The sequence below is a fragment of the Staurois parvus genome, unplaced genomic scaffold, assembly GCF_062004578.1.
Source record: "Staurois parvus isolate SC_StPar_1 unplaced genomic scaffold, SC_StPar_1.0 ptg000102l, whole genome shotgun sequence".
In the NCBI taxonomy this organism is placed as follows: domain Eukaryota; kingdom Metazoa; phylum Chordata; class Amphibia; order Anura; family Ranidae; genus Staurois; species Staurois parvus.
Genome location: NW_028317898.1, coordinates 861,307 through 933,395, shown reverse-complemented (window position 1 = coordinate 933,395; position 72,089 = coordinate 861,307). Strand labels below are relative to the sequence as shown.

The window sequence follows — 72,089 nt, the reverse complement described above, 5'->3', positions numbered from 1 at the left end:
TTAGGATTTTAAATTTGATCCGTTGCGCAATCGGAAGCCAGTGGAGGGATTGGCAGAGGGGGGTGGCGGAAACGGAGCGGTTGGAAAGGTGAATGAGTCTGGCAGCCGTATTCAGGATCGACTGAAGCGGGGATAGCCAGCGGCAAGGCAGGCCAGTGAGGAGGGAGTTGCAGTAGTCGAGTCGTGATATGATGAGGGAGTGGATGAGCTGTTTAGTGGTTTCTGGGGTTAGGAACGTGCGTATTTTGGCGATGTTGCGGAGGTGGAGTCTGCACGAGTTTGTTAAAGATTGGACTTGGGGCTGGAAGGATAGGTTGGAGTCCAGAATGACACCAAGTACTGTGGCCTGCAGGGCGGGTTTGATATTGGCGTTGTTGGATGTGATGGAGAAGTCAATGGGGGGTGGGGTTCGGGCTGGGGGGAAGACAAGAAACTCGGTTTTGGAGAGATTCAGTTTAAGGAAGTGGAGTGACATCCAATCTGATATGTCGCTCAGTAGGTGTGTGATTCGGGCAGAGACCGAGGGGGTGAGGTGGGGGGTTGAGAGATAGATCTGTGTGTCGTCAGCATAGAGGTGGTAGTTGAAGCCGTGAGAGTGTATGAGTTGGCCAAGGGAGGAGATATAGATGGAGAAGAGAAGGGGCCCAAGGACAGAGCCTTGAGGGACCCCAACAGAGAGGGGGAGTGAGGGGGAGGTGGTAGCATTATAGGTAACACTGAAAGAGCGTTGTGACAGGTAGGATGAGAGCCAGGAGAGAGCAGAATCTCTGAGGCCGAGGGAGTGTAGTATTTTGAGGAGGAGGGGGTGGTCAACTGTGTCGAAGGCCGCAGAGAGGTCAAGGAGTAGGAGCACTGAATAGTGGCCATTAGCTTTGGCGGTTAGAAGGTTGTTGGAGAGTTTGAGTAAGGCGGTTTCGGTGGAGTGTAGGGGACGGAAGCCAGACTGTAGGGGATCGAGGAGGTTGTTGTCGTTGAGGTGAGAGCATAGGCGGGTGTAGACGAGGCGCTCGAGGAGTTTAGATGTAAGTGGGAGCAGGGAGATGGGTCTGAGGTTGTTCGGGTCATTGGGGTCCAGGGAGGGCTTTTTAAGTATGGGGGTGATGTGTGCATGCTTCAGTGGGGAGGGGAAAGTGCCGGAGGAGAGGGAGAGATTAAAGATGTGGGTGAGGGAGCGTAGGATGGAGGGGGAGGGAGGTCGTAGGAATTGTGAGGGGATAGGGTCGAGGGGGCAGGTGGTGAGGCGGGCATCAGAGAGGATCTTGGAGACTTCCTCGATGGTAGTAAGGTCAAAGGTGTGGATTGTTGGGGGAGCTTCAGTATGAGGAATGTAGGGTGGGGTGGAAGTGGAGGTCAGAGCAGTGGTGGGGCCGTGGGAGAGGGGTGATGAGGGGGTAGCTGAGTGAGGGGGAACGGGGTTGGAGGGAGTTTGAGCAGTGACGAAGTCCCTGCGGGTAATGTCGAGGGGGAGGGGGGATGAGGGGGTAGCTGTGTGAGAGGGGACGGGTTGAGAGGGCGTGTGAGTTGTGGCAATGTCCTTGCGAATTGTGTCAATCTTGTTTTTGAAGTGATTGGCAATCTCAAGGGCGGTGAGTGAGGTGCTGGGTGGAGGTGGGGATGGAGAGAGTAGAGAGTTGAAGGTGGAGAAGAGTCGGCGAGGATTGGAGGAGAGGGCCTTGATGAGGGTCAGGAAGTAGGCTTGTTTGGCAGCATGGAGGGAGGAGGTGTAGGTGTGGAAGGCAGATTTGTAGCGGGTGAAGGCTTGTTGAGATTTGGTTTTGCGCCATAGTCGCTCCAGGGCACGACTGTCGTTTGAGGGTTTTGGTGTGATCAGTCTGCCAGGGCTGGAGCGGTCGGGGTCTGATGTTGCGTGTGGTTAAAGGCGCTAGTGAGTCAAGGGCTGTTGAGAGCGCGTTATTGTAGGCGGTCATAGCCAAGTCGGGGCAGGACAGGGGGAGGATGCGGTCGTGGAGTTGATCAGCTGCAGAGTGGAGGGAGGCAGGGTTAAGGTTGCGGAGGTTACGGCTGGTAGTAGTGTGACATTTGGAGGGGTAGGCGTTGGAGGACGAGGAGATAGAGAAGGTAATCAGGTTGTGGTCAGAGAGAGGGAAGGGGTGTTAGTGAGGTTGTGGGGAGCGCAGCGGTTGGAGAAGACAAGATCAAGGATATTACCGTCAGAGTGGGTGGCGGATTGTATGCACTGTGCAAGTGCAAAGGAGGAGGTTAAGTGGAGGAGACGGGCTGTGTCCGGGTTGTCGAGGTTGACAGGGATGTTGAAATCCCCAAGGATGATGGTGGGTAGCTCAGAGGAGAGGAAGAAGGGTAGCCAGGAGGAGAAGTCATCCAGGAAGCGGGGTATGGATCCAGGAGGCCGGTATATCACAGCAATCTTCAGGGCGGTTGGGGAGAATAGTCGGACGCAGTGGGCCTCGAAGGAGAAGGATAGGGAGGGGGGTTTGGGAGGACTCGGAAGGTGCTCAGCAGTGACAGGAGCAGACCAACCCCACCACCTTTACGACCGTTGGGCCTGGGTGAGTGGGTCCAGGTGAGACCTCCGTAGGAGAGTGCAGCAGGGGAGGTAGAGTCAGTGGGCTGGATCCAGGTTTCCGTAATCGCTAGGAGGATGAGAGAGCGGGAAGCAAAGAGGTCGTGGATGGTGGTAAGCTTGTTGCACACCGATCGGGCGTTCAGGAGTGCACATGAAAACGGGGGGGGGAGATTTTAGAGAGCGGGGGGACAGATACTAAGTTGCGGGGGTTGCGGCGGGAGGGTGTTGTGCGGGTGAGGGAGGTGGTGGAGGGCCAGGATTCGGGGAGATGTCCCCCCGCGGTTATGAGGAGGAGAAGGGTGAGAAAGGTGGCATGGGTGCGGGATGTGCAGGAGCGTGAGAAACTACTAGTGGAGGTGTTCGGGTCAGTGTCAGAGTGGAGTAATAGGAGGAGGTGGTGGGTGCCATAGAGGGGTGAAGGAAGCAGTGAGGACACAATATACAATTGTTTGGGAGGGGCAGAGGGATATAGTGAATGGATTTTGGGAATGGAGGAGAGGAAAATGAGAAGGAGGAGTGGAAGAGGCATTTTGGGGAGGTGATGAGAGCAATAGTAGGGAGATGATAGCAATGAGGGGGAGATGTACAAGTTTTGGGGTGGAGCAGAGGGGTAAAGAAATGAGATTTGGGAACAGAGGATAGTAATATGGAAAGGAGAAGAGGGGATGTATTGTATAAAAGGTACACGGAGTGGGTCTCAGGTATGTAAGAGATGTTTCCCAGGGTGTTTGCTTGCAGTCTGTCCAGCATGCAGTAGAGTTTCTTGCTGTTGTTGTGTCTTCCTGCTGCTTAAGTTCTCCTTCTTTAGTTCAACTGCTGTGTTTAACTGCTTCGCACTCATTCTAAGCCGCACTCAATCATAAGCAGCACCCCCATCAGTGATCTCCCCCCATGAGCTGATCTAAATTTATAGGGAGATGCTCAAATGAGCATTCAACTCCGCCCTAATTAGAAGCTGATAAGGCTCACATGAATAGTGGGGGATGTTTCTTAGGAACCAGGCTACAGTCGTAAACCTGAGTGCACCTAGGAGGTGAGGACTGGTCAACATATACACAAATATAAATACACCATTTGTTCAGAATTTAACAGGAGTCAATGCGTTTTTCTGGTTAAGAGCGGAGGTAGGAGATAGATGCAGTTACCTGTGAAAGTAGAGAAGGCATAATTAAAGTGCTGTGTTTAACTGCTTTGCACTCATTCAAAGCTGCACTCAATCATAAGCAGGTACACTGCACTAGTGTGGGTAAACCGCAGTGCATCAGTACAGAAGCAACCCTATACTATTATGCCCAGTATATTGCTTCACAGTGACTTCAAGATCTCTTTCCTGCTGCTGACACCACTCTGGAGACAGCTGGCCAGGGTAAGAGGTGGAGTGCATTTGGTATCACTTCACATTGGACAGAAGCCAGCACACAGGCGGTATTGGCTTATGCAGCTCTGGATCCCTACTACAGCTCCAACTTCACAAGTAGCCCCTCTGCATTGCACTCTGTAAGCAAGTCCAGACTGCCATCTTCCAGTCACCTGGCCGCGATCTATGGGTTGCTGATCCCCAGGTTAATGCATGAGAATAGTGGTGTACCACATTGCAGCCAAATACAAAAAACAAGCTTACACTCTACTCGACTCATTAACAACTTAAGCTCCGGAAGATTTTACATCCTACATGACTAAGCCATTTGATGCTATACTGAATGAGGCGTTACTGTAACTGGTAAATGCACGGTCAACAACGCTGAGCCCAAGAGAAATTTATATACAATTTTTTGTAAACAAAGATCTTTTAGTGGCATTCAATCACCACTGGGTTTTTTTTTGCAATATAAATCAAAAGACCAAAAGTTTATTTTTTTCCCTTTCTGCTATTATATGCATATCCAATGAAAATAGTAAAAAAAAAAAAAAAAAAAAAAAGATAACTTTTGGCCAAAATGTATTGTGCTACATGTCTGATGGAAAAGTGTATATTGATAGATTGTAGGTGCTATAACTTTTAATTAAACCTAGGTTACATACACACACTAACATTTTTATTTATTTTTGTACCAATGGCAGTGATCAGCAACTTGGGGATTGCAATAGTGTGGCAATCTTGACACTGACACTGGGGGGGAACTGACCAACTGCCACTGACATTAATACAGTGATATTATACACTGTCACTGTACTAATGACACTGGATGGAAGGGGGAAGGGTTACCATCTAGGGCGATCAAGGGGTGTGCCCAACTATGTGTAACGTGTGCTTCTTTTACTACTAGATCTCCAAGTTTCTCATCCTGGATGAGAAACAGATAGATCCCTCTGTTGATAGTCAACACAGTTCTGGGCTGTGATTGTACACTGGTGATCAGCAGGTCCCAGCTGGGATTTGCTCACAGGCTCCCGCTGTGTAAAATCAGAGGGTGCTGGCCAGGGGATGCCATGCACATGCCCAAAACTCAGAAGTAGGCAGCGATGTACGGTTATGTTGCTTTGCCTACAGTGGCTGCCTGTCTGCAGTACATTATGGGTGGGCACCAAGTGGTTAACTGAGGCCAAGAAGGATTGTAGACAAGTTGTCTACAAAGAAAGGTCGATGAAATACCCTTTGGCATGGTTAAAATTGTAAAACCGAACCATTTAGGCAGACCTGTGATACCAGCCTCTTCATTACAGCTACATTATTCTCACCTGCTTATATATGCAGTGGGGCAAAAAAGTAGTCAGCCACCAATTGAGCAAGTTCTCCCACTTAAAAAGATGAGAGAGGCCTGTAATTGGCATCATAGGTAGACCTCAACTATGAGAGACAAAATGAGTAAAACAAAATCCATACAATCACATTGGCTGATTTGGAAAGAAATTATTTGCAAATTATGGTGGAAAATAAGTATTTGGTCACCTACAAACAAGATTTCTGGCTCACACAGACCTGTACCTTCTTCTTTAAGAGGCTCCTCTGTCCTGCACTCATTACCTGTATCATTGGCACCTGTTTGAACTTGTTATCAGTATAAAAGACACCTGTCCACAACCTCAAACAGTCACACTCCAAACTCCACTATGGTGAAGACCAAAGAGCTGTCGAAGGACACCAGAAACAAAATTGTAGACCTGCACCAGGCTGGGAAGACTGAATCTGCAATAGGCAAGCAGCTTGGTGTGAACAAATCAACTGTGGGAGCAATAATTAGAAAATGAAAGACATACAAGACCACTGATAATCTCCCTCGATCTGGGGCTCCACGCTAGATCTCACCCCGTGGGGTAAAAATGATCACAAGAACGGTGAGCAAAAATCCCAGGACCACACAGAGGGACCTAGTGAATGACCTGCAGAGAGCTGGGACCAACGTAACAAAGGCTACCATCAGTAACACACTACGTTGTCAGGGACTCAGATCCTGCAGTGCCAGACGTGTCCCCCTGCTTAAGCCAGTACATGTCCGGGCCCGTCTGAAGTTTGCTAGAGAGCATTTGGATGATCCAGAAGAGGATTGGGAGAATGTCATATGGTCAGATGAAACCAAAATAGAACTGTTTGGTAGAAACACAACTCGTCATGTTTGGAGGAGAGAGAATGCTGAGTTGCATCCAAAGAACACCATACCTACTGTGAAGCATGGGGGTGGCAACATCATGCTTTGGGGCGGTTTCTCCACAAAGGGACCAGGACGACTGATCCATGTACAGGACAAAATGAATGGGGCCATGTATCGTGAGATTTTGACTGCAAACCTCCTTCCATCAGCAAGGGCATTGAAAATGACACGTGGCTGAGTCTTCCAACATGACAATGATCCCAAACATACCGCCAGGGCAACGAAGGAGTGGCTTCGTAAGAAACATTTCAAGGTCCTGGAGTGGCCTAGCCAGTCTGCAGATCTCAACCCCCTAGAAAACCTTTGGAGGGAGTTGAAAGTCCGTGTTGCCCAGCGACAGCCCCAAAACATCACTGCTCTAGAGGAGATCTGCATGGAGGAATGGGCCAACATACCAGCAATAGTGTGTGCCAACCTTGTGAAGACTGACAGGAAACGTTTGACCTCTGTCATTGCCAACAAAGGATATATAACAAAGTATTGAGATGAACTTTTGATATTGACCAAATACTTATTTTCCACCATAATTTGCAAATAAATTCTTTCCAAATCAGCCAATGAGATTGTCTGGATTTTTTTTTCTCATTTTGTCTCTCATAGTTGAGGTCTAGCTATGATGCCAATTACAGGCCTCTCTCATCTTTTTAAGTGGGAGAACTTGCACACTTGGTGGCTAAATACTTTTTTGCCCCACTGTAAATCCATCTTATGCACAGGAGACCAGTATCTTCTATGACCTTTACTGTACACAATAGAATTTCAGAAAGACAGATAGGGTATGACCAGAACCCCGATTGTTCTCCAATATATTTAAAAAAAGCTGGCGTAGGTCTCTAGATGCATTGACATTACCAACAGTCCCAAAAAGTCCTTGCTAGCCTGTAGTCCAAGCAGGCCAAATAATGGAATATTGCAGTCAGTAGAAAATGTAAGCGCTTTATAAGCACTAGTAACATTAAACTGTATAATCAAAAGAAAGCCTGGAGACTGCCTCTAAAGGAATGAAGATATTCTCACATATTAACATGATATACATGTATAGAGAACCATGCCACAGCTGAATATATTCAAGAAACACAATTCAAAGATCATTTTACTACACATATACAGTTGTGTTCAAAATAATAGCAGTGTGTTGAAAAAAGTGAATAAAGCTCAACATCCTTCTAATAGCTTTTATTTCCATACACACAAATGCATTGGGAACACAACACATTCAAAATAAAATCAAAACATGAAGAAAAATATATCAAATTTTTGTTGTTCCGCTTAAAAAAATTGAAGAAAAGTGAATATTAGACGGTTCAAAAAAATAGCAGTGTTTGTATTCTTCTTTACAAACTCAAACATTCACTATATAAACTGAAAAATGTTTGAAGATTTTGATTTCCTTTGAATCCCTTAATTAATATTTAGTTGTATAAGCACTGTTTCTGAGAACTGCTGTACATCTGTGTTGCATGGAGTCAACCAACTTCTGGCACCTGTGAACAGGTATTCCAGCCCAGGATGATTGGACTACATTCCACAGTTCTTCTCTATTTCTTGGTTTTGCCTCAGAAATTGCATTTTTGACGTCACCCCACAAGTTTTCTATTGGATTAAGATCCGGGGATTGGGCTGGCCACTCCATAACATCAATCTTGTTGGTCTGGAACCAAGATGTTGCACATTTACTGGTGTGTTTGGGGTCGTTGTCTTGTTGGAACACCCATTTCAAGGGCATTTCCTCTTCAGCATAAGGCAGCATGACCTCTTCAAGTATTCTGATGTATTCACACTAACCCATGATCCCTGGTATGCGATAAATAGGTCCAACACCGTAGTATGAGAAACATCCCCATATCATGATGCTTGCACAACCATGCTTCACTGTCTTCACAGTGTACTGTGGCTGAATTCAGTGTTTGGGGGTGTCTGACAAACTGTCTCCGGCCACTAGACCCAAAAAGAACAATCTTACTTTCATCAGTCCACAAAATGTTGCGCCATTTCTCTTTAGGCCAGTCAATGTGCTCTTTGGGAAATTGTAACCCCTTCAGCACATGTCTTTTTTTCAACAGTGGGACTTTGCGGGGGCTTCTTGCAGATAGCTTGGCTTCACATGGCGTCTTCTAATTGTAACAGTACTCACAGGTAACTTTACACCTTCTTTGATCTTCCTGGAGCTGATTGTTGGCGGAGTCCTTGCCATTTTGGCTATTCTTCTATCCATTCGAATGGTAGTTTTTCGCTTTCTTCCACGTCTTTCAGGTTTTGGTTGCCATTTTAAAGCATTTGCGATCATTTTAGCTGAGCAGCCTATCATTTTCTGCACTTCTTTATATGTTTTCCCCTCTCCAATCAACTTTTTAATCAAGGTACGCTGTTCTTCTGAACAATGTCTGGAACGACCCATTTTCCTCAGAATTTCAGAGAGAAATGCACTGTAAACAGCATGTACAACATTTGCTGCCTTCCTTCCTTAAATAAGGGCAATAATTGCCACCTGTTTTTCAAAGAATGAATGACCTCACTAATAGAACTCCACACTGCTATGATTTTGAACCAAAAACAGTGATTGATCAGGTTAGCAATGTCTGACTGCTATTATTTTGAACACAACTGTATGTATTTTGTAGTGCACTGTATTAAATTCTTGTGCAATTCTAAAGTCTGCTACCACACACTGGCAGTAATAAATGGGCAACTCAATGCAATAAAGCACGAGTAAATCCATTTAATCTCATTAAAGTGGTAGTGAACTTGTTTTTTTTTTTTAACTTTTACCTACAGGTAAGCTTATAAGCCTTCCCTGTAGATAAAATGATATGTCCTAAACGTGCACTGTTTAGAAGATATCCATTTTTAAAGCCGACGCATGCGCTCTGAACGGCATACCCATGCCAATCCTTCGGAGTACTGTGCCGTAGCCCGGGACTCCCACACGCATGAGTGACACCATCATGGCCCGGCCTATCAGACGGAACCTGAAAAGGAAGACCAGGTGAAGACAGAAGCCTCTGCAGCAGTGACAGTGCCCCACCGGAGGGCTTAGTTTTAAGATAAGCTTTACATAATGTGCTAGTATGCAGTGCATATTATGACATTAACTTGCAGGGATCACTTTTCTCCTGCGGTTTACTAACACTTTAAAATGTGCAAATTCTTTTGCAGGCAGTCAAAGACAGCATGGATCTACTTACCCTTTACTAGCACCATCTTTTGTAGTTGGAAGACGGATGTCTTTGGCATTTTCAAAAATCTCTTGCAATTCCTCTGAAGTTGAGCTATAGGGGATGTTCTTAACAAACAGAGTTCGTGCATCTCTCTCTAAGAGTAGAAGCGAGTCTTATGAAGTTACACACATTTCATTTAAGTATTAAAAATATTTTCATTAAAATATTGTTCAGATAACCCATCTGGAAAAATAAGCAGCTCCAGGACCACCACCTTGGAGTTCTGCTAGATTCAGTTTAGACCAGCCCCACTTTGAAAATTCAACGATTTTCACTGCAGACTATAATGCAGGTATAGCTCTAGAAAACTACTGAAATGCAACGTTTATTTAAACTCACAGAACAAACCTTTTGTGAAGGGCTAACTGAACACATCAGGCCTACATTTCTACGACTTTGGAACATGCACCACGACGAAGCTACTATTGTCTTCCTCTAGTACTGCAAACTTTACCTATGAGGAAACTGAAGCTATTGTTGAAACAAGGATGCAAATATAGGCTTGACTGAACCCCAACCTTCCTTATCTGCTCACTTTATTAAAACTGGTGATTAAGTATTAAAAACAGTGTGTCAGCATAACAACCAGGCTGCCAACATCTTTTTGGTCCCCCCAATAACAGCATCACCATAAAGGGAACAAAGAGTGAGCAGTAATTGACTTTAATTTACAGAGAGTTTCACAATCCATGCCTTAAAGTCAATTCGAATCCAAAAGATACACAGGACCTATTCTTGCTATTAGGCTAGATGTGTACATTTAATATATAATCATATTATGAAAATGTAAAAACTAGCCAACGGATCAATTTAAAAACAAAAGTACTGTATGGGAGGACAAACAGATCCTATCTTATGTTCTCTGCATTTTTTGTTTTCTCTGCAGGAGTGTTGGCCTTCTCTACTTTCATCGCAAAACAAAGAACCTTCTTTCCATTTAATTTCAGGGCTTTTTCCACTTCCTCCGCAGTAGCAAACTCCACATAGCCAAACCTCCTGCAGTAGAGATGGAAAAGTGAAGGAGCTGCAGCACAACAAACAAACAAGAGATCCCTGTGCTCAAATCCCAACCGCTAGTGCATGCATTTATCTATCAGGTGCTAAAGGGGTGTAACCACATATTAACACTAGAAATTCTGAGGACCCTCTGCACACTGGTATATACCCTTTCCAGCAGACTATGCAATAAATAGGGATATTTAGTTCACACATTGCAATACATGTTTAAGCTGGCCAACTGTGTCAAAGTAATCCCTCTATGGCCAGTCCTACTCTGCTCTGCCTACGCAAATGTTACTGTGGACACAATGCTAGCATAGGGGAAAAGACACAATGGGGGGAGCTACAAGGTTCAGGTATGGCTACTGACCCACAATACAACAAACAAGAGATACCTGTGCTGAAATCCCAATAGCTAGTACATGCATTTATCCATCAGGTGCTAAAGGTGTGTAATTAATATTAATATGTGGTTACATCCCTTGTAGCACCTGATGGATAAATGCATGTACAAGCTATTGGGATTTAAGCACAGGTATATATATTTTTGGAAAGGGTCAGGGACATTTTTTTTTAACACAAAGTTGAGTTTTCGGTTCTATAGTCTTCAATGGAGACAATGCGGAAAAGCATGTAGTGCATTTTTTTTAATGCATTTTTTTGGTTTAATCTTCCTAGCAACTAGAAAAAAACCGTATGTACAAAAACACACCGCAAAAAGCACTGCAGAAACGCCAACTGCATAGGTGTGAACCTAGCCGTAGACCCAGCAGAGGCATGCAGTTGCAGAGCAAGTGAAGGAGCTGCAGCACAGGGCGCCTATTCAGCACGTTATCTTAAAAATACTTACTTGGAGGCTCCAATCTGAACATCCTGCACTGGCAAGTTCTTCTTACAAAAAAAACTCCCTCAGAGCATTTTTAAGTTCATCATAATCTTTTGCAGAATTCAGATTAGCAACAAATACTGACAAATCTAACAAAAGGAGTAAAAAAAAGAAAAAAATATTATAACCAGAAATACCAAATACACATTAGCAAATATGGCATGAACTTTGAAATGATGGCCAACATTGAATAGAATTAGCATGTAAAGCAGGAATTTCAGCTTCATTATCTGTCCCAGAGACCCAAGGGAACGCTATTATGCTACTATACGAACACAACTTAAAGCAGAGATATACACACACCGATTTAACAGTTTCACATAAATGACATTCAGAGCATCCCATGAGGAAAACTGTCACAGTTGCCTGCATCTTTCAACTAAACTGTCAAGCCATTTAATGGTTGGTGTTCTAACCAATCACACGCGCAGCGCCATGGCAACTGCAGAACAGACGCTAAAGCTGGCCATACATTACACAACTTTCCTATTCAATTTCCTTTAGATTTACCTTCAACTAAGACACGCAAGAGCCTTCCTGACTGCATACAAACTGAAAGTTTAGGTTTGACCGCATATGTTTTGGAAAATCTAAAGGAAATTGACACTTGCAGACCTAATACTACTGACAAGAGAAAACTCAATTGAAATTTTCTTGACACTTGTACCCCAGAAGGGCCATTATATTGCTAGGTGAGAATTCTCAGATTTTCTCAACTGGAATGCACACAGCCAATATGGATTTCCTGACATTTTCGTTAATCTCTGCATCTGGATATGCATAGTACACGACAAAGGTCTATAGGTGCCAGAAAACCAAGAGTCCAGCATACATCCAGCGCCCCGAATAACGTTTTCTAAACACATCACTTCCAGAGCCAATTTTTTAAAATTTTGTGCACATTTGTACATAAAAATGCACATGAAACCCTGAAAATATTTTAAGAAGGTAAAAAAAAATTTTAATGTATGAACTTTTTTTTTTTTAAATATTTTCAGCAAAAAACTAATAAAAACAAATGCTCAATTTCCTGGTAAAGTATAAAAAAAAAAAAAAAAGTAGTGTCACCATGGTGACACTCCACTCCTAGAGTGACAGTATGTAAAAAAACAAATATAAAAAAATAAAATAGTTAAAAAATGATGAAATATATATTTGCAAAATTTTATAAGAAAAACACTTTTTTTTCAAAATTTTTGGACTTTCATTTACATAGCAAAAAAAATAAAAATCCCAGTGGTGAATAAATACCATCAAAACAAAGCTTTATCTGTCTAAAAAAAAGGCTAAAAAATTCATATGGGTACAGTGTTGCATGACCGCGCAATTGTCATTCAAAGTGTGATAGCACTGAAAGCTGAAGATTGGCCTGGACCAGGAAGGGGGTAAAAGTGTCCAGACTTGAAGTGGTTAAATATGGCAATGCAGTTAAGTAGAGCAAAAAGGCTTTTTTCCCTTTTTAAATATGTTGGATAGAAGAGGAGAGGGTTCCATTTATTGACCATCTGTGTCAGAGAATTCCCTTCACTTCCTTCAATGTTGCCTCAACATGAAGAGGAGATATCTTTCCAATGTGAAGGATATCCTCTCAGACAGTTGTCACAGGAAAACGTGCCCCCATTAGAAAAAGGTCTCCTGCATTCATGTTTTGGTGGCAACAAAATGTTGAATCTTTACAACGGGGACACAGACGGCAAAAAAAAAAAAAAAAAAATCTGACAAAAGGTTTTCTTTCATTACACAAGTAAAAAAAAAATAAAAGTTCCAGTAAAAAGAGATCTCCATTGCATGTTAAAAACAAAGTTATCACATTTATGGCACATCAGCAAACATCAGTCATCAAAGATCAGTATTAAGTCCCAAAATTGTTCATCATTTGTGCCAACAATTCACAAGACAGCAGGCAGCTTACCCTCCTCTTCAGACTCCTCCTTTACAGCTTTCTTCCCTTGAGGCATTTTGGCAGGAGCTTTCTTGGCAACAGGTTTTTTCTCTTCTTCAGATTCATCTAAAGAATAGAATTCCATTAACACACCAAAGCAAATTTCAGTGACACCATCTCTCTATTAGATATCTAGTATTGTAAGAGTGGGAGGAGCCATCCACTATGTCCATGTCTCCTTTCCCTGTAATCCCAGGGCGTTGCCATGGAAACAGAGGTGACCAGGAAGTAGAAAAGAGGGCAGCCTGTCACTTCAGGTGTCCTCAACCCACAGAGCGCCGCCTCTTTCTCTATGATTTGCCTCCTGTTCTCCTCCCCCTAGGTGGAGACCCGCCCCTTCCATCACGGCAGATGAGGATTCTGATCCCGCCTCTTCTCCGCCCCCTCGAAGACTTCTACACCATACTCCTCCCCCCAGGCGGAGTTTCGGTCTTTTCCCCACTCTCATTTAGAGAGGTACCACGCCCCCACATTTATGGAGGTGAAAGCCACCCCCTCTAAAAAGTTCAATGGGAGGACATAGAGATGCCGCCCCAAAGCTTTGTCGCCCCGCCCCCATGCTCTGATGCCACGCCCCCGTTTTCTGAGTGGTAGGTGGCAAAGTCCCCGCCCCTCTCATTTGCATAAATGTTGCAGAGGATTGTGGGTATGTCGGTGTGTGATCCGGGGATGGGGGCTGAGCGGTTGTGTGTAATGTATGAGTACGGTATTCGGTGTAGGAGGTATACATTATTAATAATAATACATCCACACATACATCACAGCAGACACGTCTAGGAATAAAGGGAATGAGATGGACGGGCTCTCCATGATGTGACCCTCACAGATCCTGGAAGGGTTTATATAGAACAGGACACACCATAGTAATCAGCTGAGGGACGGCTTACTACCAAGGCTATGTGCACACCTTGGGCGGGTGTGAGGCCAGAACCAATCACTGGTGGGTCCACCCAGACCACATGACATGAGAAGAGCAACAATCGAACAGTGAAGAAAAAGAAGAGATGTTGTCATGTGGGACATTGGAAGGAGACTCCTGATTGGCTGGCAGAGCAAGTCTGCGGTGTGAGATGGAAGCACCCCACTGAAGAGTGAAGAAATGCGTGCGTGTGGGCGCTACCAGAACCCGATTCAGACTACTCTCCCTTCCCTCACCAAATTTTTACTTCACCACAGCATGTGAGGGTGCTGCACGACCTGATTCAGACTACTTTCCCCTCCCCCACCCTCATTATTCATCACGGCATGTGGGGGCGCTACATGACCCGATTCAGACTACTCTCCCCTCCCACACCATCATTACACTCCGCCACGGCATGTGGGGGCGCTACATGACCCGATTCAGACTACTCTCCCCTCCCACACCATCATTACACTCCGCCACGGCATGTGGGGGCGCTCCACCACCCGATTCAGACTACTCTCCCACCCTCATTACACTCCGCCACGGCTTGTGTGGGCGCCACACGACCCAATTCAGACTACTCTCCCCTCCCCCACCCTCATTATACTCCTCCACAGCCCGTGGGGGTGCCACACGACCCGATTCAGACTACTCTCCCACCCTCATTACACTCCGCCACGGCTTGTGGGGGCGCTACAGAACCCAATTCAGGCTACTCTCCCCTCCCCCACCCTCATTAAACAGCGGTTGCACCATGCATGTGAGGTATTGCCGTGAACGTCAGATCAAGGGCAGTAATTCTAACACTAGACCTCCTCTGTAAATCTAAAATGGTGGCTTTTAAAGGCTTTTAAAGTGTTGCCTATGGATATTAAAAATGTTTGCAGTTTGTCGCCATTGCACGGGGAATGCGCAGTTTTAAAGCATGTCATGTTTGGTATCTGTTTACTCAGAATACCATTTTTAGATCTTTTATATTTTACCAAAGAGTTGGCCAATATATTGTGTTTTTGTGCATTAAAAGTAAAAAAAGTGTATTTTTTTTTTATTTGCATTTGAAAAATCGCTGCGCGAGTACTATGTGCCATAATAAATTGTAGTACCCACCATTTTATTCACTAGGGTGTCTGCTTTAAAATAATATACGCTGTTTAAATTAATTTCCTAGCAAAAAATACTGATTTTTTTTCATGTGAACAAAAAGTGTCAGAAAAGGTTTGGTCTTCAGGTGGTTAGAAGAGTGAGTGATGTGTGGCATAAACTTCTAATGCTGGGCATAGAATGCCCCCACCCCCCAAAACGACCCCCGAAACGACTTTTTGGAAAGTAGACACCCCAAACTATTTGCTGAGAAGCATATTGAATCAATAGAAGAATTTATTTTTTTACCTCAAGTTTTTGGAAAATGACAAAAAAATATATTTTTTTTTTACACAAAATTGTCACTTAAATGATTTACAGCTCACACATGCCATGGGTATATGTGGAATTACTCCCCAAAATACATTCTGCTACTTCTCACGAGTATGGGGGTACCACAAGTGAGAGACGTTTTGGCAGTCTAGCCAAGTACAGGACCCCAAAATCCAATAAGCACCTTCAGGCTTTTAAAGGGCTTTATTTCCTCATTACACTTCCAGACTACCTATCACAGTTTCGGAGGTCGTGAAATGCCAGGATAGCACCTAACCCCCCCAAATGACCCCTTTTTGGAAAGTAGACACCCCAAGGAATTTGATAAAAAGCATGGTGAGTATTTTGCAGATCACATTTGTTGCCACAAGTTTTTGGAAAATGAAGAAAAAAAACAATATATTTTTTCTATTCTTTTTTTATACTTCAATATTTTTATTGAAAGATGGGTATAGAACAGTATCCATAGAAATATAGACAACACTCACCGACATGGTGAGATGGAGTACATCAGCATATTCTTAGAACATAGCAGATCACAAGAAATATAGGAAACATATCCCTAGTCAACCACATTGTGTACAAAGGACACCATCACCACCAGACGGGAAACCTTACATCTATCAGTGAATATAGGCAAGGATCTTATAGATTTACCAAAAGTATCAAAGATCAGGTCAGAGAAGGAAAAGAAATAAGGATGAAGACTAGAAAAGTCATAAAAAGGTCTAAGGTAAGAGAGAAAGATTAGAGAGAGAAAAAGGGGGGGGGGGGGGGGGTTTGAGCGGTAGCACCATTAACTAACAGAAATATATCTGATCCATAGTTCCCACGTCACCTCAAATCTGGCCACATCATTTAATGGGGCACTCCGATGGGAACAGTCCATGTAATGGGGCACTCCGATGGGAACAGTCCATGTAAAGGGGCACTCCGATGGGAACAGTCCATCTAAAGGGGGCACTCCGATGGGAACAGTCCATGTAAAGGGGGCACTCCGATGGGAACAGTTCATGTAAGGGGGCACTCCGATGGGAACAGTCCATGCAGAGAAGCAAACCGATGGGAACAATGCATGTAAGGGGGCACTCCGATGGGAACAGTCCATGTGAGGGGGCACTCCGATGGGAACACTGCATGTAAAGGGGCACTCCGATGGGAACACTGCATGTAAAGGGGCACTCCGATCGGATCAGTCCATGTAAGGAGACACTCCGATGGGATCAGTGCATGTAAAGGGGCACTCCGATGGGAACAGTCCATGTCAAGGGGGCACTCCGATGGGAACAGTCCATGTAAAGGGGGCACTCTAATGGGAACAGTCCATGTAAGGGGGCACTCCGATGAGAACAGTCCATGTAAGGGGGCACTCCGATGGGAACAGTCCATGTAAGGTGGCACTCCGATGAGAACAGTCCATGTAAGGGGGCACTCCGATGGGAACAGTCCATGTAAAGTGGGCACTCCGATGGGATCAGTGCATGTAAGGGGGCACTCTGGTGGGATCAGTCCATATAAAGTGGCACTCCGATGGGATCAGTCCATGTAAAGGGGCACTCCGATGGGATCAGTGCATGTAAAGGGGGCACTCCGATGGGAACAGTCCATGTAAAGGGGGCACTCCGATGGGAACAGTTCATGTAAGGGGGCACTCCGATGAGAACTGTCCATGTAGAGGAGCAAACCGATGGGAACAATGCATGTAAGGGGGCACTCCGATGGGAACAGTCCATGTAAGGGGGCACTCCGATGGGAACAGTCCATGTAAAGTGGGCACTCCGATGGGATCAGTGCATGTAAAGGGGCACTCCGATGGGATCAGTGCATGTAAGGGGGCACTCCGATGGGAACAGTCCATGTAAAGTGGGCACTCCGATGGGATCAGTGCATGTAAGGGGGCACTCCGATGGGAACAGTCCATGTAAAGGGGGCACTCCGATGGGATCAGTACATGTAAGAGGGCACTCTGATGGGATCAGTCCATGTCAAGGGGCACTCCGATGGGATCAGTCCATGTAAAGGGGCACTCCGATGGGATCAGTGCATGTAAAGGGGGCACTCCGATGGGAACAGTCCATGTAAAGGGGGCACTCCGATGGGAACAGTTCATGTAAGGGGGCACTCCGATGAGAACTGTCCATGCAGAGGAGCAAACCGATGGGAACAGTCCATGTAAGGGGGCACTCTGATGGGAACAGTCCATGTAAAGTGGGCACTCCGATGGGATCAGTGCATGTGAAGGGGCACTCCGATGGGATCAGTGCATGTAAGGGGGCACTCCGATGGGATCAGTGCATGTAAGGGAGCACTCCGATGGGAACAGTGCATGTAAGGGGGCACTCCGATGGGAAAAGTGCATGTAAGGGGGCACTCCGATGGGAACAGTCCATGTAAAGGGGGCACTCCGATGGGATCAGTCCATGTAAAGGGGCACTCCGATGGGAACAGTCCATCTAAAGGGGGCACTCCGATGGGAACAGTCCATGTAAAGGGGGCACTCCGATGGGAACAGTCCATGTAAAGGGGGCACTCCGATGGGAACAGTCCATCTAAAGGGGGCACTCCGATGGGAACAGTCCATGTAAAGGGGACACTCCGATGGGAACAGTCCATGTAAAGGGGGCACTCCGATGGGAACAGTCCATGTAAAGGGGGCACTCCGATGGGAACAGTCCATGTAAAGGGGGCACTCCGATGGGAACAGTCCATCTAAAGGGGGCACTCCGATGGGAACAGTTCATGTAAGGGGGCACTCCGATGGGAACAGTCCATGCAGAGAAGCAAACCGATGGGAACAATGCATGTTAGGGTGCACTCCGATGGGAGCAGTCCATGTGAGGGGGCACTCCGATGGGAACACTGCATGTAAAGGGGCACTCCGATGGGAACACTGCATGTAAAAGGGCACTCCGATCGGATCAGTCCATGTAAGGGGACACTCCGATGGGATCAGTGCATGTAAAGGGGCACTCCGATGGGAACAGTCCATGTAAAGGGGGCACTCCGATGGGAACAGTCCATGTAAAGGGGGCACTCCAATGGGAACAGTCCATGTAAGGGGGCACTCCGATGAGAACAGTCCATGTAAGGGGGCACTCCGATGGGAACAGTCCATGTAAGGTGGCACTCCGATGAGAACAGTCCATGTAAGGGGACACTCCGATGAGAACAGTCCATGTAAGGGGGCACTCCGATGGGAACAGTCCATGTAAAGTGGGCACTCCGATGGGATCAGTGCATGTAAGGGGGCACTCTGATGGGATCAGTCCATATAAAGGGGCACTCCGATGGGATCAGTCCATGTAAAGGGGCACTCCGATGGGATCAGTGCATGTAAAGGGGGCACTCCGATGGGAACAGTCCATGTAAAGGGGGCACTCCGATGGGAACAGTTCATGTAAGGGGGCACTCCGATGGGATCAGTGCATGTAAGGGGACACTCTGATGAGAACTGTCCATGCAGAGGAGCAAACCGATGGGAACAATGCATGTAAGGGGGCACTCCGATGGGAACAGTCCATGTAAGGGGGCACTCCGATGGGATCAGTGCATGTAAGGGGGCACTCCGATGAGAACTGTCCATGCAGAGGAGCAAACCGATGGGAACAATGCATGTAAGGGGGCACTCCGATGGGAACAGTCCATGTAAGGGGGCACTCCGATGGGAACAGCCCATGTAAAGTGGGCACTCCGATGGGATCAGTGCATGTAAAGGGGCACTCCGATGGGATCAGTGCATGTAAGGGGGCACTCCGATGGGATCAGTGCATGTAAGGGGGCACTCCGATGGGAACAGTCCATGTAAAGTGGGCACTCCGATGGGATCAGTGCATGTAAGAGGGCACTCTGATGGGATCAGTCCATGTAAAGGGGCACTCCGATGGGATCAGTCCATGTAAAGGGGCACTCCGATGGGATCAGTGCATGTAAAGGGGGCACTCCGATGGGAACAGTCCATGTAAAGGGGGCACTCCGATGGGAACAGTTCATGTAAGGGGGCACTCCGATGAGAACTGTCCATGCAGAGGAGCAAACCGATGGGAACAATGCATGTAAGGGGGCACTCCGATGGGAACAGTCCATGTAAGGGGGCACTCCGATGGGAACAGTGCATGTAAGGGGGCACTCCGATGGGAACAGTGCATGTAAGGGGGCACTCCGATGGGAACAGTCCATGTAAAGGGGGCACTCCGATGGGAACAGTCCATGTAAAGGGGGCACTCCGATGGGAACAGTTCATATAAGGGGGCACTCCGATGAGAACAGTCCATGCAGAGGAGCAAACCGATGGGAACAATGCATGTAAGAGGGCACTCCGATGGGAACAGTCCATGTAAGGGGGCACTCCGATGGGATCAGTGCATTTAAGGGGGCACTCTGATGGGAACAGTCCATGTAAAGGGGGCACTCCGATGGGAACAGTTCATGTAAGGGGGCACTCCGATGGGATCAGTGCATGTAAAGGGGCACTCCGATGCGATCATTGCATGTAAGGGGGCACTCCGATGGTATCAGTGCATTTAAGGGGGCACTCCGATGGGAACAGTCCATGTAAGGTGGCACTCCGATGGGAGCAGTCCATGTAATGGGGCACTCTGATTGGATCAGTCCATGTAAAGGGGCACTCCGATGGGAACAGTCCATGTAAAGGGGCACTCCGATGGGAACAGTCCATTTAAAGGGGGCACTCCGATGGGAACAGTTCATGTAAGGGGGCACTCCGATGGGAACAGTCCATGCAGAGAAGCAAACCGATGGGAACAATGCATGTAAGGGGGCACTCCGATGGGAACAGTCCATATAAGGGGGCACTCCGATGGGATCAGTGCATTTAAGGGGGCACTCTGATGGGAACAGTCCATGTAAAGGGGGCACTCCGATGGGAACAGTTCATGTAAGGGGGCACTCCGATGAGAACAGTCCATGCAGAGGAGCAAACCGATGGGAACAATGCATGTAAGGGGGCACTGCGATGGGAACAGTCCATGTAAGGGGGCACTCCGATGGGAACAGTCCATGTAAAGTGGGCACTCCGATGGGATCAGTGCATGTAATGGGGCACTCCGATGGGAACAGTCCATGTAAAGGGGCACTCCGATGGGATCAGTCCATGTATGGAGACACTCCGATGGCATCAGTGCATGTAAAGGGGCACTCCGATGGGATCAGTGCATGTAAAGGGACACTCCGATGGGATCAGTGCATGTAAGGGGGCACTCCGATGGGATCAGTGCATGTAAGGGGGCACTCCGATGGGATCAGTGCATGTAATGGGGCACTCCGTTGGGATCAGTGCATTTAAGGGGGCACTCCGATGGGAACAGTCCATGTAAAGGGGGCACTCCGATGGGAACAGTCCATGTAAGGGGACTCTCCGATGGGAACAGTCCATGTAAGGAGGCACTCCGATGAGAACAGTCCATGCAGAGGAGCAAACCGATGGGAACAATGCATGTAAGGGGGAACTCCGATGGGAACCGTCCATGTAAGGGGGCACTCCGATGCGATCAGTGCATGTAAGGGGGCACTCCGATGGGATCAGTGCATGTAAGGGGGCACTCCGATGGGATCAGTGCATGTAAGGGGGCACTCCGATGGGATCAGTGCATGTAAGGGGGCACTCCGATGGGATCAGTGCATGTAAGGGGGCACTCCGATGGGAACAGTCCATGTAAAGTGGGCACTCCGATGGGATCAGTCCATTTAAGGGGGCACTCCGATGGGATCAGTGCATGTAAAGGGGCACTCCGATGGGATCAGTGCATCTAAGGGGGCACTCCGATGGGATCAGTCCATGTAATGGGGCACTCCGATGGGATCAGTGCATGTAAAGGGGCACTCCGATGGGAACAGTCCATGTAAGGGGGGCACTCCGATGGGATCAGTGCATGTAAGGGGGCACTCCGATGGGAACAGTCCATATAAGGGGGCACTCCGATGGGAACAGTCCATGTAAAGAGGCACTCCGATGGGATCAGTCTATGTAAGGGGACACTCCGATGGGATCAGTGCATGTAAAGGGGCACTCCGATACGATCAGTGCATGTAAGGGGACACTCCGATGGGATCAGTGCATGTAAGGGGGCACTCCGTTGCGAACAGTCCATGTAAAGGGGGACTCCGATGTGAACAGTCCATGTAAAGGGGCACTCCGATGGGATCAGTGCATGTAAGGGGGCACTCCGATGGGAACAGTCCATGTAAAGGGGCACTCCGATGGGATCAGTGCATATAAAGGGGCACTCTGATGGGATCAGTGCATTTATGGGGGCACTCCGATGGGAACAGTCCATGTAAGAGGGCACTCTGATGGGAACAGTCCATATAATGGGGCACTCCGATGGGATCAGTCCATGTAAAGGGGCACTCCGATGGGATCAGTGCATTTATGGGGGCACTCCGATGGGAACAGTCCATTTAAGGGGGCACTCCAATGGGAACAGTCCATGTAAGGGGGCACTCCGATGAGAACAGTCCATGCAGAGGAGCAAACGGATGGGAACAATGCATGTAAGGGGGCACTCCGATGGGAACAGTCCATGTAAGGGGGCACTCCGATGGGAACAGTCCATGTAAGGGGGCACTCCGATGGGATCAGTCCATGTAAAGGGGCACTCCGCTGGAATCAGTCCATGTAAGGGGACACTCTGATGGGAACAGTCCATGTAAAAGGGCACTCCGATGGTATCAGTGCATTTAAGGGGGCACTCCGATGGGATCAGTGCATGTAAGGGGGCACTCAGATGAGAACAGCCCATGCAGAGGAGCAAACCGATGGGAACAATGCATGTAAGGGGGCACTCCGATGGGATCAGTGCATGTAAAGGGGCATTCCGATGGGATCAGTCCATGTAAGGGGCACTCCGATGGGATCAGTCCATGTAAAAGGGCACTCCGATGGTATCAGTGCATTTAAGGGGGCACTCCGATGGGAGCAGATCATGTAAAGGGGGCACTCCGATGGGAACAATTCATGTAAGGGGGCACTTCGATGAGAACAGTCCATGCAGAGGAGCAAACCGATGGGAACAATGCATGTAAGGGGGACTCCGATGGGAACAGTCCATGTAAGGGGGCACTCCGATGGGAACAGTCCATGTAAAGTGGGCACTCCGATGGCATCAGTGCATGTAAGGGGGCACTCTGATGGAAACAGTCTATGTAAAGGGGCAATCCGATTGGATCAGTCCATGTAAGGGGACACTGATGGGATCAGTGCATGTAAAGGGGCACTCCGATGGGATCAGTGCATGTAAAGGGGGCAATTCGATGGGAACAGTCCATGTAAAGGGGGCACTCCGATGGGATCAGTGCATGTAAGGGGGCACTCCGATGGGAACAGTCCATGTAAGAGGGGCACTCCGATGGGATCAGTCCATGTAAGGGGGGCACTCCGATGGGAGCAGTCCATGTAAGGGGGGCACTCCGATGGGAGAAGTCCATGTAAAGGGGCACTCCGATGGGAGCAGTTCATGTAAAGGGGCACTCCGATAGGATCAGTCCATGTGAGGGGACACTCCGATGGGATCAGTGCATGTAAAGGGGCACTCCGATGGGATCAGTGCATGTAAGGGGGCACTCCCATGGGATCAGTCCATGTAAGTGTAAGGGGGCACTCCGATGTGAACAGTCCATGTAAGGGGACACTCTGATGGAAACAGTCCATGTAATGGGGCACTCCGATGGGATCAGTGCATTTAAGGGGCACTCCGATGGGATCAGTGCATTTAAGGGGGCACTCCGATGGGATCAGTCCATGTAAAGGGGGTACTGTGATGGGAACAGTCCATGTAAGGAGGCACTCCGATGGGAACAGTCCATGTAAGGGGGCACTCCGATGAGAACAGTCCATGCAGAGGAGCAAACCAATGGGAACAATGCATGTAAGGGGGCACTCCGATGGGATGAGTCCATGTAAAAAGGCACTCCAATCGGAACAGTCCATGTAAGGGGTAGAGGCGGCTTCATGTCGGTCAATCAGATAACAAATGGCTGAGGGTCCGGCAGTCTGTGTTCTTTATCAGAAGGGTCACCTCTATGCTGCAGATTCAAAGCAGGGAGCCGGCCAGTTCAGATTGCCAGTGACCTCTGACCCCCAGGTCCCATTAAGGGAACCTGCCTACAATACAGCCGCCATTACTAGGTGGTCCTGGATGTAATAGAAAGGTCAAATTGTGGAGGATTGTATGAGCACAGCACACATTGTCAGATCAGATTGGTGGAGATCGCTGTTCAATCATGTCTGACTTTCGCCCCACACCATGATGGTCACATGATTGCTTGGGTGGGCGCTAACCATGGCGGATCGTCATACAACTCACTGTTTATGTCTTACAGAGCCCCTCCCCCATGCTGGCAATCTGATTGGACGTGAAGTACCGTCAGCCTCATGGTGGAAGAGCCGTGAGCCGCCAACATGGACACCAAATGCGTAAAGGTGGTGGAACGATGTCGGCAAGTGAAGGGCGAGGGGACGGACATGAAGTATCAGATGATGGGTGCAGTGAGCAGCAGGCGCTGTCAGTACTTCATCCAGAAGACAGGTAGGTGGGTGAGGATGGGAGCAAAGGGGTCCTCACTGGGGGAAGGAATGGTGTGTCACCCATATACAGAGAGGGCTCCCCATACCCATGTATGAGCTGGAAGTGGGAGGAGATCAGTGCTGGTAGTATCCATCACAGACAACACTGACCCATCCTCCCATCCACCACATACTGACCCATCCCTGCAATCCCCACATACTGACCCATCCCTGCAATCCCCACATACTGACCCATCCCTGCAATCCCCACATACTGACCCATCCCTGCAATCCCCACATACTGACCCATCCCTGCAATCCCCACATACTGACCCATCCCTGCAATCCCCACATACTGACCCATCCCTGCAATCCCCACATACTGACCCATCCCTGCGATCCCCACATACTGACCCATCCTCCCATCCACCACATACTGACCCATCCCTGCAATCCCCACATACTGAGCCATCCCTGCAATCCCCACATACTGACCCTTCCCTGCAATCCCCACATACTGACCCATCCCTGCAATCCCCACATACTGAGCCATCCCTGCAATCCCCACATACTGACCCTTCCCTGCGATCCCCACATACTGGCCCATCCCTGCAATCCCCACATACTGACCCATCCCTGCGATCCCCACATACTGACCCATCCCTGCAATCCCTACATACTGACCCATCCCTGCGATCCCCACATACTGACCCATCCTCCCATCCACCACACACTGTCCCATCCCTGCGATCCCCACATACTGACCCATCTCTGCAATCCCCACATACTGACCCTTCCCTGCGATCCCCACATTCTGACCCATCCCTGCAATCCCCACATTCTGACCCATCCCTGCGATCCCCACATACTGACCCTTCCGTGCAATCCCCACATACTGACCCGTCCCTGCGATCCCCACATACTGACCCATTCCCGCGATCCCCACATACTGACCCATCCCTGCAATCCCCACATACTGGCCCATCCCTGCAATCCCCACATACTGACCCATCCCTGCAGTCCCCACATACTGACCCATCCCTGCAGTCCCCACATACTAACCCATCCCTGCAGTCCCCACATACTGACCCATCCCTGCAGTCCCCACATACTGATCCATCCTCCCATCCACCACACACTGACCCATCCCTGCGATCCCCACATACTGACCCTTCCCTGCAATCCCCACATACTGACCCATCCCTGCAATCCCCACATACTGACCCATCCCTGCAATCCCTACATACTGACCCATCCCTGCGATCCCCACATACTGACCCATCCTCCCATCCACCACACACTGACCCATCCCTGCGATCCCCACATACTGACCCATCCCTGCAATCCCCACATACTGACCCTTCCCTGCGATCCCCACATTCTGACCCATCCCTGCAATCCCCACATACTGACCCATCCCTGCGATCCCCACATACTGACCCTTCCGTGCAATCCCCACATACTGACCCGTCCCTGCGATCCCCACATACTGACCCATTTCCGCGATCCCCACATACTGACCCATCCCTGCGATCCCCACATACTGACCCATCCCTGCGATCCCCACATACTGACCCATCCCTGCAATCCCCACATACTGACCCATCCCTGCAATCCCCACCTACTGACCCATCCCTGCAATCCCCACATACTGACCCATCCCTGCAATCCCCACATACTGACCCATCCCTGCAATCCCCACATACTGACCCATCCCTGCAATCCCCACATACTGACCCATCCCTGCGATCCCCACATACTGACCCATCCTCCCATCCACCACATACTGACCCATCCCTGCAATCCCCACATACTGAGCCATCCCTGCAATCCCCACATACTGACCCTTCCCTGCAATCCCCACATACTGACCCATCCCTGCAATCCCCACATACTGAGCCATCCCTGCAATCCCCACATACTGACCCTTCCCTGCGATCCCCACATACTGGCCCATCCCTGCAATCCCCACATACTGACCCATCCCTGCGATCCCCACATACTGACCCATCCCTGCAATCCCTACATACTGACCCATCCCTGCGATCCCCACATACTGACCCATCCTCCCATCCACCACACACTGTTCCATCCCTGCGATCCCCACATACTGACCCATCTCTGCAATCCCCACATACTGACCCTTCCCTGCGATCCCCACATTCTGACCCATCCCTGCAATCCCCACATTCTGACCCATCCCTGCGATCCCCACATACTGACCCTTCCGTGCAATCCCCACATACTGACCCGTCCCTGCGATCCCCACATACTGACCCATCCCCGCGATCCCCACATACTGACCCATTCCCGCGATCCCCACATACTGACCCATCCCTGCAATCCCCACATACTGACCCATCCCTGCAATCCCCACATACTGACCCATCCCTGCAGTCCCCACATACTGACCCATCCCTGCAGTCCCCACATACTAACCCATCCCTGCAGTCCCCACATACTGACCCATCCCTGCAGTCCCCACATACTGATCCATCCTCCCATCCACCACACACTGACCCATCCCTGCGATCCCCACATACTGACCCTTCCCTGCAATCCCCACATACTGACCCATCCCTGCAATCCCCACATACTGACCCATCCCTGCAATCCCTACATACTGACCCATCCCTGCGATCCCCACATACTGACCCATCCTCCCATCCACCACACACTGACCCATCCCTGCGATCCCCACATACTGACCCATCCCTGCAATCCCCACATACTGACCCTTCCCTGCGATCCCCACATTCTGACCCATCCCTGCAATCCCCACATACTGACCCATCCCTGCGATCCCCACATACTGACCCTTCCGTGCAATCCCCACATACTGACCCGTCCCTGCGATCCCCACATACTGACCCATCCCCGCGATCCCCACATACTGACCCATCCCTGCGATCCCCACATACTGACCCATCCCTGCGATCCCCACATACTGACCCATCCCTGCAATCCCCACATACTGACCCATCCCTGCAATCCCCACCTACTGACCCATCCCTGCAATCCCCACATACTGACCCATCCCTGCAATCCCCACATACTGACCCATCCCTGCAGTCCCCACATACTGACCCATCCCTGCAATCCCCACATACTGACCCATCCCTGCAGTCCCCACATACTGACCCATCCCTGCAGTCCCAGCATCGACCCTCCGCATAGTAGTGTATTTTACTTTTTTGCTGCCCTAGGCAAGACTAAAATCGACCACCCCCATCTACATTTATCTCTCCTTTTGCTGTTTAAGATCCACCTCTTCAGTACAGGAGCATAATGGAGGGCAGTGTGACATGGCAGGGGGAGGTCGTGGGACAGGAGGGGGTCAGCGTGATGGGGGCAGCAGGACAGGAAGGAGGCAGCAGGAGAGGAGGGGGGCAGCAGGAAGGGGGAGATCAGGACAGGAGTAGGCCATCGAGACAGGTAGGAGGGTAGCAGGACAAGAGGGAGGCATCATGACAGGGGGAAGGCGTCATCTGTTTTCACAAGTTGCCTTGTGTTGATGTAGGTGCTACTGCCATTGATGAAAACTGGTGACTCTTCCTTACCTCCTCCTAGAAACAACAGGAGGAGTTCTTCACTGCCAAATAATAGGATAATGTAGCATTCAACAGTGGGAACAGATCAGCATTGGCAAAACTGTAAAAGGGACTTAACTCCACTATGGAAGTTATTATTATATTAAAAAAAATAAAATTTGAGTTACACTACCAGTGACACCAGTTTTGTACCTAAATTCTCAACTCTGCTTACCCACCAGAGCCATTATCAGGAGGTTCCCTGTTCACCTGTGGAATATTCCATTTATACTTTATGTACCGTTGAATGCAGCAGAAGTGGTGAGACTTAGTGGAGGGGGGAAAACTGGGATCTGTAAACAGGAGATTTTGCCCTTGCTGTCAATAAAAAATGTAATAAACCAGCAAGTTGGTTAAATTGACCTTTTCTCATCATCAACATTACAATTATCAATGTTTCTGTGATGGCCAGCTCTGCAACAATTATTCTTTCTTTTCTTTTATCTTCAGCTATTCAGTGCTATAGAAAAAGATTGGTCATCTTTGGTTTCACCTGTAAGTGCTGAAGCTGTAATCACTACATGGAAATACCAGCATCATTTCCTTCTGCCTTTGTAAAGTTCCTCTTTTTGGGTCTATAAAAGAAGATGGCTCCATGTGGCTATCAGTACTCAGCAGCTCTGCATACAGGAGAAGACAAGAGCCCTAAAGGTCAAAGATACCCCAACATCATGTGCTCCACAAAGACCATGCTGTGTATGGCACTCCTTGCAGTTGCAGTAGTCACCGTATCTGCTGGTAAGTGGCGACAGAAGAACACACAGTAAGCAGATAGATAATATGCAGGTGGAAGGATGTATGGTTACATGAACTGATTTATGGAACAAGCGGGTCAGTAAAGATTTTTCCTACATAAACTAGTGAGTTTTTTACTTCAGCCTCTAATATACACAAGGAAACTAAGCAAGGACAATGGGAGGAATCTGTGAGAAAATCTCCCAATTTGTATCACTTTTTATAAAATGACTTAAATGTTTGGCACGGTTTAAGGAGAAAGAAGAGTAGAAGACAATACAGTGTTATAACTATTTATTGGGCAATATTTTCCCTGTTTGTTTCTGCATCCCATCTTTTATTAATAGATTTTTTGCAACACTGAATGTATTTAATCATGCAGCCATAAAATGACGATTTTCATATGACTGACTGGTAAAGACTACTCAGGACCTCTTCTGAAGATTTTTATATACAGATCCTTCACCATTTTTTTTTAAAAGGCAATCTTGCCATTAGTAAAATATTCCCTCTAAATTCTCAATTTGGACCAATTGGCAAAGCCATTATCCACTAGCTAAATTGATGTGTCATGTTATGTAGCAGATTCCTCATTTGAAAGAACAAACAAATATCTTGGGAATCTGGATGTAAGAAAGTGATACCTTTTATAGGCTTGCTGTTGTAGACTAAGGCACAAAAGCAAGCAAGCAACCAACCAACCCAAAAGCTGAATTGGTGGGGATTTCTTCATTTTGGTGGAGATATTCCTTTATGAAATATCAAATGGTATGTATATGAAATGCAGTTTGCTGTCACCTTACATTTTGTTTTAATAACATAGAATTTCACGTGATGGTTAATTCTCTACACTTGTTATTATTTGCAGACACTGATAAATTTAGCACCTGCTGAACCAAGGTCTCCTCAGCTAAATCCAAAGTTCCTATAGTGGACTTCCTCCTACAGCAGCTCCTCCTTGTGTTGAAGCTGTGATGTAAGTATTAAGATTAGAATTTATTTATTATTTGTTACAGGTACTTGTATAGGGTCCTCAATTCACGCAGCGCTTTACATTTATATTGTTCATTCACAGCAGTCCCTGCCCTGAAAGAGCTTACGCAGGCACAGGGAGAACATGCAAACTCTATGCAGATAGTGTCTTGGTTGGGATTCAAACCAACGACCCTAGTGCTGCCAGGCAGGAGTGCTAATTACTTAGCCACTGAGCTGGAAGAGAATGGAAGTGGGGCAAAAATACCCATTATTGGGGATAATTGCACCCCATGTGATTGTACTGGATCCTGGTGATGGGCTGCTGAGGTCCTAAGTGGTGCATTGTGGGGAGGGTAGGTGCTGTGCTTTGTGCTATATTCATACAGTATATTTGTAGAATTAACTTTTAACAAATGTTTACATTGATATGAGCAAAAACTAGCCAGTTTCTGATTATATGCATATCTGCTGTTTATATCTTAATGCTAATAAACACTTATGAAGTGTTCTCAAATACTATGTATTTCTTCCAGGTTTATCACAAAAGAAGGCAAGATTCTTTACTCCAGACCTAACTTGCCCTGGGTTATTCAGAAGGTGAAGGAGATTGGGTAAGTTAAGACGATTTAAACCTCAGATTCAAATGCTTAGATTCCAACTTAAAGTGGAACTGCACTGCATCTGAGCACCACAAACCAAAAATGCTATACAATTCATTTTTAATATTCAAAACAAACTCCTCCATCCATTCATGTCTCCATGCTTTATTTTGCTAAGAAAACATTTTGAAAAACACCTCCTGGCATTTCTGGCAGTAGTCATCTTGAGTAAGGGCAGATGTTTCACATAGCAGTTACTTCCTGGAATCCATCTGTCCTTCGCTCAGGCATTGGCTGAGCTCCTTCCCCTCCTGAAGACTCCTGGGATGCATGACATCATTTCCTTAGGCACGGAAACCAGGAAGTTAATGAAGGAATGCAAAAAAAGAAAAGGTTAAAACAAGTAAATATGATATACTTTACTAATGCTAGCAGCATAAGGATTAGAAATAGTCCATGCTGATTGAGAGAGTGAAGTTTCGTTTTAAGTATTTAAAAAGCCTCTTGTACGTGCAGATGATCACAGGGAAAGCGCATTTTAGGCCCTCTGTCATTAACTGGTCTATTTGTAGGCTAATGACTGCTTTTCCAGGGCAAGAGCTTGCCACGCAGATACAGAACTGTCTGAATAAATTATTTATGGTTAGAGGGCATCCAGAAACATCTGAACAAATGTAGACTCTTGGTAGCCTCCTGGCTTGTCTACATCTACCTAACTTGGCTATTGCCATGAATGGCCAGATTTGTTACACACTGAGTACCTGTAGCCTAGATGAAAATCAAGTGGTTCAATATGTATGCTAGCCAAAGTGTTGCCCTAATTCATGTCTTACACCAATGCCAAGGCTTCTGTAGTGAGAGAAAATAGAATAGAACAGGGGTGTCTAACCGCATCAGCATGTCTAGCTGCATCAGCATTATGGTTGTCCTCAAAGGGCCAGTTGTACCTGTAAGACTAGATGTCCAGAGCTCCCCACCCTCCCTTACATCAGATGTCAAGAGCCCCTCACCATCAGAAGTCAAGAGTCCCCCACTCTCCATTGCATTACAGTGCACCCCCCTTACTGCTGCTGCAGGGAATAAACTTGGGGCAGAGCTTGGAAGCAGAAAGGGTAGGGTCTGGAGAAGGACTGGAGTCTGCTGAATGCTGAGACCAGGGGAGGCAGAAACGAGGGAATGCTGCAACTGCACAGAGAGGCACAGCATATGTAGGAGTTCTGTCATCCTCTCTACTGTGGACTGCTGAGATGGGAAAGGGGGTACAGAGACGATCCTGTCCATGGCTGCATGGAGAAATGCAGGATCTGGCAAAGAAGGTCTGTACTCCTCTCTGCTGCTGAATGCTGGGACAGAAAAGGGGGTGGGGGGTGGAGATGGCCTGTCCTAAGCTGCAAAGAGAGACACAGGATCTGTAGGAGGAGTTCAATCCTCTTCTTTGCCACTGACTGCTGAGACAGGAGAGGAGGGGATGGAGATGAGCCTGTCCCTGGCTGCACAGAGTGACGGAGGATCTGGCTGAGGGGTTCTGTCTCCCTTCCAGTTGCTGACTGCTCAGGCAAGGTGGGGGCAAAGACTAGGGGGGTGCTGCAGCTGACAGCCACATGAAATGACCTGGAGGGATGGATTCGGCACATGTGGAATAGAAGTTGGGGCTTATTTAGACTGTGTCACACACACTGCAATTATAAATATGATTCAAACATGGCCTTTACAAACAAGTCTCCCAAGATGCATTATGTCATATTTATAGTTTAACCTTTGTTTTTTTTTAGTTTTTTTTTTAAAGGTAAAGAAAAGAAGCACAACAAAATAAAGAAAATGATGACCATGACAGAAACACTGGGTATTCCCATGCTAATTAGTATGAAAAAAACTAAGGAGAACCTTAATGACAAAAGCGACGTCTCTAGTTGAACTATGTGGCGTTCAATTAATAGGTATTTAACTTTAATTCTAGTAATATATTTGTGTGATTTAAATGAGTGCAAAATTAATTGTATGTACGTGTAGTTAGAGTTGTGATTTATGAATGTGTATTATTTTTACAGTATCATGTACTGTAATATAGTTTAGCTCTGAAACCACTTATAATGGTCCTTGTGTATAAAAATGTGTTTGTCACCCAGAGCAATTTGACATATTTTTCTTTCAGCGGCACTGAAATATGAAAATATATTTTTTTACCATAATTCAGACCCTTGTACTTTCATTCTTTTTTTACTTTTTCTCCTGGTTTAATGTAATTTTTCCTGAGTATTTTGCTCATCATAATTAGCAAATGAATCTGTTAATTTAATTGTGAAATGTATTTAGTTGCAGCAAGATATGAATAGTGCTATGCCTTCCTGAGCATGTCACTTATTAGGGTAATATCCCAACAACCAGACTGCTGTAGTGATGGTAAGAGGATGCCAATACTTTGTAAGCATTGCCGTCCTAGCTCATGGTATGCTGTCCTGCCCTCGGTGCCTCTAGCAGTTAGTAATGTTTCCAATGGAATTGGGAGGGGCCAAAGCATAATAATTCATTTATCACCTAGCACTTTGCACATTCCCCTCGCCATCATAGCTAAGTTAGTTCAGCATTCTTTAATCACTTCATATGACACTTTAATGAAGTTGTTTTACATCATTTTACCATTTTGTGTACTGAAACATCTTTATTTTTATTGAAACTACCTTTTTGTCTGTTTTAAGACATGAAAAATCAACTGGAGAATCAGCACACAGGAAGTTGATATTGTTACAACCAATTATGAGTTTTGTTAATTTGTTATTCTCTCTATTTAACTCCACCATTGATTTTACCCAGCTTAATTACAACTCAAAACAGGTTCAAAGTATCTCTTGACAATAGCCTCTGTATGGCAGTTGTCAGAATTCCCCTTGCGTTTATTGTTTAATTCCCCTTCCCTGAATAGTTTAATTGTCAATCTATTGTGATGGGCTGTTTTATAATCCTAGTAAAAATTACAAGGCAGTTGAGAAAGCCAATCACAATTTAGTAAGCAAGATATACACGTGTTGGCAGTCAACATGTATGAATCAATTTGCTGCAACGTAGATGCATTCATTTTTTTGCACTGTGCTAAAAAAAAGGTATTGTCATTTGAATGCATGCTGGGATTGTATCTGTACTGCAATGCAAATGTAATTCCTTACTCGATTTTTTGAGTTTGTTTTTGTTAATGAATGTATGTATTTTGTCATGTTTATAAAGACAATACCTTATTCACTGGTTCAAGATAAAACTGGATGATTTATTAATACTTTACTTAATACTTCAGTACTTTAATGGAAAGTACAGAGAAAAAAATGATGTTTTGTTATTTCAGTATTTCATTCTATAAGATGAATTGTTATATGCAGTGATGTACTTTGGTTTTGTGTTGCCCTAGGCAAGACTAAAATTGGGCGTCCCATCCTTCCCCAGAAAGACTAAAATCGGGCAACCCCCACCATCTGAATTTGTCCCACTCCAGCCATGGTATACCATTTGGTGCCAAATTATGGTACCTAAAAATCTCCATAGGCAAAATTTAAAAGCCTTTACAAGTTACCTGTTTAGAGTAACACAGGAGGTCTGGTGCTAGAACTCTCACTTTGACTTTCATGGCAGTACCTCACATGTGTGGTGCGAACTGCATTTACATATGCGTGAGGGACCTATGTGCCTGTGAGCATGGGGGAACGGGGGTGCTTTCATTTTTTTTTTAATTTTATTTTTTCTTTATTTACATTTTTTTTGTACACTGTACATTTTTAACTTTTTTTTGATCAACTTTATTTCTATTACAAGGGATGAACAACATCCCTTGTGATAGCATACGCCATGACAGTTCCTGTTTATGGAGAGATCTATGGTCTATTAGACCCCAAATCTCTCCTCTGGCCTCCCAATGCATGCGATCAGACACAGATCAGTCTGATCGTTTGCATTGGGACTGCATGGTAGAGCCTGGTAAAGGCGTCGGTGGCAGGAGGGGGAGGGACACCCTTCCGCCGCCTGTAAAAGTAATCCAGAGGCTTGTTAGCCCCCAGACTACTTTTATCTTGTGCAAAATGAGAGAGAGGAGAAGAGAGAGAGAGGGAGGGAGGGAGCGACAGGGAGAGAGAGGGGGAGACAGGGAGAGAGAGGGGGGAAGAAAGGGGGAGACAGGGAGAGAGAGTGGGGGAGAGAAGAGGGGGGGGGAGAACATAGAGGGGGGGAGAACAGAGAGGGGGGAGAAGAGAGAGGGGAGGAGAGAGAGAGGGGGAGACTCTCTTTGACAAGTAAAGGGGCCCTTATCTGGGGTCCGTGGTGTCTGCGGCTGCACTGATACCTGCCTTGCAGCGATGGTCTCCTCTTCTGCACCCCCTCTGCACGGTCAGTTGACCTCTAGGCTCCGCCCTCCGGCCCTATGCAGTGAATGGAATAGACAGCCGGCTGGCTGCAGAGAGGCCGGGTAAGCGGAGCATAGCTGCAATGGTCAGTCCGGCTCTGGGCTTCTTGCCGGATCTTAATGATGGCAGTGGGTAAAACAGGGAATCAGAGCTCCGGGAAGGCATAGAGAGGGTAAGACAGCTGGCTTGCTATTAACTCAAGATGGCATAAGCCGAGCCCACCTTCCCCTGCTCAAAACTTGCTGAGCCCACCCCTGTCTAAACCCTGCCTTCCACCTGAGCCTGCCTCCCGCCCGAGCCCTGCCAAGCTCTCCTAACCTGCCAAGCCCTGGTCCCTTGTCCCTTCTGCCTGGGGGCAGGGCCGCCCCCCTGAAAATTGCCGCCCTAGGCAAACGCCTTGTTTGCCTTGCAGCAGATACGCCCCTGGTTATCTGCAGTAAAACAACACAAGCTTTTGAGGTTTCTGTCCTAACATCCTGCTAGACTAACCTTTTTATTCAATAAACCAACGCAAGAAGCAAAGAAATAAATACAATTGCCAACTGATAACCGATCAGAATCTAGCTTATGTTGGCCCTACGTTAGTCATTTTAATGAGTTGAGTTGTTATAGGTTGCTGTGTTTTGTAGTTTATTTCTTGAACTCTTTTTCTTTTTTGAGACTGTTGGCCTTTATTATAAAACTTTTTAAAGAAATCTTAAGGCTTGCTTTACTCATACAATAAAATACAGAGGGAAGAAATATTCCAGATGTGGTTTTCTGGGCTGGTTGCTACATTCAGAGAGGATCTGTTTTTGCATTCTGAAGCAGAAACACTTACTACTTAGTCACTGGTTATCAGACTTACACACCTGTACAATGACACAGTACAGCTAGCTGCTCTGAGTGTTCTAATATACAGGTCTTAAAACCTCAAAAGATCTTTAATCACTCTCTGCTTTATTTAGGTACAGTAGCTGGGATAAGCAAAATCCCCCTCCACTAAAGCTAGCAATACACATTTAGATTTTTCTCATTCATTCCATAGATTGAATGAGAGAAAAGCAATCGATTTCTACTTCCACACTACATGCCAAGCATAGTATTCAGACAGCCACAGCAACCGCGGCTGTCTGAATACCTGAATAGGGCATGCATCTGATAGGATGCAGTCACTCTTTGAGGGAATATTTTCCACCTAACTCAGTTGATTTGATCAACCTGGGTGGTGTTGTCAGGGCCATTCACAGCCTAAATTTAGACTGATTCAGCCCGTCCATGTATGCCTACCTTAATAATAATAGTCAGCATTTACAGCACTCTTCAGTCTGCACCAAATCAGCACCTCTTTGTTTCCCATTAGAATCAATAGTCCCTGGGTTTTCAAAAGAAGCCCCTCAGGTGCTAGTAATGGTTGCAATAGTAATAAAGTCCAATCATGGGCACTAAGACACTCTATGCAGGCTTTTTACTAACAGTTTCTGGAAATTGGAACTTAAACGGTGGCTATAAAATTTAAAATTAATAATCATCTTTTCTTTCTCCTTAAAATGATTCTAGAGGCTGAAGGTCTTTTTTTAACCTAATGCCTTTACTGCATAAAGGTAAAAATCAACCTTCTGAGTGCAGCTCCCCCCCAACATGCTTACCTAAGTCCAATCTCGATCCAGCACTGAGGCTCTCTCCGTCAGAGACAGTAGCAGGAGCCATTGGCAACTGTCAATCGCAGCCAGTGCGGAGAGAGCAGGGGGCAGAGCCGAGCAACACTCTACTCTGTGTGTCAATGGACACACAGATGTGTCTTAGGAGTGAGCCTGCATGAGTGCCCCCATAGCATTCGACTTGCTATGGGGGGCACTTGGCAGAGGGGACCCCAGAAAAGTAGGATTGGGGCTACTCTGTGCAAAATGATTGAACAGAGCAGGTAAGTTGGTGGCATGTTTTTATTTAAAAAAATATAGGTTTCCAGTCACTTTTAAGTGATCACTTTAATTGTTGGCTGGACCTGGGTATACAGCGGGGAATACAATTATTTGATCCCCTGCAGATTTTGTAAGTTTTCCCACTTACAAAGAAATGAAGGGTCTATCATTTTTTATCATAGGTATATTTTAAATGATAGAGACAGAATATCAACCAAAAATCCAGAAAAAAAAATATGCTTTAAATTGAGTTGCAGTTCAGTGAGTAAAATAAGTGTTTGATTCCCTACCAACCAACAATAATTCTGGCTCCTACAGACTGGCTATGTGCTCATGTGGGCCACAGATTAGTCCTGTCAATTTAAGAAGGTGCTCCTAAAGACACCTGTGCACAGAATCTCTTTCTTCCATTCAAACCTCACCATCATTATGGGCAAATGACCAAAGAGCTGTCAAAGGACATCAGGGACAAGATTGTAGACCTGCACATGGCTGAAATTGGCTATAAGACCATCAGCAAGAAGCTTGGTGAGAAGGAGACAACTGTTGGAGTGATTATTCGCAAATGGAAGAAATACAAAATAACCATCAACAGCCCTCGGTCTAGAGATCCAAGCAAGATTTCGCCTCATGGGGTAAGGATGATGAGACAAATGAGGGATCAACCCAGAATTACTTGGGAGTAGTTTGTGAATGAGCTCAAGGCAGTTATGACCACAGTCACCAAATAAACCATTGGTAACACAATATGCCTCCATGGATTGAAATCCTGCAGCGCCCGCAAGGTCCCCTCCTCAAGAAGGCACATGTAAATGTGAAAGTCTGACATTTGCCAGTAAACATCTAAATGATTCAGAGAAGGAGTGGGAGAAAGTTTTGTGGTCAGATGGGCACCTGAAAAAGTGTACTTACACGAAACGTGTCAGGGAGGTGCCCCCACACAGTGACCTTAGCCCGCACGGTCCTTATGAACGACCGGTGGCCATCTTGATATTTTATGTAAGTTGTTTACCTGTTTTTATATTACATCCTTTAATAAAAATACTACACTATCGGATACCTCTCTTCTGGACTTGTTTGTCCTGCGAGCCCCCCCTAAGGTGATTCCTGACATATGAGAGCGGCTTAACATTCCTCTGGTGGCTGATGACGGAATACCTGGTGATGAGCTTTCTACCTTTCGACGCATAGTACCTGAATGCTTGTGACCTGGTGATGATCCACGTTGCAGTGCTCCAGATCCAGATGACCAGGAGTAGGTCCTATTTACTCCAATGCGCAATAATTGCGCTATCTGGTTAGTGCAATCAACATTCACTTTCTAAGCCACAGATGTCACGGATTGTTTTTATCATTTTGCAATATGACCGAATAGACTGACTTTGGCACTATTGTCACTATATGCACCTTTTTCCTTCAGGATATTTGAGATTGCTTTACATCATTGGTTTCAGCACTAAGTTATGTTGCTCATTTGCACACGTATATCATGTACATTTTATTATCTATTTTATTATCCAATTTTTAGTGCTGCATATTTTATGTTCATGTATTACTGGAGAGGACTGAGTGAGTAATCCTACACCCCCTGGGCCTGATAAGGGGAGAGAGCATTCTGGTGGGAAACCTGACTAGCTCCTCATCTGGGACTGCTTTCATCTAAAGTGGCAGCTTCTTGTATTCTTGCCCAGGGATTCCCTCAGGCAGCTGGGTGAAGAAAAGAATTAATCTTGGGTCTGGGGTGATACACCAGGAGAACTCTCCAAGAAGAGATTTTGCTGTATAGAGACTTGTACATAGTTGCTAAGGAGTTTGTCCTCAAGTTGTAGTTCCTTGGGCATCCCATACACCTCTCAACTCCATCGAAGTTCAAACCCCTTAATAAAACCTAAAAACCAAGCTCAAAGACTGTTTATTAACTCCAGTGTGCAAGGTCTGAAGAAAATGCGTGTTGCCTGGCTGTGCAGGACTATAGGGGGACCCAAATCTTTAGCAACTCCTAAGAGGGTAGTGCTACATTCTATTACATCACTTCTGAATTTTTATTCAAGAATTTTCGGAACTTTAGTAACCTCTTCACTTTCGATATGATACCAGCATGCAAAAAAAAAGGACGATCATTTGTCCGATATTTTCAGCGTGTATACAGGGCTTTACTTAGCTCGAAACTAAGATCTAGTGACCTATACAATAAGCAGTCATTCTCCCTAGTCCAAGCGCTTAAAAGTACAGGGAATGATTAGCCATCATTAAATGCTTGGGGAGTGTCACATTCAGTGCTTTGCCAATATGTCCCTAAGAGCTCATTCACACCATTGAGGTGTCACAGTGCACATGTCTAAATGTGTGGTGCATTAAGGCAGTCCATTCATTGAAATGGGTGGCCTAACACACCAAACCAAACAAGGTGCTTGACAGACAGGCACTGCCCTTTGACAAGGTGCATCGGGGTGCCACCCAGAATGAATGACTACCTAACACACAATGTGACATTCAGTGAGAATTTACAGGTGGTTAATTATTCCATGTAAAATGGGATGCTATTCAGACTAAATAACTTTCTTTTGCATAATGTGACATGCACCATGCATTTATAAAAGGTTAATGTAGAACTAGGCACAACTTTTTTTTCATACTGAATGGAGCAAGGGAGGAATAACCTCTGTCAGAATTTTTTTTTTCCGACATCTGTGTCCCATTGCAAAGATTTACCTTCACTTCCTGTCCCATAGCTAAACAGGAAGTAAAAGGAAATCCATGCAAATTAAGGGAATTCCTTTGGGACCCCCAGGTAACCAGAACTAGTGTCCCTATTGGAAGATTTCCCCTCTTCTACTTTTCTGGAGACAACCCAAAATTTGGGATTTTCTATTATTTTCACTTTCAATGATAATGATAAACAGCAAAAATAAAGAGGGTGAATCTCTTTAACGGGGGCACAGGCAGCAATAGAAAGTGATAAGTGTTCTAATCCATCTCCACTCTATCTAAAACTAAAGAAAACATTTTGCCTTTAGTTATACTTTAATTAGTCCATATATTTTAAAACACATGCACTAGGAAGATTGACTGCTTTATTCAGAATGAATGGCACCACATTGCACCAACACTGATAATTGTGCATTACTGAGCGTTAACACAATGCACTAATGTGAATGGGCTCTGAGTGTTGACAAAGAGGTTGCTCTATGAATTTGCACAGTGATACCTGTAACAATTGTGCGCAATAAAGACATGGAAGTTGTACTCAAAAGCCATCGTGTGAAGGTCTCATGAGCAGTGTTCCTACTGCCTCCCCCCCCTTTGCAAACTATGGAATTTGTAGCTTAAACTTTTAACAAACTTCAAAAGAACCTCTTTTCTTAATTAAAACACAAAAAGATGCAGTGTCCAGACCTGACCAGAGCTGTAAACAGCTAATTAGTCTTGGCAGGATGTCTATTTCCACAAACCATGAAAAACACTTTCCACTGCCCTATCGTAAAACAATAATAACTCAGTCAAGCCGTCACATGTGACCTTTAAGGCTCTAGGAATACAGAGCATGCCATAAAACGTCTATCCCACAACGTAACAATTCCACATACAATTAATAGAATTCAACAGGAACAGGGCACATTAATTTTAGGTACCGTATTTTTCGCCGTATAAGACGCACCTGACCATAAGACGCACCTAGGTTTTAGAGGCAGAAAACAGGAAAAAAAAATTCTGAACTAATGGACTGCAGACACAGTACAGGAGATGACCAGAGACTGCGGACAGCACAGGGATGACCAGAGATTGCGGACAGCACAGGGATGACCAGAGACTGCGGACAGCACAGGGATGACCAGAGACTGCGGACAGCACAGGGATGACCAGAAACTGCGGACAGCACAGGGATGACCAGAGACTGCGGACAGTACAGATGACTGCTGACCTTTGGGGAGGTGGGGAGCGGGTACCTGAATTTGACAGGTACCCGCTCTTACTTCCGCAGAGTTTTTGTTTGATCTTACCTGTTCCTCGATCCAGCCGCGCGCTGTCTTCCCGGCTTCTGTAATGGCGCTCGGCATGACAGCCGGGTGCCCAGTGCGCATGAGCGAGAAGCACTTGCGCTTTGTGATTGCTCCGGCGGCTTCTGGGATCTGTCATGTGTCCCAGGTACCGCCTTACCATTCACAAAGCGCACCGCTTCTCGCGCATGCGCACTGGGCACCCGGCTGTCATGCCCAGTGCCCACACTACAGAAGCTGGGAAGACCACACGCCGCTGGATAGAGGAACAGGTAAGGTCCCGCTGCAGAGCTGAGCGGCCGGCCCGGTATTCTGACACGGCCGCGGTGGAAATACCGGACCGGCCGCTCCATATTCGCCTTATAAGACGCACTGACATTTCCCCCCCAGTTTTGGGGAAGAAAAAGTGCATCTTATACGGCGAAAAATACGGTATATATTTGAATGGGGAATATCATACTGAACAAATTAAGGTCATAAATGACTATGGTAGCACATAGGGAAGGGGAGAAAGCAGTCTCCTCCCTCCTGGGTGACAAAGGTACGCTGTGCTGTGTTTGGTATCCCTGGGATCTAAATATAATTCTGAATAATAATCTGCCAGTTGCTAGAATACCACCTGCATGTATTGGAAGTTGTTAATATTAGTATGAAACTGTAGTTGGAACTTGGTAATAAATTTGGTGACCTCCTAGCACCCATCCCCTAAACCGGATGATTGGTCAGTTGTTCTCAGGCAACACCTCTTTGATATCATAGAAAAGGGACTGACCAGATCTAGTAGGGGAGCTCTCATTTACCTTCAACCAAGAAACACCCAAGAGAGCCACGGCACGTTATTTGCTTGGACAATTGGACTCTGCTAAAACCAAGGACTTTGCAAGTATTCTTCTTTCTTACCTCCTTTCCTTTTTCTCTGTCACTTTATTGTACTCTTTATTTCTTTGTAACATCTTTTTCTGTAAATAATTTAATTGCACCATTTGACTTCTTCATTAATAAACTCTATTTTGAAAAGTGTTAAAATTATCTCTAAGACTATTAATGCAAACTAAAGAATCCCTGTCTCTTGAAAAGTGCTACTGTATATAATAACCCTCTTAATATACCTGTTGGTGAGAAGGGCAGGGGTCGGGCACCGCTTTCGTCACAATAGTCACTGAATGAGAAGATGATTTTCAGCAACCTAATACACATACAAAATGGGTGAAAAGCCTTGGTGAAACATATTGCACTGTATAAAGTAGTTCAGTGCTGGCATTGATGAAAAAAGGAAAGATCGCAATAATTATCAGCCAAACATTTTTACTGTTTTTGTGGGTTATGAATTTCAAATAATGCCATGGATTATAAAGTTGTGGGCACCAATGGTATAACAATAGCCATGTTAGCCCATGCTGCTGATATGGGGCCTGGGAGTAAAAGGGGACCTATTAGGGGGGTCCTTAAGTCAAATTCAACATTAAAAATTGGTGTATATGTGAAGATACCACAAACCCAGTACTTTATTATTAAGGATTGCAGAGGTTTCTGTTGACACCGACTCTGTATCCCCTGTGATGTCTCCAGTTAAAAGAGCTGACATCAGACACACAGGAGGAGATTTAAGCATTATTGTTGCTAGTAACAAATCCCCCTTTGCAGGCTGTGCAGTAAGGAGAAACCGGGTCAGCAGGGGCATCCTAGGGTTGGTGTCACCCGATGCGATAACACTTGGTGAGATCCCCTCCGACGATCTCCATAGAATGGATCGGATCTGCGGATGGAGCATAATGGTTCGGACTCCAATCCATTATGCTCCCCAATCTGCAGATCCGATCCATCCTGCGGGGATCGTCGGCTTTCTTTAAAACTTACCTTTTCGTGGAGCGGGTCTGGTGTCACCCCGTATAGGTTGCATGCCGACGATCCCCTCAAGATGGTTTGGATCTGTGGATTGAGCATAATGGATCGGAGTCCTATCCATTATGCTCCCCAATCTGCAGATCCGATCCATCCTGTGGGGATTGTCGACTTGCTTTACAACTTACCTTTTCGTGGAGCGTGTCTGGTGTCACCCCGTATAGGTTGCATGCTGACGATCCCCGCAGGATGGTTTGGATCTGTGGATTGAGCATAATGGATCGGAGTCCTATCCATTATGCTCCCCAATCCGCAGATCCGATCCATCCTGTGGGGATTGTCGACTTGTTTTACAAGTTACCTTTTCATGGAGTGGGTCCGGTGTCACCCCATGCGGTAGGTGTCACCTGGTGTGGCTCGCACCCCCCGCACCTGTCTCGGGACGCCACTGCGGGTCAGCACTGTAATTAACTCTTTATGTCTAAAGCAAGCATTCCAGAGTGTCTCCTCAGGAAAAAACTGGCAAGATGTGCAGATGAATGACAACCATCCCAATCTATAACTAGCCTTTACAGTAACGAGCACATGGAAGGTGCTTTTCAGCAACCTAATACACATACAAAATGAGATACTGAAAAAGACTAGTGAGCTGCTGCATTCAGGATAGTTGGCTGAAAAATGAAAGTTAAAAGTTAAAGCAGAACTTAACTCCTAAAAAGAAGTTCCACTTTTATGCCTCCTCCTGCCCTCCTCACCTTTCAGACACTTTCCTTTTTTTAGGGGCTGTGGGGACTTGGTTTTAACACTTCCCGCTTCAGCTTCCCACCCTCTCTGCATGCAACCTTTTGGAATACATCACAGGTCCCAAAAGGCTGCAGGACCATTTCTAGGGCATAGCATGGCACAAGCATGTGTAGTGGGGAGCTGCCTGCAAAGCTGCAGAGTCACACCCAGATTCCCACAGTTAGCATGGAGGTGCCTGGGGCCCAAAGACTGGTGAAGAACCAGCCAGGGTTTAATAAGCCAGGGACTTACTTAAAGTCAGCAGCTACAGTATTTGTAATTGATGACGTTTATTTTTTTTGGTCTGGGACTGAAGGACCTCTTTAATTTTATGTACTGATACCACTCTTACCTGACAACTTCTGTCCACAGAACTGGTCCCTAGTCCTACTACCTCACTTCAATATAGACATACTTTATTTTAAAGTGAAACTAAAGGCTTGTTTTTTTTGTACATACAGTCAGGTCCATAAATATTGGGACATTGACACAATTCTAACATTTTTGGCTCTATACACCACCACAATGGATTTGAAATGAAACAAACAAGATGTGCTTTAACTGCAGACTGTCAGCTTTGATTTGAGGGTATTTACATCCAAATCAGGTGAACGGTGTAGGAATTACAACAGTTTGCATATGTGCCTCCCACTTGTTAAGGGACCAAAAGTAATGGGACAGAATAATAATCATAAATCAAACTTTCACTTTTTAAGACTTGGTTGCAAATCCTTTGCAGTCAATTACAGCCTGAAGTCTGGAACGCATAGACATCACCGGACGCTGGGTTTCATCCCTGGTGATGCTCTGCCAGGCCTCTACTGCAACTGTCTTCAGTTCCTGCTTGTTCTTGGGGCATTTTCCCTTCAGTTTTGTCTTCAGCAAGTGAAATGCATGCTCAATCGGATTCAGGTCAGGTGATTGACTTGGCCATTGCATAACATTCCACTTCTTTCCCTTAAAAAACTCTTTGGTTGCTTTTGCAGTATGCTTTGGGTCATTGTCCATCTGTACTGTGAAGCAGCGTCCAATGAATTCTGAAGAATTTGGCTGAATATGAGCAGATAATATTGCCCGAAACACTTCAGAATTCATCCTGCTGCTTTTGTCAGCAGTCACATCATCAATAAATACAAGAGAACCAGTTCCATTGGCAGCCATACATGCCCACACCATGACACTACCACCACCATGCTTCACTGATGAGGTGGTATGCTTAGGATCATGAGCAGTTCCTTTCCTTCTCCATACTCTTCTCTTCCCATCACTCTGGTACAAGTTGATCTTGGTCTCATCTGTCCATAGGATGTTGTTCCAGAACTGTGAAGGCTTTTTTAGATGTCGTTTGGCAAACTCTAATCTGGCGTTCCTGTTTTTGAGGCTCACCAATGGTTTACATCTTGTGGTGAACCCTCTGTATTCACTCTGGTGAAGTCTTCTCTTGATTGTTGACTTTGACACACATACACCTACCTCCTGGAGAGTGTTCTTGATCTGGCCAACTATTGTGAAGGATGTTTTCTTCACCAGGGAAAGAATTCTTTGGTCATCCACCACAGTTGTTTTCCGTGGTCTTCCGGGTCTTTTGGTGTTGCTGAGCTCACCGGTGTGTTCTTTCTTTTTAAGAATGTTCCAAACAGTTGTTTTGGCCACGCCTAATGTTTTTGCTATCTCTCTGATGGGTTTGTTTTGTTTTTTCAGCCTAATGATGGCTTGCTTCACTGATAGTGACAGCTCTTTGGATCTCATCTTGAGAGTTGACAGCAAAAGATTCCAAATGTAAATAGCACAATTGAAATGAACTCTGGACCTTTTATCTGCTCATTATAACTGGGATAATGAGGGAATAACACACACCTGGCCATATAACAGCTGAGAAGCCAATTGTCCCATTACTTTTGGTCCCTTAACAAGTGGGAGGCACATATGCAAACTGTTGTAATTCCTACACCGTTCACCTGATTTGGATGTAAATACCCTCAAATTTAAGCTGACAGTCTGCAGTTAAAGCACATCTTATTCTTTTCATTTCAAATCCATTGCGGTAATGTATAGAGCCAAAAATGTTAGAATTGTGTTGATGTCCCAATATTTATGGACCTGACTGTATATATTTAATAAAATACTTACATGCTCTACTCAGTGGTTTTGCACAGAGCAGCTCTGATCCTCCTCTTCCTGGGTTCCCTGTTGGCACTTCTGGCTCTCCCCACCTGAGAAGTGCCACCACAGCAAGCTGTTTGCTATAGGGGCTCTGGTACAAGCTCGCTCCCCAGCCCCACTCTCTGCGTTCATGAGTGTAGCACTACATCCTCAGGGGCTGCTGAGTTTTGGGTCCCGTAAGCTTTGCACGGTCAGGCAACATGCATTTTTCCCACATCTTCACATGCACAGAGTTAGTAATTCAGTCTTTGAGCTTGTTTTTAATTGTTTTTTATTAAGGACTGAACAACTTGGATGGGGTCTAGGGGTATATTGGATGCCCAAAGAAACTGCAAACTTGAGGACAAATGTCTTAACGTGTACACTGTACAAAAGCTGTGCATCCAAAAATAGCACTGTCTCTGTTAAGGAGCACTGAAGTCCCCTTGGTGTACCTCCTCAGACCCCAGATGAGTCCCCCTCTTGACCCAGCTCCACTGAGGGTATCCCTGGGCAAGATTCCAAGATCTAGCAGCACAGTGGGTAAATGGTTAGTACTTCCGCCTGGCAGTATTAGGGTCGTTGGGGCCAAATCCCAACCACGGCACCACCTGCCTGGAGTTTTCATGTTCTCCCTGTGCCTGCGTGGGTTTCCTCTGGGTATTCCAGTTTCCTGCCACACTCCAAAGACATGCTGGTAGGTTAATTGGCTCCTGTCTCTGCTTGTGCCCACCTATTTCCTCTGGATCCTTAAAGAGCATCTACACACTGAAAAATGCTGCTGACCTTTATTTTCCCAATGCAATGCAGGTGTTCAGTGTTATGGTGCATTTTTTAGTGTGTGGAGACACAACATGAGCCCTTTAGAAAAAATAACTGATGTACCTCTAAAATGCATGCACAAGCTGCCTACTGAGTAACACCACAAATATGTGGCTAAATGGTTAGAACTTCTGCCTGGCAGTACTAGGGTCATTGGTTCAAATCCAAACCACGGCACCACCTGCCTGGAGTTTGCATGTTCTCCCTGTGCCTGTGTGGGTTTACTCTGGGTACTCCAGTTTCCTGCCACACTCCAAAGACATGCTGGTAGGTTAATTGGCTCCTGTCTAAATTGGCCTTAGTATGTGTATGTATGAATCTCAGGGATTTTAGATTGTACACTTCTTGAGGGTTAGAGACTGATGTGAGTGTACAATATATATATATATATATGTAAAGCGCTGCGTACATTGGTGGTGCTATATAAGTACTTGCAATAAATAAATAAACTAGCTAACTAGTTGGGTCTTGCACCTGACCACTCTCTCCCTTTATCTAGCCCAGGGGGTATAAAAGTACTCACACTGTCCTGTCAGTTTGATGAGTTAAAGCTGCTTTCAGGCCTTACCCTGGGCTGGCTGCTTCCCAGCTGACAGGTTGTCCTCCCTCGAAGATGGTGGAGTGGAAATACTTTTGTCCAGCAAATGGCCTGTAGGTAGGCTCCCCTCCCTGGGGCCCCCTCCCAGGATTCACACTCCCACCTTCCTCTCCATCCATCAAACACACTACTGCTGCACAAACTCTGCCACATTTAAGGGTTGTCCATGGTCACTTTGCCTTGCCTTCTGCCAAGGGATTAGCCAAGTTCCCCTAAACATGCAGACCTAGGCCTCCTCCACCCCTCTTCCAGAAAATTCTATAAGTTTCTGGAATGGTGGGAGGGCTCCAGAAGCCCTGACCTGTAACACCTCCCAGCCTGTCCTGAGGTGAACTCACTACCTCACTCCCAGGCTGATTCATCCCAGGCTGCTACCCAGCCTCTGTCTTACAGAAATAACCTAGCTACCTAGAGGGCGCTACATCAGACACAGCAGAGCGGGACTCAGCCGAACCCCCCGCTCCCTCCTCACAAGCTGTGATTGACAATGGCTCCCACTGCTGTGTCTCAGCCAATGAGGATGGAGAGGCCCAGGAAAGCTGAGTCTCCTATGCACATCGCTATACAGAGATCGGGCTCAGGTGAATATTAGGGGAGCTGGGAGGCTGCTGCACAATGAAGGGTTTTTAGCTTCATGCATACAATACAAGAAGGTAAAAAACCTTAAGCCTTTAGAACAACTTTAAGATCAACAATAGCAGGGAGGCCACCAGGGTGCTGCATCAAAATTCTGCATTGGGGCACCATGATCTGCAGTTACACACCTGATAGATACCATTAAAGTCCCGTTTTTCTAAAACTGTTTGAAGTAATATGACATTTAGGTAAATGTGTCATCAAAATATACAGAGAACTTTTGGAGAAAGTGGTGAGCAAAAGTAAAATGTAGTAACTTTTGTGTAACCTTTGAAGAAATCAAATTAACTATTTTAAAAGAGAAGTATGGACTTTGTAAAAAAAAATATACACCCCTCGCATTTTGTAAATATTTTTTATATCTTTTTCATGTGACAACACTGAAGAAGTGACACTTTGCTACAATGTAAGTGTACAGCTTGTATAACAGTGTAAATTTGCCCTCCCCTCAAAATAACTCAGCACACAGCCATTAATGTCTAAGCTGCTGGCAACAAAAGTGAGTACACCCCTAAGTGAAAATGTCCAAATTGGGCCCAAAGTGTCAACATTTTGTGTGGCCACCATTATTTCACAGCACTGCCTTAACCCTTTTTGGATAAGGAGTTAAGCAGAGCTTTACAGGTTGCCACTGAAGTCCTCTTCCACTCCTCCATGACGATATCACGAAGCTGGTGGATGTTAGAGACCTTGCACTCCTCCACCTTCCATTTGAGGATGCCCCACAGATGCTCAATAGGGTGACGTCCTCTAACTCTACTTGCGCATGCACGCCCTCGGGATGGACACAGTGGATCACCGATCACTGTAAAGAGCAGATAACGTCGGCTCTGTCATGTGATCAGCTGTGTTACACTACGCTAACCTACTCAATGCTAGTCATCGTAATTTTAGTGCTAGATGCCTGTTTGTAATAAGCCTCAACCTAGAACCTGCAAAAAAAAGGAGTAGAAAAAAGGCCGCACACCTAAAAAACTAACCTCAAAAGAAATTTATTATGCACCATAAACAGTAATAGGCCATCGGAGACATGATAATCCTGCATGACAGAGGACTCTACCCCCCGAGATATCAAGAGGGAACCATCAGGGATGGACAAAGGATGGAGTCGGTCCACTGGGACTAACCTGACCCAACCCTCCAACACCCAATCCCTGACCCAAACCACCCCACCAATCCTAACCAACCCCCCAATACCCCCACAAGGAACTCCTCCCCTAGATAGAGGACCCTCACATCCCACCATCCCACTCACAAAAGAGAGAGGAGAAGCTGAGGGAGATAGTACCAGCCCACTGACACCCCCAACCCCCCAAAACCCACTAGATGGAGAGTAAGCCTACTGCACACACCGGGGGTTCCTGGAAGTGCCAACCATATAGATATATTACACAGCTAAACAACAAACATCAATGCATAAACATATAGCATTAGAATATATAGCAATATGCAAAGGCCAGTGTGGACATGGCTGTTGGCCAAAGAGGATCACAAGGTATAAAGTCACTGTACAGGGAAAAAGCCTCAAAGTCCATGCAATACGTGGTATAAATAAACTCTTGTGTGACCAGAACCAGATGGATGGAGGCCGTAATGAAGGTAAGGCAATGGAAGGTATTGCATGAGAAAAATGGATGAAACTGGTGCAGCCTGCTGAAATCAATCAGCTGATAGCCAGAGAAGGAATGACAGCCATGGAGTGAGGATGGTCAGCTTGTAACTGGGAGTTCAGTACTATAGTACACAGTAGCCAGCCTATGTGATAGAGGATATTGTAGGAGTAAATAAGCAACATGAACTCGTATGACCAGTCCAGCCCGTGATCTGTACAACTGATATGATTAAAGTAGCATCACAAATCGCTATAACTCACAGTCTGATAGGACCCCTGGGTCCTGTGATTATAAAGGCTGAAATAACAATGGAACGTCCAAGTCCAGCAAAAAATCTGCCTGCACTCCCGTGGATGGTGGTCAGTCCTCAAGTTCAAGCCTAGCAAACGGCTCAAGAATAGATGTATGGCTGTGAAAGGTCTACATATGAACCACAGCATGTGGAGATGGCATGTGGATGTCAGAGAGAGTGGGTAGGCACGTGTCAGCTTACGCATTTTGTCCCGCCCACTTCGGGGACTTCTTCAGAACTATAGCTGTCTGTATCTTTTTTTCTAGAAATATAGACATATAACTATTTTTTTCTGGTCTGTTCTGGTCTGGTCTTAACCAAAAGATGACAAGCCTGCCCACCACGACAACGTAGACTCTTTTAGGGCAGGACCTACACTAAACTACACTACGCTAACCTACTCCATGCTAGTCATCGTATTTTTAGTGTTAGATGCCTGTATGTAATATGCCTCAACCTAGAACCTGCCATCTTCCTTTCCAGACTTGTTTACCAAGATCTACAAAAGAACAATCCTTTTCATTCACAAAACGGAGAACAAATTTAAAATGGCTGTTGCTGGTATTATATGACGGGGGATGCAGTGGTCAGCAATGGTCACCTGTAATGGCACATTTCCCCTTCTTTGATCAATTCTGAGCTCTCTTCCACATACATACATCCACATTAGCCTGCAATAAGGCAGGTGAAGTGTACAAGATGGGAGACTCCCCAAGATGTGTCTATTACCTGATTAGACTTGGAAAGACACTGGGGGTATTGTCCCCAATCTCCCACACATATTCATATCTCTAGCATACTGAAATAGAATAAAACAAAGAGTCCACTTTTTCCTTCACGTTTTAATGTACACACCATTGTGTAATGAACCACACTTCACTCTCTGACCAAGCATCAAAACACTAATTGAAAATAATTGACCTTCAGTCTGAAAGGTCTAAAGCAGTTAAACCGCTTGCCGACCCCCCGCAGTGTTTTTACTGCGGCAGGGCGGCACCTGTACGCACAGCGCCATCTTTTAACGTCGCTGTGCAAAACAGGTAGGGGTAGCGCGCGAGGCACGTGCCCGCCCTACCCGTCCCACCGATCGTGGCAGCGGGTGTCCATCACCGGCTCCCGACGGGTCATTTCCCGCCAGGTGCCGGCGATTACAAGTAATCACTTACAGATAGCACGGCTGCAGTGTTTACATTGCAGCTCTGATATCTGTCAGTTCCCAGCACCTCAACCTGAGAGAAGACTTTATCTCTCGGGATCAGCGTGTTCCTGTGAAGTACACACCCCCGCCCCCTAGTAAAACACTCCCCTCACACATTTAACCCTTTCTTTACCTAATAAAGGTTAACCCCTTCCTCCCCAGTGCCATTAATACAGTGTCAGTGTTTTTTTTTTTTGGTGTCACTGGGGATGTCAGAGACCCTAGTCAGTTCCCCCCCCAGTGTCAAAATGTCCACCGCAGTCCCGCCATAAGTCGCTGATTACTGTCATAAATCGCTGATCACCACCATAAGTCGCTGATGGCCGCCATTATTAGTATAATAAAAAAAAAATCCCAGTATCTTTCCCGCCATTTGTAGACGCTATAACTTTCACGTAAACCAATTCATTTACACCAGGGGTGTCCAAACTTTTTTCAAAGAGGGCCAGATTGGATGAAGTGAACATGGTGGAGGGCCGAACATTTTTCCGAACATTCTTTGAACCATTGCAATTAAATGCAAATAAATTATTTTATGCCAAGTTAATTGCAAACGACATACTTTTCATTTCATAACATTAAGATCAACTGACAGCTGAGTTTTCACAATGTATTGAAAATAAATTTAAAAAAAAACTTACCTGCACTAATGTGAAGGGTGAAAAAGGTAGCTGGAGCTGAAGTCTCTGCTCGGCAGCCGGGAGGGGAAGAGAAACACACTTCACGCTGGAAGGAAGCCCGGCCCTGACGTCACCGCCCTCTGTCGCTCCCAGCGCGGCGCAGTCACGCATGCGCACTGCTCTCAAGCAGAAGACTGTCTGCCATAGAAGGGAGGGCCGTGCGACAGCCGCATTTACACAGACCAGGGAGAACGCGCCGCAGTCAGACATGCGCACTGCCCTCTGCTCTCAAGCAGAAGACTGTCTGCCATAGAAGGGAGGGCCGTGGGAGGGCCACATTACACAGAGCAGGGAGGGCTGTTGGAGGGCCGTATTAAACCGACCCCCGGGCCGTAAATGGCCCGCGGGCCGGACTTTGGACATGCCTGATTTACACGTATTGGGATTTTTTTTAAGCAAAGACATGTCGCAGAATACATTTTGGCAGAAATTTATGACTAAATTTGGTTTTTACATTTTTTTTACTGGACATGTTTTATAGCAAAAAGTCCAAAATATTGTTTTTTTTTTTTGTCAAAATAGTCAGCCTTTTTTTTTTTATAGCGCAAAAAATAAAAAACGTACAGGGGATAAAATACCACCGAAAGAAAGCTCAATTTGTGGGAAAAAAAAGATGTAAATTTCATTTATATACCGTATTGCATGACCGTGCAATTGTCCATTAAACTAGCACAGCACTGTATAGCAAAAAATGGCGTTAATTGCAGTATCTATACCATAGTTTGTAGACGCTATAACTTTCACACAAAGCAATCAATATACTGGGATTTTTTTACCAAAAACATGAATCAGAATACATTTTGGCCTAAATTTATAACTAACTTTGAGTTTACTATATATTTTTTATAGCTGAAAGTAAAAAACATTGTTTTTCTTCAAATTTTTTGGTCTATTTTTGTTTATAGCGTGAAAAATAAAAAGCTCACAGGTGATCAAATACCACCAAAAGAAAGCTCTATTTGTGTGAAAAAAAAGGACGCAAATTTCGTTTGGGAGCAGCATTGCATGACCACGCAATTATCAGTTGAATTAGTGCAGCGCTGAGTAGCAAAAAGAGGCCTGCTGACCGGAAGGGGGGTAAATCCTCAGGAGGGCAAGTGGTAATTATAGTGAAGTTTGTTCACAGAGAACTGCCTTTGTCGCCCTCCTCATCTCACCAGTCCCCAGTTTTACTGACATAGAAAAATGCTCACAATAGTGTATTACAATAAATAATTGGATGTTAAATTAAAAAAAGTTTTTTTTAGAAATAAAATTCCAAAACATCTGAACAGAGCCCATGGCAGCAACAGGGGAAATGACAACCGTCAGGGTACTGTGGTCAACCCCTGAAGGAGGACACCCCACCCATATTCCACCTATCAGGCCATGCACAACACCCCAGTTATCCCACCAGACCGCACCCAACTGTGAGGAGGTGCAATCAACCCTGAACTTCGTGAACCCAACAGGAAGGCCGAGACTTCCTCAGAGCTATGCGCCACCAACATTCCTGTCCTGCCGCAGTTTCAGAGCTCCCCAAGAATTAGCCTCACTCCATTCCTCCAGATGAAGAGTGTCTACTCTCCGCTTAAAAAACCTGTGCTAATACACTATTACAAGCATTATTTCTATGTTGGTAACACTGAGGACTGATCAGAAGAGAAGAATGACCAAGGCAGTCCTATGACAGCAGACCTAATAGCATGAGGACCCAAAGAGAAATCCACCACCCTACCTGGACACCTGATCAACATCCGTGGGTCAGCAGAGAAATCTCCAGAGTCGTGTCGTGGCCAGAGAGTATACCCCTGTAAACATTAGATCAGAGAAATGTTGCCGGCATGAAATAGAAGGAATAAACGTGTAACATTAAAAATGCTGATAACATACAAAGCCACTTTAAAATAGTTTGTACAGATTACTGTCTGCATCTTTTTTTCTCTATAGACATATAACTATTTTTTTCTGGTCTGTCTATATGAAATCTAGGAGTCTTTTAGTTGAATCCCATGGTCAAAAATGAAACTGCCCAGAGACAATACATTCTTTCTCCAGTTTTGACATTTGTAACCAAAAGATGACAAGCCTGCCCACCACGACAAGGTAGACTCTTTCAGGGCAGGACCTACACTAAACTACACTACGCTAACCTACTCCATGCTAGTCATCGTATTCTTAGTGTTAGATGCCTGATTGTAATAAGCCTCATCCTAGAACCTGCCATCTTCCTCTCCAGACTTGTTTACTAAGATCTACATAAGAACAACCCTTTTCATTCACAAAACAGAGAACAGACTTGACATGGTTGTTGCTGTTATCTTATGGTGGGTGATGCAGTGGTCAGCAATGATCACCTGTAATGTCTCTATATATCTCCTTTACTTTGATCGATGTTTCTTCTCTAAAATACAACGTGAAGGAGAAGAACTGAACAAAACATGGACACGTTGGGGTTGATTTACTAAAGTTAAATCGCATGTGCACTTTGCAAGTTCTATTGCTCCAGAGCTTAGTAAATGAAATAAAGCTGCAGCTGGTAAGGAATACCCAATCACATGCATGAACATGAAGAAGAACAACATTTGTTCTCGCACTTAATGGGGTGATGGATGTCAGCAGTGCTTCCCCGTATTTAGTAAGCTGTGGAGCAACTGCAATTGCAAAGTGGACAATCTATTGATGTATAATAGTCACCCCTCGGTTTTATTTTGTTGTATTACATTTTATGATGCTACAGATTTCCTTATGAATTCACCGAGACACTTTCACTAATGTGTTGATAATGATTTCGGTGGACTCGTTTGGATAATCTGAAGAATCGTGGCCAGAAAGTTCCCCCGTCACATATTGGATGCTTAGTTCCAACATCTTCCAGACATCAGCCTTCTGATAAGAAAACAATGTTATAGGGGGACACAGATTTATACATTGATATTACGGGGGGCTGTGGTAATGTTGGTGACAGGCTGTATCATATAGTTATGTATGATATGTACCATTTCTGTAGATAATAAAAGATTTAAAAAAGTCAGAGGGGCCATGATGTCACCATTGTGTGTGAGTGACTGACAGCTGTTCACACTGTGCGCTAGAGACACAGAGAACCAGTATTCCCTCTTCACACTTCTGTCCCACCAGACATGACCCGGGATCCACTAGTCTGTATTAGACTGTCATTAGGATGACTAAACAGAACCAGCACCCCTTATATCAGGTCTCCCCATCACTGCGCCCCATTATATCAGGTCTCCCCATCACTGTGCCCCATTATATCAGGTCTCCCCATCACTGCTCCCCATTGTATCAGGTCTCCCCATCACTGCTCCCCATTATATCAGGTCTCCCCATCACTGCTCCCCATTATATCAGGTCTCCCCATCACTGCTCCCCATTGTATCAGGTCTCCCCATCACTGTGCCCCATTATATCAGGTCTCCCCATCACTGTGCCCCATTATATCAGGTCTCCCCATCACTGCGCCCCATTATATCAGGTCTACCCATCACTGTGCCCCATTATATCAGGTCTCCCCATCACTGTGCCCCCTTATATCAGGTCTCCCCATTAGTGTGCCCCATTATATCAGGTCTCCCCATCACTGTGCCCCATTATATCAGGTCTCCTCATCTCTGCGCCCCATTATATCAGGTCTCCCCATCACTGTGCCCCATTATATCGGGTCTCCCCATCGCTGCGCCCCATTATATCGGGTCTCCCCATTGCTGCGCCCCATTATATCGGGTCTCCCCATCACTGCGCCCCATTATATCGGGTCTCCCCATCACTGCGCCCCTTATATCGGGTCTCCCCATCACTGCGCCCCATTATATCGGGTCTCCCCATCATTGCGCCCCTTATATCGGGTCTCCCCATCACTGCGCCCCATTATATCAGGTCTCCCCATCACTGCGTCCCATTATATCAGGTCTCCCCATCACTGTGCCCCATTATATCAGGTTTCCCCATCACTGTGTCCCATTATATCAGGTCTCCTCATCACTGTGCCCCATTATATCAGGTCTCCCCATCACTGTGCCCCGTTATATCAGGTCTCCCCATCACTGTGCCCCTTATATCAGGTCTCCCCATCACTGTGCCCCTTATATCAGGTCTCCCCATCACTGTGCTCCATTATATCAGGTCTCCCCATCACTGCGCCCCATTATATCAGAAGTCCTCATTAAGGTCCCCCTTACATCAGACATCCTTATCACAGTCCCCCTTACATGCATTGTCCCCATCGGAGTTCCGTCTTTTATCAGGAGTAATCCACAAAGGCCCTCTTTATATCAGATTCTCCAAGTGTCCCCTTAAATCAGTTGTCCTCATCAGAATTCCCATTTCATGGACTGTCCTTAGTGGAGTGTCCCTTTACATGGGCTGTCTCCATCCGAGTGCCCCCTTACAAGGTCTGTTCCTTTTGGAGTGCCCCTTTACATGGACTGTCCCCATCATGGTGGTTCCTTATATCAGGAGTCCTCATCAAAGTTCCTCTTACACCAGATGTCCCTACAGAGTCTCCCTTACCTGGATTAACCCCATCAGAGTGCCCTTTTATATCAGAGTCCCCAATACTCCTTACATCAGTTGTCCTCATCGGAGTGCCCCCTTATATGGACTATCCTAATCTCAGTACCCACTCACATGGACTGTTCCCATCAGAGAACCCCTTTACATGGATTGTTCCCATCAGAGTGCCCCCTTACATGAACTGTTCCCATCAGAGAGCCCCCTTTAATGGACTGTTCCCATCAGAGTGCCCCTTACGTGGACTGTTCCCATCAGAGTGCCCCCTTACATGACCTGTTCCCATCAGAGTGCCCCCTTATATGGACTGTTCCCATTGGAGAGCCCCCTTACATGGACTGTTCCCATCGGAGAGCCCCCTTACATGGACTGTTCCCATCGGAGTGCCCCCTTACATGGACTGTTCCCATCGGAGTGCCCCCTTACATGGACTGTTCCCATCGGAGTGCCCCCTTACATGGACTGTTCCCATCAAAGTGCCCCCTTACATAGACTGTTCCCATCGGAGTGCCCCCTTACATGAACTGTTCCCATCGGAGTGCCCCCTAACATGCAGTGTTCTCATCGGAGTGCCCCCTTACATGCAGTGTTCCCATCGGAGTCACCACTTACATGGACTGATCCTATCGGAATGCCCCCTTACATGGACTGATACCATCAGAGTGCTCCCTTACATGGACTGTTCCCATCGGAGTGCCCCCTTACATGGACTGTTCCCATTGGAGTGCCCCCTTACATGCAGTGTTCTCATCGGAGTGTCCCCTTAAGTGCAGTGTTCCCATCGGAGTGCCTCCTTACATGGACTGATCCCATCGGAGTGCCCCCTTACATGGACTATTCCCATCTGGGTGCCCCCTTACATGGACTGTTCCCATCAGAATGCCCCCTTACAAGGACTGTTCCCATCGGAGTGCCCCCTTACTTGGACTGTTCCCATCAAAGTGCCACCTTACATGGACTGTTCCCATCGGAGTGCCCCCTTACATGCAGTGTTCCCATCGAAGTGCCCCCTTACATGGACTGTTCCCATCGGAGTGCCCCCTTACATGAACTGTTCCCATCAGAGTGCCCCCTAACATGCAGTGTTCTCATCGGAGTGCCCCCTTACATGGACTGATCCTATCGGAGTGCCCCCTTACATGGACTGATCCCATCGGAGTGCCCCCTTACATGGACTGTTCCCATCGGAGTGCCCCCTCACATGGACTGTTCCCATCGGAGTGCCCCCTCACATGGACTGATCCCATCGGAGTGCCCCCTCACATGGACTGTTCCCATCGGAGTGCCCCCTCACATGGACTGATCCCATCGGAGTGCCCCCTTTACATGGACTGTTCTAATCGGAGTGCCCCATGCATGTATTGTTCTCATCGGAGTGTCCCTTTATGTCACCTGCCCCCCCTTCCCCCCCCCGGACTGAACCCATCGGAGTGCCCCCTTACATGGACTGTTCCCATCGGAGTGCCCCCTCACATGGACTGATCCCATCGGAGTGCCCCCTCGCATGGACTGTTCCCATCGGAGTGCCCCCTTACATGGACTGTTCCCATCAGAGTGCCCCCTAACATGCAGTGTTCTCATCGGAGTGTCCCCTTACATGCAGTGTTTCCATCGGAGTGCCCTCTTACAAAGACTGTTCCCATCGTAGTGCCCCCTTACATGGACTGTTCCCATCGGAGTGCCCCCTAACATGCAGTGTTCTCATCGGAGTGCCCCCTTACATGCAGTGTTCCCATCGGATTGCCCCTTTACATGCAGTGTTCCCATTGGAGTGCCCCCTCACATGGACTGTTCCCATCGGAGTGCCCCCTCACATGGACTGATCCCATCGGAGTGCCCCCTTTACATGGACTGTTCTCATCGGAGTGCCCCATGCATGTATTGTTCTCATCGGAGTGTCCCTTTATGTCACCTGCCCCCCCCCCCCAGTCTGTCCCAGAGATGATTGGACGGTCCTCTCCAGAGTGTCCTTGCTTTCTGAGCAGAGCTTCCTCACAGTCTAGACTCCTCCCCCTTTGGAAACGTCCAAAGGGGGCGCTGCGGTACGATTAGCCAGGAGGCGGGGTTGAGGAGCGCGCGGGTAGGATCGTAGGTTACATAGGTTGCTAGGAGACCGATGCTGTGCCTTCCAGGAGATGAGTCGAGGGGAGGGGTCTAGCAGCAAAATGGAGCTCCACTCTAGATAGGACATGTGGCCTGCACTCCATCTTTAGTTCAGGTCTCCTTTTTTTTTCTTTTTGTTTATTGAACTTTAATTCAATAAACAACCAACAATCGCAGCTCAATGAAGTGGATGTCACATATTTCCTGTGTAGATTTGTACAGAAACTGAGAAGTCTGGCTGCAGAATGGAACTCCATTTTGGAGGTCACATGTTTCCTGTCAAGTGGAGCTCCACTCTGTAGCCTCTGAATATTTGTTAGTTCATTAAAGTTCATTAAAAAAGGGGCGGAGTGCAGGTCATGTGTTTCCTCTCAAATTCTGCAGCCAGCTTGTTTGAATAGAGCCCCGCCTCAGTCTAGTCTCCTCCCTCCAATGATGCATGTAAGAAAGGGGCGGAGCAACTTTGAGCAGCTTGGAGGCGGAGCTGAGGAGCGTGAAAAAGAAATGTGTGTGATCTGTTCTGTAGTGTTTACATCGGTTGCTAGGAGACCGGCGCTGTGCTTGGAGCAGCTGCCTGCACGGTGCTGATGGTGATGGGAACAGTCCATGTAAGGGGGCACTCCGATGGGAACAGTCCATGTAAGGGGGCACTCCGATGGGATCAGTCCATGTAAAGGGGCACTCCGATGGGAACAGTCCATGTAAGGGGGCACTCCGATGGGAACAGTGCATGTAATGGGGCACTCCGATGGGAACAGTCCATGTAAGGGGGCACTCCGATGGGAACAGTCCATGTAAGGGGGCACTCCGATGGGAACAGTACATGTAAGGGGGCACTCCGATGGGATCAGTCCATGTAAGGGGCACTCCGATGGAATCAGTGCATGTAAAGGGGGCACTCCGATGGGAACAGTCCATGTAAGGGGGCACTCCGATGGGAACAGTCCATGTAAGGGGGCACTCCGATGGGAACAGTCCATGTAATGGGGCACTCCGATGGGAACAGTCCATGTAATGGGGCACTCCGATGGGATCAGTGCATGTGAGGGGGCACTCCGATGGGATCAGTGCATGTGAGGGGGCACTCCGATGGGATCAGTGCATGTGAGGGGACACTCCGATGGGAACAGTCCATGTAAAGGGGGCACTCCGATGGGAACAGTCCATGTAAAGGGACACTCCGATGGGAACAGTCCATGTAAAGGGGCACTCCGATGGGATTAGTGCATGTAAGGGGGTACTCCGATGGGAACAGTCCATGTAAAGGGGCACTCCGATGGGATCAGTGCATGTAAGGGGGCACTCCGATGGGAACAGTCCATGTAAGGGGGGCACTCCGATGGGATCAGTCCATGTAAAGGGGCACTCCGATGGGAACAGTCCATGTAAGGGGGCACTCCGATGGGAACAGTGCATGTAATGGGGCACTCCGATGGGAACAGTCCATGTAAGGGGGCACTCCGATGGGAACAGTACATGTAAGGGGGCACTCCGATGGGATCAGTCCATGTAAGGGGCACTCCGATGGAATCAGTGCATGTAAAGGGGGCACTCCGATGGGAACAGTCCATGTAAGGGGGCACTCCGATGGGAACAGTCCATGTAAGGGGGCACTCCGATGGGAACAGTCCATGTAATGGGGCACTCCGATGGGAACAGTCCATGTAATGGGGCACTCCGATGGGATCAGTGCATGTGAGGGGGCACTCCGATGGGATCAGTGCATGTGAGGGGGCACTCCGATGGGATCAGTGCATGTGAGGGGGCACTCCGATGGGATCAGTGCATGTGAGGGGACACTCCGATGGGAACAGTCCATGTAAAGGGGGCACTCCAATGGGAACAGTCCATGTAAAGGGACACTCCGATGGGAACAGTCCATGTAAAGGGGCACTCCGATGGGATTAGTGCATGTAAGGGGGTACTCCGATGGGAACAGTCCATGTAAAGGGGCACTCCGATGGGATCAGTGCATGTAAGGGGGCACTCCGATGGGAACAGTCCATGTAAGGGGGGCACTCCGATGGGATCAGTCCATGTAAGGGGGCACTCCGATGGGAACAGTCCATGTAAGGGGGCACTCCGATGGGATCAGTGCATGTAAGGGGACACTCCGATGGGAACAGTCCATGTAAAGGGGGCACTTCGATGGGATCAGTGAATGTAAGGGGGCAAGCCGATGGGATCAGTGCATGTAAGGGGACACTACGATGGAAACAGTCCATGTAAAGGGGCACTCCGATGGGAACAGTCAATGTAAAGGGGCACTCCGATGGGATCAGTGCATGTAAGGGGACACTCCGATGGGAACAGTCCATGTAGAAGGGCACTCCGATGGGAACAGTCCATGTAAAGGGGCACTCCGATGGGATCAATGCATGTAACGGGGCACTCCGATGGGAACAGTCCATGTAAAGGGGGCACTCCAATGGGAACAGTCCATGTAAGGGGGCTCTCCGATGAGAACAGTCCATGCAAAGGAGCAAACCGATGGGAACAATGCATGTAATGGGGCACTCCGATGGGAACAGTCCATGTAAGGGGTAGAGGCGGCTTCATATCGGTCAATCAGATAACAAATGGCTGAGGGTCCGGGCAGTCTGTGTTCTTTATCAGAGGGGTCACCTCTATGCTGCAGATTCAAAGCAGGGAGCCGGCCTGTGCAGATTGCCAGTGACCTCTGACCCCCAGGTCCCATTAAGGGAACCTGCCAACAATACAGCCGCCATTACTAGGTGGTCCAGGATGTAATAGAAAGGTCAAATTGTGGAGGATTGTATGAGCACAGCACACATTGTCAGATCAGATTGGTGGAGATCGCTCTTCAATCATTTCTGACTTTCGCCCCACACCAGGATGGTCACATGATTGCTTGGGTGGGCGCTAACGATGGCGGATCCTCATACAACTCACCGTTTATGTCTTACAGAGCCCCTCCCCCATACTGGGAATCTGATTGGACGTGAAGTACCGTCAGCCTCATAGTGGAAGAGCCGTGAGCCGCCAACATGGACACCAAATGCGTAGAGGTGGCGGAACGATGTCGGCAAGTGAAGGGCGAGGGGACGGACATGAAGTATCAGATGATGGGTGCAGTGAGCAGCAGGCGCTGTCAGTACTTCATCCAGAAGACAGGTAGGTGGGTGAGGATGGGAGCAAAGGGGTCCTCACTGGGGGAAGGAATGGTGTGTCACCCATATACAGAGAGGGCTCCCCATACCCATGTATGAGCTGGAAGTGGCAGGAGATCAGTGCTGGTAGTATCCATCACAGACAACACTGACCCATCCTCCCATCCACCACATACTGACCCATCCCTGCGATCCCCACATACTGACCCTTCCCTGCGATCCCCACATACTGACCCATCCCTGCAATCCCCACATACTGACCCATCCCTGCAATCCCCACATACTGACCCATCCCTGCAATCCCCACATACTGACCCATCCCTGCAATCCCCACATACTGACCCATCCTCCCATCCACCACATACTGACCCATCCCTGCAATCCCCACATACTGACCCATCCCTGCAATCCCCACATACTGACCCATCCCTGCAATCCCCACATACTGACCCATCCTCCCATCCACCACATACTGACCCATCCCTGCAATCCCCACATACTGACCCTTCCCTGCGATCCCCACATACTGACCCATCCCTGCGATCCCCACATACTGACCCATCCCTGCGATCCCCACATACTGACCCATCCCTGCGATCCCCACATACTGACCCATCCCTGCGATCCCCACATACTGACCCTTCCCTGCGATCCCCACATACTGACCCATCCCTGCGATCCCCACATACTGACCCATCCCTGCGATCCCCACATACTGACCCATCCTCCCATCCACCACATACTGACCCTTCCCTGCAATCCCCACATACTGACCCATCCCTGCAATCCCCACATACTGACCCATCCCTGCAATCCCCACATACTGACCCATCCCTGCAATCCCCACATACTGACCCATCCCTGCAATCCCCACATACTGACCCATCCTCCCATCCACCACATACTGACCCATCCCTGCAATCCCCACATACTGACCCTTCCCTGCGATCCCCACATACTGACCCATCCCTGCGATCCCCACATACTGACCCATCCCTGCGATCCCCACATACTGACCCATCCCTGCGATCCCCACATACTGACCCATCCCTGCGATCCCCACATACTGACCCATCCCTGCGATGCCCACATACTGACCCTTCCCTGCGATTCCCACATACTGACCCATCCCTGCGATCCCCACATACTGACCCATCCCTGCGATCCCCACATACTGACCCATCCTCCCATCCACCACATACTGACCCATCCCTGCGATCCCCACATACTGACCCATCCCTGCGATCCCCACATACTGACCCTTCCCTGCGATCCCCACATACTGACCCTTCCCTGCGATCCCCACATACTGACCCATCCCTGCGATCCCCACATACTGACCCATCCCTGCAATCCCCACATACTGACCCATCCCTGCAATCCCCACATACTGACCCATCCTCCCATCCACCACATACTGACCCATCCCTGCAATCCCCACATACTGACCCATCCTCCCATCCACCACATACTGACCCATCCCTGCGATCCCCACATACTGACCCATCCCTGCGATCCCCACATACTGACCCATCCCTGCGATCCCCACATACTGACCCATCCCTGCGATCCCCACATACTGACCCATCCCTGCAATGCCCACATACTGACCCTTCCCTGCAATCCCCACATACTGACCCATCCCTGCAATCCCCACATACTGACCCATCCCTGCAATCCCCACATACTGACCCATCTCTGCAATCCCAGCACTGATCCTCCTCACCAACCCAACACTGCCTTACTCTCCCATCCACCACATACTGACCCATCCCTGCAATCCCCACATACTGACCCATCCCTGCAATCCCCACATACTGACCCATCCCTGCAATCCCCACATACTGACCCATCCCTGCAGTCCCCACATACTGACCCATCCCTGCGATCCCCACATACTGACCCTTCCCTGCGATCCCCACATACTGACCCATCCCTGCGATCCCCACATACTGACCCATCCCTGCGATCCCCACATACTGACCCATCCCTGCGATCCCCACATACTGACCCATCCCTGCGATCCCCACATACTGACCCATCCCTGCAATGCCCACATACTGAACCTTCCCTGCAATCCCCACATACTGACCCATCCCTGCAATCCCCACATACTGACCCATCCCTGCAATCCCCACATACTGACCCATCCCTGCAGTCCCCACATACTGACCCATCCCTGCAATGCCCACATACTGAACCTTCCCTGCAATCCCCACATACTGACCCATCCCTGCAATCCCCACATACTGACCCATCCCTGCAATCCCCACATACTGACCCATCCCTGCAATCCCCACATACTGACCCATCCCTGCAATCCCCACATACTGACCCATCCCTGCAGTCCCAGCATCGACCCTCCGCACAGTAGTGTATTTTACTTTTTTGCTGCCCTAGGCAAGACTAAAATTGAGCACCCCCCATCTACATTTATCTCTCCCCTTGCTGTTTAAGATCCACCTCTTCAGTACAAGAGCATGATGGAGGGCAGTGTGACATGGCAGGGGGGGGTCGTGGGACAGGAGGGGGTCAGCGTGATGGGGGGCAGCAGGACAGGAAGGGGGCAGCAGGAGAGGAGGGAGGCAGCAGGAAGGGGGAGTAGGCCATCGAGACAGGTAGGAGGGTAGCAGGACAAGAGGGAGGCATCATGACAGGGGGAGGGCAGCATGATGGGGGGTAGCATGGTGGGGGCAGAGGGACAGGAGAAGTGCAGTGGGACAGGAGGAGGAGCACAGAGGGACAGATGGGGGGCATGGGACAGGATCGGGGCAGCGGGACAGGAAGAGCGCAGTGGAACAGGTGAGGGGCAGTGAGACAGGAGGAGCGCAGAGGGACAGGTGAGGGGCAGCGTGACGGGGGGCATGGGACAGGATCGGGACAGGAGGAGGAGTGCAGAGGGACAGGAGGAGCGCAGAAAGACAGGTGAGGGGTAGTGGGACAGGAGGAGCTCAAAAGGAGAGGTGGGGGCCAGCGTGATACGGGGCATGGAACAGGATCGGGGCAGCGGGACAGGAGGAGCGCAGAGGGACAGGTGAGTGGCAGTGGGACAGGAGGAGCACAGAGGGACAGGTGAGGGGCAGCATGACGGGGCATGGGACAGGATCGGGGCAGCGCGACAGGAGGAGCGCAGAGGGACAGGTGAGGGGCAGTGGGAAAGGAGGAGCGCAGAGGGAAAGGTGAGTGGCAGTGGGACAGGAGGAGCTCAGAGGGACAGGTGGGGGGCAGCGTGACAGGGGGCATGGGACAGGATCGGGGCAGCGGGACAGGAGGAGCGCAGAGGGACAGGTGGGGGGCAGCGTGACAGGAGGCATGGGACAGCATCGGGGCAGTGGGACAGGAGGAGCGCAGAGGGACAGGTGAGGGGTAGTGGGACAGGAGGAGCACAGAGGGACAGGTGAGGGGCAGTGGGGACAGATGGGGGGTAGTGGGACAATGTGGGGGGACAGGAGGGGGGAAGTGGAACAGGTGTGGGAAAGGGTGACAGGAGGGGGCAGCGTGACAGGGGGCAGTGTGACAGAGAGGGGGCAATGGTACGGGGGAGGGAAGTGGTGGGGGGCTGTGTGTCGGGGGGACAGGAGTGGGGAAGCACCAGTCCTCCAAGCTCTTACCTGTCCAGCAGGGGCTCCTCCAGACAGTGTCAGGATCACTCCAGGAGGGACGCTTGTGTCCCATATCCCTCAGGATCTCCGGCGGCGGCTGCAAAAGAGCGGGGGGCTCCTACACCCTGACCTCGTTCTTTTCTTTTTCCTCCTCCGCTGGCACCTTCTGGCCATCCTGCACGTCCCAGCGCACACTGACAGTGGGCCCCGCCCTCACACGCTCCGAGCGCACACCAGGGATCCGCCCACCACTCTTCTCTCCTCTGCAGCCGGTCCCTTAGCCCGGGTGACCCTCCTTGTGTGTCGGCTTGGCTGTACACTCATCCATGGCAGCACTGTTGCTGACACACACAGTGTCCCTTCTGCATGGGGGGCGTGCCACCCCCCTGTAAACTGCCACCCTAGACAAACGCCTTGTTTGCCTCATGGCAGATACACCCCTGCCTCCTCACCACCCCCCAACACGAACACAGTCCCATCCCTGCAACCAAAATCAGAACATTAACCCTCCTGGAGCCTTTGCCAGGAAATTCCCTCGTAGACATTCCTCACCAGAACACGTAACCTGTATGCATAGCCAAAACTTTTTTTTCTGTTCTTGGTTAAGTGGGAAGGATCGGCGCCCCTGTTGTGTTTTATTGTTTTTTTTTTCGCACTGGGGAGAGTCTCTATTTTTCTTGATGGCTGTTGTCACTGAAGCAGAACATTATGAGAAATGTAAAATTGTAAAGCTGTTCCCAGAAAAGGAATAGAGAAGTCCTCCAATGCAGACATTTGTTCTACTCTATCCAAAAGTGAAAACGATTTGGCTATAGATACAGTTAACTCCATTTAATCCCTCATTGTATGTCACTTACTGTTACCAGGACATAGAAGGTGAATCTCCCCAGGGGGAACACAGATCGCAATAACAATTTCATAGGGAATCTAACCCATGACTTGCTTCCATTGTGAGGATCTTTTAAGAGATCAATAGAAAGGATTTTCCCAACAAAGCTTGAATGATGATCCACCAGGCCAGAGAAAACCTGGTGTTTGGTGACAGGTGCATCAGTTTGTCCCGAGATTGAACCGATTTGTCCCAGGATGAACTAGCAAAAGAAAAGAGAAATCATTTTCCTAATGACACCAGTGTAATGGAATTATTTTTGACTCCAATTTAAGGCTCGTTCACACTTGACTGTTTTACCAACGCTTGCCAAATGCCCCTATAGCGTTTGGCATGTGTTGGTCCGGCGTTTGCGGAGTGTTTTTTAACGCTCGGAAAATGCCGCATGCGCGGTTTAGCGGCAGTTGCTAGGTGTTTTCCGAGCATTAAAAATGCCCCACAAACGCCTATAATGAAGTTTGAATGGTATTACCGCTCCGCAAACACCCCGCAACCGCACCGCAAATGCCAGTCAGGCGTTTGCGGAGCGGCACCATAGACTAGAATAGGAGGCTTCAACGCCTCCTGACTCGACCAGAGGTGTCCTTTTTGCCTCGATGCTAATGCTCCCATTAGAACAGCACCATGTGCTGCAATGTGCAGAATTGTCCGAGGCGTTTGGGAAGCGGTAAAAACGCTTCCCAAACGCCTCTCTTCCGCCTGCACACAACGCTAGTGTGAACGTAGCCTTACTGGCAATTTTTCCACTGACATCCACGTATGTGAAAAATATTATCAAAGGGATGCTCACATAAGGGGAATTATTTTCCCACTGACACCAATGTAATTATTTTTTTTTTTGCACACTGTCACTGGTATGTTGGTGGGGAATAGTGTTCCCATTGACACCAGTATAAAGGGCATTATTTTACAATCTTTACCAATTTAAAGTAGCAGTAAACTTGTTATATACACGCACGCACGCACACGCACACACGTGTTAAAGGGAGTTCTTCATTGCTGTGCTGTCAGTGTGTGGTGATTTCATGTGGTCTTCCTTCCAATGTGAGGTTTCCCATCCACACCAAATAAACCCCTTCCCACCGGCTGTACACTTATGTAGCAACACACTGACACCAGTGAAACAGGAATTATTTTCCCATCTACAGCAACTTGAGAGCATTATATTCCCAGTGACATCGATGTAAGTCACATGTACAAGCAGGCATTATATTTTAACCGACATCAATGTATGAGGAATTATTTTCCCACTGACATCAATGTTAGGCACATTGGGGAGATCCAGATTGCCTTTAAAACATCTGCACATAATTAAGGAAAGCCTCGTAAAGTTCCAAAACATGCAACAGACTTGGGTAGTTCCTATTTTGGGAATTTTCAAATGTAAGAATTACTGACAGTTTGTAGATAACGTATCAGGAGGTAATTAAAACCACCTCCAATTTGGTGTACAGAGACAGGCCAGACCATGTTTGCGCTGCAAAGCTGTTGTGAATGTTACGCTTCCTCCTTAGGGCTTGCTGGTTGCTAGAATGCTGGAGGCTGCTGCTATCCTAGCAACCAAGGATGCATCTCTGGCTCCATTCAGCTGACAACCAGGAGATTCTCCAGGTGACAGCTGATTGTAAATGAAGGGGCTAAGAATGCCGGCTGATGTAATAAACCAAATATAGCTATGGCACTTTTTGAACAATGACATCAGTCAGCATCCCCAGCACCCCAACCCTTTGTTTACATTCAATTGTAGGCTGGGGAACATTACAATCATCAACTGAATGGGGCGAGGGATGCGTAATTATTTGCTAAGGCACTGCCTACTGCACACCTAACAGCATCTTACCAACCAATGGCACTGTGCGGCTCAGGAGCTCAGTATGGACTGAGGACAGGGTGTCCGCAGTTTGTACACTGTGGCCTCATTGCTGCACCCCTCACCATGCCTCTATGTGACTCATTGTTGTGCCTGTTTCTTACGTTAACAAAAATGGCAACTGTCCCATTTTATAGCTAGTTTTAAAGGATAAGTTCACCTCTAAAAAAAAAAAAAATAAATAATACATGTACATCTTTTTGCAGGTAAGAAAATGTGCATTTATTAGAAAGCATCGCTCCTGCAATCAGCAGATCGCGGGTGCTATGCAGGACTTCTGCAGACTTGTCAGTGTATGTGTGCTTTTACTCCGTACGGGCAAGTAGATACACACTGACGGGAAGAGACAACAAACTATCACAGTGCTCAACAGTGCTGTGGTAATTCACTGAGGACTACAAGCCGAGAGTGTAGTTTCCCATTCACAGAATTCTGTGACTGAATGACACTGCCGGGCGGGCGAGCAATAGGTATCCCGTGCCTATTATGTGGTATAGGTATCCTAATTAAGGAAGCTGCTTACACCAAAAAACGTGTATCTCCTCTCAACTGAAGGATCAACAGTTATTAAAGCTAAAATCAGTGCTACCCATAAATCAGCATAATTAACAATGTGTCTCATTAATAAAATCATACAAGTTAGGCCTCGTTCACACTATACGTGCAGAAAAACTGATGGAAAAGATTTCACTCGCAGAGCACAAGTTTACATCTGTTTTCATACGCATATCAGTGAGTTTTATACAGGGAATAGGGCACATAGAGAACTATTGTTTTCTTTGTACCCTTGCAGAACGTATGCAGAAAAACTCAGAAAGGTATACAGAAACAAATGGCATGAACAAGGCCTTAGGTTCTATGACTATTCGTAACAATGTAACATGACAATATAAATACATGCAATAAAGGAAAAAAAATAAATTAAGATTAAAATGATAAAAAAAACTTTAAAATATATATATTAATAATATATTTTTTAATTATTATTTTTATTTTCATTTTTAGTAATTTTTTTTTCTTTATTGCATTTATTCACATTGTTACATTACAGTTTTACAAATAGTCACAGAACTTTATTGTTGTATGATTTTATAAATGAGACACATTGTTAATTATGTTCATTTATGGGTGGTGCTGCACTTGCTTAATTTTGGGGATTTGCTGTTTTTGCCGCCCTTCGTCAGACCCCTGGTCACACTTTTTTCTGGTCTGCCTATATGAAATCTTAGGAGTCTTTTAGTTGAATCCCATGGTCAAAAATGAAACTGCCCAGAGACAATACATTCTTTCTCCAGTTTTGACATTTGTAACCAAAAGATGACAAGCCTGCCCACCACGACAAGGTAGACTCTTTCAGGGCAGGACCTACACTAAACTACACTACGCTAACCTACTCCATGCTAGTCATCGTATTTTTAGTGATAGATGCCTGATTGTAATAAGCCTCATCCTAGAACCTGCCATCTTCCTCTCCAGACTTGTTTACTAAGATCTACATAAGAACAACCCTTTTCATTCACAAAACAGAGAACAGACTTGACATGGTTGTTGCTGTTCTCTTATGGTGGGTGATGCAGTGGTCAGCAATGATCACCTGTAATGTCCCGACACATTTCCCCTTCTTTAATCAATGCAGAGCTCTCTTCCACATAGATGCCTTCAGTCTGAAAGGTCTAAAGCGATTTAATTGTAGTGAAGTTTGTTCACAGAGAACTGCCTTTGTCGCCCTCCTCATCCTACCAGTCCTCAGTTTTACTGACATAGAAAAATGCTCACAATAGTGTGTTACAATAAATAATTGGATGTTAAATAAAAAATTAGTTTTTTTTTAGAATTACAATTCCAAAACATCTGAATAGAGCCCATGGCAGCAACAGGGGGAATGACAACCCTCAGGGTACTGTGGTCACCCCCTGAAGGAGGACACCCCACCCACATTCCACCTATCAGGCCATGCACAACACCCCAGTTATCCCACCAGACCACACCAAACTGGGAGGAGGTGCAATCAATCCTGAACTTCGTGAACCCAACAGGAAGGCCGAGACTTCCTCAGAGCTATGCACCACCAACATTCCTGTCCTGCCACAGTTTCAGAGCTTCCCCGAGAGGTAGCCTCACTCCATTCCTTCAGGCACAGAGTGTCTACACTCCGCCTAAAAAAAAACCTGTGCTGATACACTATTATGAGCATTATTTATTAATTATATTAATAAAAGGTAATTTTATTTTGGTTTATTCACATATATTATGGATTGGCAATATGAGATTATTAGTATACAGTATTTGATTAAGGGTTTTGTATATTAAAATATTTTTTATATACATGTACTTATTTTTTATATACATATAATTCTGTATACTAATTTTTATATTAATGGCATCGGGTTGGTATCACCCGTTTTTTTTTGAGGATTAGGGGGTGAGTTTTTTTATTTTTTTATCTAGTGTATTTTTATCAAATTTATAATTATTTAGATTATTAAAGGTTTTTTGAGGCTGTCCAATTTATACTGTCCAATAATGATGTTGGGAGCCATTAAGGGATATATACTATATAGTGCCATTAAGAAGTACTGCCCTGTGATCTATAGGGTCTGTGGAAAACAGGCTTCTTTTCACTGCGAGTCCGACGGTAGGGTTGCCTAGTTACCGTTCGGACTACGCTAGTATGGCAGTGGTTGTCCCGCCCAGCGGTCTGATTGGCAGATCTTCAGCCTATAAAATGGAGTTCTGTCTACCAATCACGCAGTCCTGAAGAAGTCAATTGCATTCCTGTTCAAAATGCATGCTATTCTTTGCGGTGCAATTTGCGTCCATACATTTTGTATGAACACCAATGGCATAGCAAAGTATCGGTAATTGGTAACGGCGAGTACTTGAGCGACAGTATCGATATCACACTTGCATCCCTAGTTAGGATATGACAGTGCTGTATCTGATGAATGTTAGACAATGTGGCCAGTAGATTAGATCCATCAGCATTTAGAGCCCGGAATTCAAATGTTGGAATTGTGTCCCTGGTGGTGGGTGTTTATTGGCTAGAATAGTTTTCTCACACCTTTATTTGCACAATCTACCTGACTCACTTACCTCACTCCTGATGCTGCTGACAACCGCCAATAATCCAGACGGTACGGCTTTATTCTTTCATGCACAAATCTGAGACCGCAGAACTGAAAGCAAATGCTGCACAAAAAATAGATGACTGGAGTGTTAACTAGTGGATGTGTATTTCTTATTTCTGAAAGATAAAGATGTCATGTAGGGCCAGTTCACACCACAAAACGCACTCTGGATGCATTCCGGATACGTTTTTGCTTACAGTTCACACCACACTCTGTTGCGGTGCAGTTTTGATGCAGTTTGCCATGTTCCAGTATGGTTCTGTTTAGAACAAAATGCAGCATTTTCTCTTTTTTTCCTGCACCAGAAGCTGAAATAGTCTGTGGGATTTGCAGTGTGCATAGAACAGTGCGTATGATCACAACTAGTGCGCATGCTTGTTTCAAACAAACAAGTGGTGGGGGGGGGGAGCATAGGTGTGGGAGCTCATGGAGGATGTAACAAGGAAGCAGAAAAACACAGTAAGAAATGATGTAATAAAAAATAGATTATTACAGGGCTATGAACTAGCGGATGTGTTTTTGGATTTTTTTCTGAATAATAAGGATATTGTTTGTTTAGTGTCACAAAATAAAATCCGTCTTCCTCCTTCCCTTTATAGCCGGCCAATCCTCTCCTTTTTTGTAAGATGTTAAAAATGTGATACTAAGCTTTGGAGTAAAAAAATGTGTTAACTTTAAAAATGTGTTTTTACTGCTTCAAATCTCCATTTGTTTTTTGTGATTGGGCCGTGGGCTGTGTAGTGTGTGTAGAGCAGCGTACATGGCCATAACTAATATTCACTGCTATTTTCACTATGAATAGAAGTCTGGGGGATAGGAGACATTCAGGAGTTTAATGGCGGATGTCACAAGAAGGCAGATACACAGTAAGAAGCAATTTAATGGAAAATAGATTATGGGAGCATTAACTAGTGGATGTTTAATCTATATATATATATATTTTTTGTGGAAAATAAAGATATCATTTAGTGTCACAAAAAAAACAGGCCCCTCCCCTCCTTATAGCCGGCCAATCACGCTCCTTCCTTGGGAGATGTTAAAGTGACACTCCTGAGATGGGCTATGGGATTTGCAGTGTGCATAGAACAATGCACATGATCGCAACTAGTGTGCATGCTTGTTTCAAAGAAACAGGTGAGGAGGAAAAGCATAGGTGTGGGAGCTCATGAAGGATTGGGGAAAACCTCCTGCGCTCAATCCTACTAAACTAATAATAAGCTGCTACACCTGCACCTTATTACCGAAAGTGAAAAACCAAAATATAACAAACAATAAGTGCAGCGCTCTGGTGAAAACTAACTAAATCTCAACATAAACAACATGTGACATAATGGTGGAACAAACCGTGAATCTTAATGAGAATGAATGCTAAAACAGTGCAACATCACAGGATATTGTGCATATGGTGGAAATGACTAATATTAAGCCCCCTAATACAGGGGATATACCCTATAAAACAAGTGCTCTGTGTCAACACACTTTATTCATACCATAGATAAACCGCTGAAATCAGAAAATATATATATATATATACAGCAAGTGAATATAAATGAACACATCACTGAAAGTAATATCTCATAAACAAAACGTGCCACCAGTGTCCACAACAATAAATGCAATCATGCAGGTGAATCTTGTGCGTTTGTAGGCTCTGGTGATGACTCCACACACAGCTAGATTAGCTCCTCACCTCCTTGCTGCGACCCTAAAAGGGCCTAAATGCCTTATGGATCACTCCTGGATCCCCCTTGGGTTAAAGCGTATCCTCTAGGAATATCCTAAATGGCTGTTATTCAGAAAAATCATCTCCCACATGGTCCACAAAGAGAAAAGCCTCCATAGTGTTTTATCATTTATTAACACAGTAATTAAAATAATATACACAGGACACTCACATGATACATCTTCTTCTATACAGCATTTTGAACCTGATGTATGGGTGTACTTGCATGGGTTCTTTAGGGAGTCCAAAGATGGCGTCCGCGCCAAAAATGACGTCACCTATGCCTTGCATCACCTCTCACGTGACTTCCTCAGGGACCCTGACACCATT

General features: G+C 46.8%; 2 long non-coding RNA genes and 1 other non-coding gene across 4 annotated transcripts; 1 reads left to right on the top strand and 2 right to left on the bottom strand.

Moving 5' to 3' along the window:
- Positions 1-13,055: 13,055 nt before the first annotated feature.
- Positions 13,056-13,121, bottom strand: LOC149467731 (small nucleolar RNA SNORD82). The gene has a single exon (XR_016311868.1). It is a non-coding gene; the product is annotated as a small nucleolar RNA SNORD82 (small nucleolar RNA).
- A 14,243-nt stretch (positions 13,122-27,364) lies between these two features.
- Positions 27,365-33,167, top strand: LOC149467730 (uncharacterized). Of its 2 annotated transcripts, none has more exons than XR_016311859.1 (5): positions 27,365-27,453; positions 28,059-28,346; positions 29,212-29,319; positions 29,852-29,929; positions 31,704-33,167. It is a non-coding gene; the product is annotated as an uncharacterized LOC149467730 (long non-coding RNA). The 2 variants fall into 2 exon arrangements; XR_016311860.1 differs by having other exon boundaries at positions 31,690-33,167.
- On the bottom strand, positions 30,136-64,429 carry LOC149467729 (uncharacterized). Its single transcript, XR_016311843.1, has 3 exons — positions 64,159-64,429; positions 52,522-52,594; positions 30,136-30,260 (listed from the first exon to the last, which is right to left on the bottom strand). It is a non-coding gene; the product is annotated as an uncharacterized LOC149467729 (long non-coding RNA).
- Positions 64,430-72,089: the final 7,660 nt, after the last annotated feature.